Here is a 72,089-nt window from a genome sequence, read left to right as displayed (position 1 = left end):
TTATAGAATATTTCTGTCTTTGTAGTTCGGTTCTTCTGCACTGGTATAGGATGTGGTCTACTGTGAGAATTTCCGTGGGGCAGTAGTTGCAATAAGGTTGATCGGCCTTTTTTATTATATGTTCATGTGTTATCTTTGTATGGCCTGACCTTAGTCGAGACATTATGGCCTTTTCTTTTCTATTTAAATTGCAGATAGGGATTGGTTGGTAGAAATTTTGTATTATGTCGTGTATTTTTGTTCTTTTTGTTGTGGTCCAAATTCTGTTCCATTCTTCTTTTGTGGTTTTTTTAATGTGGTTTATGAGGTCTTGACATGGTATCGGAACGGTTATTTCGGTTGGTGGTAAGGTTGTTGCATCTTTTGCTGCCACGTCTGCTTCCTCGTTTCCCGTTATGCCTTGATGCGAGGGTACCCAAATAATATTTATATCGGTATTGCTATTTTTGTCTAATTCTGTGTATGCTTCCTGTATTTTTGTTATGATCTTATGGCTATTGTTGCTGTTTGTGGTTTCTAGGGTTTTTATCACACTCAACGAATCCGAAAAGATGGCAACGTTTTTAAGGTTGTTGATGCTAGCATGTTTCAGGGTTTCAAATATTGCATATGCCTCGGCGGTAAAGATTGATGTCGCTTTGGGGAGACTTTGTTTTATTGTCAAGTTTTCGGTGACGATGCTGTATCCTGCTCCTAAATCGGATTTGGAAGCGTCGGTATAGATTTGATTACAGTGAGAGAAGCTGTTTTTTAGGTTTAGGAATTTGGTTTTATGTGTTGTTCGGTCTAATTGATTTTTTGGCAGGTCCGCTAGGTTCAAGTTGATGGGTGGTGTCTTGATAATCCAAGGAGCTATTTTACTTTGTTTGCGTTCGATAGTAGGGGTCCATTCGATGGGAGGTTTCAGGATTTTGTTGAGTCTGATACGGAGTGGTTGTGGGAGTTTTGGTTTTTTGGAGTATAATTTATTAAAACTATCAGAGTAAATACGGTTGAAGGTCGGGTTGTCCGGAGTGGCGGAGATTTTTGAGGCGTATTTGAGCGTTAAATATTTCCTTCTTTGTTCGAGGGTCATTTCATTGGCCTCGAACAGAATGCTGGTTATTGGGCAGGTGTAGTATAAGCCTGTAGAAATTCTCAGTGCCGTATGGTGAATTGGATCAATTATTTTTAAGGTGCGTTTCTTTGCTGAGTTGAAAACAGTTGAGCCGTAGTCAATTTTTGCTCGTATCAACGCACGGTATGTTTGTAGCAGTATTTCCTGGTCAGCTCCCCAGTTGTTGTTGGCTAGTACTTTAATTATATTTAGCCTTTTCATGCAGGAGTCTCTTAGGTATCGCATGTGTGGGACCCACGTCAGTTTCTTGTCCAGGATGAGTCCTAGGAGTCTAATGTGATCTACAAATTTTAGTTCAGTTTCTCCCATAGTTAGTTTTAGTTGAGTCTGATATTTTGTTTTTTTGGTGAAAAGGATGCATTGAGTTTTTTGGGGAGAGAATTTGAGACCTGATTTGTTGGACCATTCCTGAAGATGGTTTATGGATGTTTGCAGAAGATTATATATTGTGTTTAGGTTTTTACCGTGGCAGATTATTGTGAGGTCGTCGGCGTATAGATAGGCTTTTATTGGCGCTTTTAGGTTTTTTACAATATCGTTGATCCCAATTAGAAAGAGGGTGACACTTATGACGGATCCTTGGGGAATCCCGTTCTGTATTTTTATGGGATTTGATATTGATCCATTAGTTCTGACTTGGATTGACCTGTCTATCAGGAAATTCACTATAAACGCTAGCATATGCCCGTTGATGTTTATTTTGGAGAGAGTTTTAATTATTTTGGGTTTCCAGATCATGTCGTATGCTTTTTCAATGTCGAGACATATAACAACAAGATGTTCACTTCTCTGGAAGGCATCACATATGTCTGCTTCAATGTTGGTTAAGACGTCTATTGTCGAACGATACTGCCGAAAACCATACTGGATTGGGGTTAGAATATTGTTTGCTTCTAGATGCCATCGGAGTCTTTTGTTGATAATTTTTTCTAATAGTTTGCACATAGTGTTTGTGAGAGCAATTGGTCGGTAGCTTTCTGGTTTATGTTTGTTTTTATTTGGCTTGAGAATAGGTACCACTATGGCTTTTCTCCAGTTAGCGGGGAAGACTTTATGAGTCCAGATACAGTTATAGATCTTAAGTAGGTGGTCTATTCCGAGTTTCGGGAGGGACTTTAATAGTTTGTTTTGAATGCTGTCAGGTCCTGGTGCAGAGTTTTTTGTTGTTGAGAGGGTACTGGTTATTTCTTTTGATGATATTGGAACATTTAATGTAGGGTTCATATTGTTATCGTCGGTGTGAAGTAAGATTTCTTTTAGGAACTCGTCTTGATCTGGGTTGTCGGCTATAAAGGACAGGTTGTAGTTGTTGTTGCTTGAATTTAGTTTAAATTGTTCGGCTAGGAGATTTGCAATGTCGTCGTGGTGCGTTACGTATTTATTTGACTCAGTTTCGAGAAACTGTATCCCGTGGTTTACGCGGTCCCCGTTGATGCGTTTGATTTTTTCCCATACCCTTTTAGTAGGAGTTTGTGCAGTTATACTCGAGATATAGTCTTTCCATGCTTCCTTCTTGCTTTCTTTGCAGATTCTGCGGAATTTGGCTCTTAGCTTTTTAAATTCTATTAGGTTTTCATTAGTGGGGTGTTTCTTTGCTCGGTTAAATGCGTGATGACTTTCTCGTAGGGCTGCTTTACACTTTTCATTCCACCAAGGGACGGTTTGTTTTCTGGTTTTCCTAGTTTGGGGGGTTTCAGATGCTTTCCTTGCTGCTGATTTGATAATTTCTGTGAATTCATTTATTGCTTCATTGATTTTGTTTGGGTCTATTTTGTGGTTCTCTTCTCTTCCAGTGAGCGAGTGTGTTATATTTGTTTGATATAACGTCCAGTTAATTTTGTTAATACTCCATTCAGATCGGGGGAAACTTTGAGGAGGAGGGATATTGTCTTCAAATGTTATTTTGATGGGGAAATGATCACTGTCATATAGGTAATTTAGGGTTTCCCAGTTTATATGTTGTACTAGTTTTGTGCTACATATTGTGAGGTCTATTGCACTTGTAGTTCCATTGTTAATGTTGAAGTGAGTTGGGGTGCCTGTATTTAGGAGAATTAAGCTCGGGTTTCTTAACAGCTCTTCAATCTTTTTCCCTCTGCTGTCCAATTTGGATGACCCCCATAATGAGTGGTGGCTATTAAAATCACCAGCTAGAATTAATGGTGTCGGGATTTGTTTAATGAGATCTTCAAGTTCATCAAGTTCGAGGGGGTGGCTGTTAGGGATGTAGATACTGCAGATATGTATTTTACGAGGTATAGATGTTGAAATTGCTACTGCTTCTATGTTGGTGGTTAGAGGGATTTCGGTCGAGTCATATTTACTCGATATTGCGATGGCTACGCCACCACTTGCGTGGTTTTCGTTTACTCTGTTTTTTACGAAGGTATTGTAATGTTTTATGGCGGGGTAGTGATTCCGTTTGAAGTTAGTTTCTTGCAAGCATAGTATGTCTGGGTTGTGTTGTTTCAATATAATTTGGAGTTGTTCGAGGTGTGCGTAATATCCATTGATGTTCCACTGTATGATTGACTTCATATTTATTTTGGATGTTTGTTTAAGATGATTGTGATGTGTCAGATTCAGTATCTGATGCCCAGTTAACCGAGTGTTCGTTAGGTGTTTGAGCGGAGAGTTTTTTGCAAAGTCTGTGTATTCGGTTTTTTATACTTCGATTATCTAGAAGGGGGTAGATATCTTTTAGCATTTGTATTAAGGCCGGTGTGTTTTCTGTATATTCTTTGGATATTTCGAGTGGGTGGTTTGTTCCAAAAGTATTTTCAAGGAGGCTTTTTAACTGAGTGTAGTTTAGGATATATTTTTCTTTATGGAGTTCAATTTCTTGGTTCGCTGGTTTTAACATTTCTTCTATTTTTTAATGGTTTATTGGTGACTTAGGCCGTATAGGTTGGATTATTTTTTCCTTTGTAATGGCAGCTTTTTTAAAGGCTTTGGTTGGTAGTGGCGTGGGGAAAATGATTTCGTCTAGACTTACATAATCGGGGTTGGTATCGTTTGATGAGTGCGATAAAGGTCTTTTAATGCCTGTGTGGGTCTTCGGTGGATCTGTTGTTGATTCCGTCGTTTGTTTTTCTGGTAGTTCCATCGGTACTTCAGGTGTTTCAATTGCCGGTGTGTTCCTGTTTGTCGACGATTCTGTAGTTTGAAAGGTGACGCTGGGACTCGAGTTTACGTTGGCTGTTGTCTTGTCTTGCTTTGAAATTGTATTATAGGGGCACAGTTTGGCAACATGGCCCTCTTGTTTGCACATGAAGCAGTTTAGTGTATTTGTGGTAGTAAAAATTCGATATTGCGTGTCTTCCATGGTTATTAGAAATGAGTCTGGGATTTTTTTAACATCATCTGGGTTGACGTACACTTGTCTTCTAAAGCTTAGTATGTGTGAATATTTTGGATCAGGCATTCCTGCTTTTAGGTAGGATATTCTTGAGCAAAGTCGGACATTATTTTGTTTGAATGTGTTTTCTATTGTTAGGTTGGGTATGATGGGGGAAACGTTAGATAGAATTATTCGTTGGGCTGGAGTCAGCATGGGTCTCATTTCAATTGCTTTATTGTTTATTGTTATTGATTTGTGTGTTACGAGCCAGGGCCGTGCAGCGCGCGTGGCCTGCGAGTGCGAGAAAGAGTATGGAATATGGTATCAATTTGTTAGTTAGGTACACGGACGAACCTGGTGCGAAACCAGGGAGCCGTAGGAGGGTGAAACGTCGTGAACGAACCCGATGCGAAATCGGGGAGTCACTAGGATTGTTGATAACGACGCAGACGAACCCAATGCGAAATCGGGGAGCTGCTAGGAGGTTGGAAGAAACGCAGACGAACTCAATGCGAAATCGAGGAGCTGCTGGGAGGTTGGATAAATCACAGACGAACCTGATGCGAAATCAGGGAGCTGTAGGATGCGGACGAACCTGATGCGAAATCAGGGAGCCGCTAGGATGGTAATAGATTGCGTGGACGAACTCGATGCGTAATCGAGGAGCCACTAGGTTGTAAGAGGTTGTATTTGGATTTGGGGATGTGTTAATTGAACTCGTAACTGTGAATTATTAAATATAATATAACCCGAGCGGTAAGGTTATATTATTATGGGAACGTTTAACTAATAATAATCGCTTTATATAATTGTGGGTTAAAGAAGTTGGGTAACTCTGATTTGATAATAAAAGTAGATATATTCTTAAATCAACAAATAAAATACAATTGTTTCGTGTATCTTATGTCGCGATCAAAGAATGAGTATATTTACCTAAAATGACCTTGCACGGTGTTGACGCACTGGCGATGCGGGGGTATGTCAGTTGGAAATAAAGGCCGCAATAGAATTTATGCCGGTTCACGGATTCTATATGGTTTGATACTAAAGGGTACGGTAGCCCGATCTCGCAAGATACAACTGACTATCAAATCGTATACGCGTGACAAGAGACGTGACGTTAACTCTAACGTGACGGTACAATTATGATCCCCCGAGTAATGAAATCACAGGGTTTATATACCAAAAAATCTGTGTGGGGCGGATTCAAAAGTACGTTAGAAATCACCGTGTGCACTATTCTCCGAATTGTATTAATTAACGGGCTGCTCTATTCTCCGAATTGTATTAATTAACGGGCTGCTGCATCGCGACGGAAGTGACCCCCATTTCAAAGGTTAGATAAGTAGCAGGGCGATTTCATAATGCACGCAAGTGGCAAGAAAAATTTGAGGAACGAAACGTTCGACATACGTAACATGTGGTTTGCAGTTAGGAGGGTCACTGTTTCTTTTTTGTCCAAATAGATGCATACTCTGCCATTTGATATTCTTGATATAAATTTTATTGCTTTCGGGCCTGTTATCTTTCCTACTGCACAGGCGTATTCTTTGATACTGATGCCGTCTATTGCTTCGAGAATGATGGCTTGTTCTTTAGTGGGTATAGATTCGTATTTTGCGGCATGGGCATAGGATATGTCTGGAGCTGAGTTATTTTCGGTTGAGCTTTCTCCTGTGGGGGTTGTGGGCGAGATGCCTCTGTACTCAGAAGTCTCGTTTGATTGCCGATGATCTATTGTCGGTTCCATTGAGGTTGGCTTTATTCCGTATACGAGTATACGGAGCCGATTATTGCGAAGGCACTAACACGAGTGTCTTGTTTATAACACTTTCACTAGTACACTTGCACTGTACGTATGGCACACGCGGCGGAGCCGTTGTAGCACGTCTACACAGTTATACGGTTGACGCGAGACTGAACAGTACTGACTCTTGGATGCACGCTAGACGTTATGTTTACAAACAATGTACACTAGCAAAATAACCGACTGGATCCAACGACTTACTACAGCCAATAAACTGTTGTGTCCGAATATTTTTGCGATGTTAAATTTCGACATTCTTGACTTTATCACGTATTTTGCAAAAAACTATGTGTGTGAAATAAATAAAGTTTATGTTTCTACTAACTACAATAAGTGTTTTAATATATTACGAAAAAAACAATTCAATAACACTAGTGTAAACAAATATATAGAGCAATAATCTCGCACACAGCATGGTGTCCGAATATTAATGCGAGTCACTGTACGTACAAGTCGTACGTTAATTTGCAAATGGCATGCAGCTTTTTAGAAAGCTTGCAAAAATATCTAATCTATATTTTCATTTAATTTGAACATGCTGTTTTGAAGTCTCAGCAAAGTTTTTCTTCTTTCCGAGAATAAAAGGATATTTATGTTTACATTTTCCTGAGCTACCGCTTTCAGGGCGGACAATTACTTACGTACATTGTACTGGTAGCGCTGTAAGTCGAAATATCAACATTGTAAACAACTTTTGTCAGTATCTGTCGAACTGTTGAGTTAGTCAGAAGTGTACTGTAAGTGATTACGATGAGTAAAGGAAAGAAAGTAACACCAGGTCAACGACGTCAAATTGAATTTCTTCGTAAAGCTGGGAAGACATTCCGAGAGATAGCTAAACAGTTAGGGATATCAGTAATGGCTTGTTGTCAAGCAATGCATCATATTAAGCATCATGGAACCGTACATGATATTCCTCGGAAAATTAGAACCCGAAAGACGGACGTTAGAACCGATCGCATTATTCATCGCATATCTGAAGCAAACAGATTTAAGACAGCCGTTGACATTCATAGAGAAATAATGCCAAATCTTAATACAAATATTTCGACGTCGATTAAACGAATTTGGTTTAAAGGGAAGGGTTGCAAGAAAGAAACCCTTCATTTCGGAGAAGAACCGTCGAGCTAGAATTACTTTCGCGAAAGAGCACCTCAATTGGACACGAGAGCACTGGTCCAATGTAATTTTCACAGACGAATCGAAGTTTAATAGACTCGGATCCGATGGCAAAATTTATGTTAGGCATCGCATCGGAGAGGAGTTCCGAAAAAATTGTACAAAATCGACGATTAAAGGAGGTGGTGGATCGGTACTTGTTTGGGGTGCAATGTCCATGAATGGTGTAGGGCCCATTCATCGAATACAAGGAATCATGGACCGTTATGTTTATTTAAATATAGTAAAAGATGTATTACTACCGTATGCAGAAAGATGCATGACAAATGATTGGATTTATCAAGCTGATAACGACCCGAAGCATACCGCACGCGTCGTTAAAACGTTTTTATCTGACCAAAATATTAATTGTTTAAAATGGCCGGCACAATCCCCTGACCTAAACCCCATCGAGATGTTATGGATCGATGTGGAAAAATATATACAACAACGAAAACCAAAAAATTTGGAAGAATTGTATACTTTAACAGAAGAAGCGAGGAAGTCAATACCCGTGGATAGATGCATCAGATTGATTGATTCCATGCTACGGAGATGTACAACTGTGATACGGCAAAAAGGATTAGCTACTAAATATTAAGTATTTAAAATTCTAAGTTAACATTTGATACAAAAATATATCAATTTTTCATTTGTACGTAAGTAATTGTCCGCTTCAAAATCTACTGTTCAACATAAAATATTTACAAATTTGTTAAATTTTTGAAATAAATAAAAACTTTTCTTGTATTTAATAAAATAAGGTTCAAATTTTATAAAAATATGATTTCTATGCCTATGTGAACTTCTCAAAAGAATACAGGTAGTTTTAAAATTAAAATATTGCTTGTACGTAAGTATATGTCCGCCACTGTATATACCGATGTGTTAACTGCTTCTGCCCAAAAATTCATTGGTAGTCCCGATTGAGTCAACATAATGCGTGTCATCTCTACTATCGTCCGATTTGCACGTTCCACAATGCCATTTTGTTGAGGTGTATACGCGGTAGATAGTTGCAGCGTTATTCCTTCTTTCTCGAGATATTCAGAAAATTCTTTGGACAAATATTCTCTTGCATTGACGCTCCGTAATTTCTTTATTGATTTTTCCAGTTGCTTTTCTACCCGAGTTTTGAATTTTTTAAAAGCACTAAATATCTCGAATTTTTCCTTAAGAATCGCTATTTCTGTATATCTTGTTTTGTCATCAATGAGGTTAGTCAATATCACGTGTTCGAGAAAATAAAGAAACATGAATACTATAACCACGCAACGCTGCGAAAAATTAAATAATACAAACTACGAATCATGGAAAATAGAAATGAAGAGCATATTGCGATTTAATGAACTATGGGGATTTGTGAATGGAACTATAACAAAGACAGGTACAAATGATATTGAATGGAATATAAAGGACGAGAAGGCTCTCGATTTAATTATTTTAAGTATACATAAAAGCCAGTACAACCATATTAAACGTGCAGAAACGTCGCAATGTGCATGGAATGCATTAAATAAGGTGTGCGAGTCCAAGGGCCCCATGCGACAGTGTATTCTATATAAACATATAGAATGAAAAAGGATGAAAGTCAAGACATGGCGCAGTACATAGACAATTTTGTCCAACAAGTGGAACAACTCGAGGAGTCCGGTGTAAAATTACCAGATACCATCATACCAATAATGTTACTTACGTCACTGCCAAATGAATATGAAACCTTTTTGAAAAATTATTGTCGGTTGCGGGGGTCAATTACAATCATTTTTGATGAATAGACATACGTCCGAAATTTTGCGCATTTTCGAGAAAAAAATTCAGTACGGGCGGAACTTTAAACGTTAATAACTTTTTAACAAAGCCTCCATCAACAAATTGGTAGTCTTGATTTTCGTCTTATTTTGGCCTCTAGAATCCCCTATTAAAATTTTCCCCAGGGGTGGCCGAACACCCTGTATAGGTTTCAAAAAAAAAAAAAAAACGTAACAATGCGAGCGTTTCACCTTACTTTACTCAAGGCAATTTCAAGAAAATACGAGGATATGAACAATAACGTTAGCTGCAGTAAATATACCGTTGGCCAACCGTTTAGACTGACCGAAAAACATTTTCTATCCTACTACAAATCTAAAAATTCTAAAAAAGCGCTACAAAATTGTATAGTGTGTTCAAAAAACGATGCAAGGCGAAGATCTCGTTATGAATGTGAAAATTGTGATGTAGGTTTATGTGTTGTACCATGTTTCTAAATATATCATACTCAATTATATTATTAATTATTAAAGTTAAAGTATGTGTAATATATTTTTTAAAAAAATTATGATTTAATCATCAAATACTTCATTTGAATGTACTTGTGCAGAGAATGGCATTGCCCGTCACACTTTGCAGTGTTGTATCGTTTATACATCGTTCACGTCAGACTCTGCCGTCCAGGGAAATAGCCACACGCAGAATTCAGCCGTACCTAAAAGGTTAATAGGGTGACATTTTCTTTTAAATCCTAAGGTTCATCAGGAGTACGTGTGTTTTCAATGATGCAGTTGTATAGTATCATGACACAGCATCAAAATCATGATTTTGAAAAAAAACTGGAATTTTTAGAGTCGTCCTTGATGAGCCAGGATAATTATTTTGTGGGGAACCAGAAAATTTTGAAAACAAAAATTGTGACTTTGAAGTCCCGTTTCAGGAGAAGGTGGCAATTAGCGAATAGATGGCACGACTTTTTCCTAACACAAAATCAAAATTGGTTTCGGCAAACTGTCACTGTTCCAAAACCTATAAATAAACAGGGACTACCCCGAAAATTGTTTGAAGAGTTATCCGAACGTACCATAAGAAAAAGGACAGAGGATATTAGAACAAATTCAGAGTTAGAGGAATTGCTGTTTGCGACTGAATCAAAGCTCCGAATGTCTGACCAATTAGAGGCTTCAAAAATAATGAGAGACATTAGAGCATCTCCGGGTAGAGCTAAATAGTTAAGAACAGCATATGTAAATGCAGAAAATAATAAGAGAGAGCAACTGTCAACATTAGATGCTCTACAAAAATACATTGACGCAGATTTGTCGCGAGGGCAGTATGAAATTATAAGGACCTGTGACAGGACATTATTTCCGTCGTATGAAAAATTACGTCATCAAATGGGTCACTGTTATCCAAAGCCAGAAGTCTTTTATGTGACAGATAGATGCGCCGAAGTAAATGTACTGTCCTCCGCTCACTTGAAGTCCCGCGGAAGGAATGCGGGAGAAGTAGAAGGGATATACGTATTCCCACGCACACATTGATCTCTAGCTCGCTATTGGTCGCGGCAGTTACACACACATGTGAACTGACTGACGAGGAAGGCAACGAGATAGAAAGAGATAATGAGAAACACGTGGCGGACAGAGCCCCATTGGCGTAGTGTAACTTATATTACTATTATACAAATTATATGTAATACAAGACAACAATATGCTAGGAAAGTATACGTTATGTAATTACCAGTGAAAGTATAATACTGTTATTTAATATTTAAATCCTTTTAATAAAAAAATATTTTTTTTTAACAATACAATAATAAAAATATCTCAATGAAAAATTTAGAAATAAATAAAGAGGTGATAACAACTCTATATGTGTGTACACATATATAACAAGCATAATTTATATAAATATAAATATAAAATTTCTACATACTTAAATATATGCAATATTATATATATAATATTGTATGATATGACACATATAAAAAATGTGAACAGATCTAAAATAATGTATTATTTATTACGCTGAAGCATTCAAGTCTCGTTGAAATGTGTAAAATTTTGTGCGGTGTGACAGTGAACTTTCCTCGCTACGGAAGACGAACAGACTATGTGGGTCCAGGTATGTTTACCTGTTAAAATAATTTTTCATTTGAAAGGAAACTGTATATACAAATTGTAAAAAAAATATAGTGTGTATTTTGTTACCTCATTCATTATTTGAACTTATGCTGGATTCCGACTCAGCATCAGATTCTTCATCTAGTGTCACCAAACCCATTGCTTCGGCGACATCTTCTAAAAGTCCATCTTTCTCCCAATATTCATTTTCTAATTTTTCTACGTGCTTGCAACAATTATTCCAAAAAGTAGCAGTAATTCCGTTGAGCGCTTCTGCGGTATATGTCTCCAATTGATCCTTTGTTAATATCGAAACATTTCTTTCTCTTAAATTTCTCTTCATTTCGGCCCATACTAATTCGATGGGATTCAGATCACAATTATATGGCGGCAAGCGCAAAGTATTGTGTCCGTGTAATTTTAAAATTTGATCAATTTTAAAAGTTTTCTGTTGTTTATTATTTTCAATAAAATCAAATAATTGAAATTTCCTCATTTCAGAAGAAAATGTGATATTGTTTTCTGTTAGCCACTTGATCATGGCAGCTTTTGTCGACGTTTTCGTCGGTGGCTTATTTGTTTGCAACGAATGGTATGGAGCGTTATCCATAACGATGACTGAATTTTGGGGGACATTCGGTAATAATTTTTCGACAATCCACTTCTCAAATTTCTCTGCATCCATCTGTCCGTGGTAATCTCCAGTTGTTAAACTCGATTTATAAATTAATTGAGCTCCATTAATAAAACCACTTTTTCCTTCGGCATGAACAATTACCAAACGATGTGAGGAACTATTACTTTTTAAAATGCCAAGAATGTCATTACTTTGCCAGCATTTGCCGAAGCACAAGGTATTATCCACCCACGTCTCGTTTATATATACTATGTTCCTATTTTGTGATCTATAATATTGAATTGCATGTAAATACTTGCCTTGCCAAGCAACAATGTCCGGCCTTTCGATTAAAACTTTTTGGACGCTGTGGCTTCTCTTCCATTTAAAACCCATACGTTTCAATAACCTGTATAAGGTGTCTAATTGCCACGGGAACACAATCCTCTCTTGAATGGCCGCCAATAATTTTTTGCCCGTTGGTACAGTTTTGTGCACTGTATAAAAATCGAAGATAATACTCTTGATTATTTTCTCATCTTCAGCGGTGCAAGTAAATTTTTTCTCCTCTGCTTTCGGACGTCTTTTCCCGGGTGACGATAATTGCCCCTCCTGGCTGCATGATGCATCTTCCTTCCGAATGCGTGACACAGTTTTTGTTGACACACCACAGTATGCAGCAACACGGGCGTTTGCTTGCTCTAGAGGGTGAATCAATTGATTCGAAAATTTTTCTTCGTCACACCGTTTCAATACATGCCGAACTATATTTCGAGCCTCACTATGGATGGTTTGTCCTTGTTTGCGTTCCATAATGTTTTTTTTATTTAATTAAATCAAATAAAAAAACGATAAAATTGAAATAAATGTAAATGTAATAAAAAAAAAGTAAATAAAAGGAATATAAAAAATTATAATAGAAAACTAAAACTATGATAAAAACCACACAAAAATGAAAACTATGCCGAAAAAAGTAACGCTAAAACTAAAACTATGATTAAACACTTATACAAAAATTACACTAAAAATAAAACAAAAATACGAGATATTACAGGTAAAACAGTAGAAAACTATACTCTAGTAATGATAAAAAATTGAATAATAAATTAAATAATAAAAATCACTATGAATCGCTATACAGAAAAAACGCTTGATCTCGACTTGCAGAGGATTTAGAGGAATATGCAGAGCTCGGAAGATGGTCCCTCATATATAGATCGAAATTGTTTATATAAACGGCAAATAATGACGCCATGGTCGCCATAGAATTTCTTAGAAACGATAAGAAACTGGGACTTATTGTAACAAGTGTGTATTATTGTTTATGTTTAAACATAGGAACGTTGACACGAGAAGAAAATGTTGTTGATGTCGACGATGGAAGTGTTTTGGCTCAGATGAAATGCGTATTGATCATCAAAATATTTAGGTTTAGGTCAAAATGTATTCGAGGATCTGCTCCTCGAACGTGCGTAGTAAAAGGGGTCCTCCGTCAGTGACCTCTTCTGTTTATGTGTAGATAGGAATTGGGAAGATTCGACTGCGATAGCAGAAAGACACTGCATCGAACTTGTGTCAAGAGTAATCGGTACATGGTTTTTTACATTTGTGACTTAATGCTTTTTTGAGGAAAATGACTAGAGTTAAATCGGATTTTGTCCGACAAAATATTTGATTCCATTAAGTAAAACACAGGTAACCCTCCTATAACACGGTAGATAGGTTCCTAGAAAATACCGTGTTATGTAAAACCGTGTTATATGAGACCCAGAGCCGGTACAAAAAGGGGAGTTACGTTCCGAAAATTTATTAAAATAAATATTTTTTTTTAATTCTACATAGGCAACTTCATTTTTATGAAAAATATAAATGTATGTATAACACAAAACAAAAAATATTATTTTAATTTAACATGACCTTAATTTAATAAATTATAATTTCTTTATATTTTTTCATGTAAAGCCACCATAGTTCATTATTCCTTCGCGTCCATTATTTTAAGGTAATTTAGTTTTTAAATATGTTAAGCAAAAATCATGTTATCCAATGCTGTAGAAGTATAGTGTTGTACAAAGGTTTTCGCAATTTTCTTATCGTGTTAAAGCGAAACCATGTTATAAGTTGCCGTGTTATAGGAGAGTTCTCGCAATTTATGAATCGTGTTATAGTGAAACCGTGTTATAGGATGCCGTATTGTAGGAGGGCTACCTGTATATCTCAAAATCATTTTGATTACTCCACTTATAAAAAATTGCTAATATTACATATTGTTCCTTCCTATATGAAATAACACTTATGAGATAAAACAGACATTTTATACATTAAACATGAACGAAATCTTAGTAGTTTATGGTCTCTAAGCTTTAAATTTGTATATACATATACTGCAATAGGGACGCGAATAAAATCTGTTCCTACGACTATGTCATACGGCGTGGCCGAAGGTTGGATCATGCGGCTCAGAGAGCATTAAAGGTGGGGATGGGCGGTCCGACTCCCCTTGCCCCTGTGCCGTCCCGCGAGACTTCAAATGAGCGGACTACTGTACAAGATTTACTAGATCATACAGCGACACAATTAGTGAAATATTTAGAAGACGTATTATCAAGATTAAAAGAAAATCAGCGTGAACTAGAATTAATTAGTAAGTGGAGGGTGTGGCGGTTCACAACAAGTGGAATATAAACAAAAATGATAGAGATGCTCAAATATTTCAAACTTCGATGTTGCCATTGCGATTAATTTGTGGTAAATGCAACAATTCAAACCTAAAACTGTATTAGTTTACAGATACAATTTTTTTTTATTAAAAAAATGTTTTTATTTATTGTTAGGATGTAGTATGTATAGGGGGATTCTAACCCATGGGGCAATGAGGGGAGCGCGGGGCCTGCGGGGAGTGGAAGATTGGTTGAAGATAAGACTTTCTTATCTGAAATTAGTACGCAACCACGAACCGGATTGCATTTTCGGTCTCAGTTCGAACCTGACAGCCGTGGCAAAGAGTCTAGAAAAGTTGAAGTTTTTGATCCCCATTACCATGGAACGTAATAATGAAATAAGCTCTAGTGAAGATGAGTTTGATTTAGAGTTGCTAAACGAGGAAATTACATCTATACACAGAGAGCTTGACGATAGAGAGAACGCGAGCAGTGATGATGATAATGATGAAGTAAGAGGTGTAAGAAGGCGAAAAATTAGAATAATAGACAGTGAAGGTGACAGTGACAGTGATGCTGGAGAAGACCCACAATCCGACAGTTCCGAATGGATTAGCTGTCCAGAATCCGAAGAAATACCCCAGAGAATACCGTTTATAGCCGGCAACAATCCTGCAGAACCGCACATATTCGCAGACACGAAAGAACCGTTAGATTTTTTTAAACTATTTTTTACCGATGAACTCGTAAATGAAGTAGTTACAGAAACAAATAATTACGCTAGAAGAAAGTTAGAGAACAAGACGCTAACACCGTACTCGATACTACCTTGATCAAAAAGTTCTAGGACTGTCCACCGTGTGTCGCTGTCAATCACCCGAATGCTTCTTTTTTTTTTTTTTGTTTGGTTACCATATCTGTCATTAACACTTCCTTTCAATTTCAGCGTCATAGCTTGATATTTGTAAAAGTTACGCTGTGCTGAGTACATCTCCTTTGCTCGTGTTTTCGATTTTGAAAATGGCATCATTTGAGCATCAACGAGTTTGCATTAAATTTTGTGTAAAAAACGGATTTAACGGTCCGCAGACCTTGGGTATGTTGGAGAAGTGTTTCGGCAACGATACTCTTTCGAGATGAAAAGTTTTTCGATGGCATGAACGCTTCAGAAGTGGTCGTGAGTCGGTCGAGGATGACAAACGCAGTGGCAGGCCGTCGACATCGAAAACCGATGAAAACATCGATAAAATTAAAGAAATGTTGTCCGAAAACCGCAAATTGACCATCAGAGAGCTGGCAGAGGACTTAAACATCGCTTATGGATCCGTTCAAGACGTTTTGATTAGTGATTTGGGCCTCAGACGTGTCACTGCAAAACTGGTGCCGAAAGACCTCAATTTCATGCAAAGAAAGGACCGCGTTGAAATCGCGAAAGACATGATTTCCAAGGTCGAATCCGACCTAACATTTATTAAACGTATCATCACTGGAGACGAGACGTGGATTTATGAGTATGACACACAATCCAGACATCAAGCGAGTGAATGGCGTGCACCGAAAGAGCCGAGACCGAAAAAACCACGTCGTTTTCAGTCAAGAAAGAAGGCGATGCTCACGGTTTTCATGGATTACAATGGTGTTGTGCATCAAGAATTCGTGCCAGAAAAACAGGGAGTCGATAAGGAGTATTATTTGGGCGTTATGAGACGTTTGCGCGAAGCAATTCGTCAAAAAAGACCGGCTTTGTGGGCAAACAACTCGTGGATTTTGCACCACGATAATGCAGCGGCGCACAATGCGATCCTTATCCGTGAGTTTTTGGCCAAAAACAACACGAACACTATCCAGCAGCCTTCAAATTCACCAGATTTGGCTCCCTGCGACTTTTCCTGTTCAACCGACTTAAAAAACCGCTTCGCGGAACGCGTTACAGTACCCGAGAGGAGGTCATGACAAAATCGAAGACGGCTCTGATGGACATACCGAAAATTGAGTACCAGCGGTGTTTCGAGGATTGGATCAAGCGCTGGCGCAAGTGCATTGCAGTCGATGGGGAGTACTTTGAAGGGGACCATATCGATTTGGACGAATAAACTTGTATTTTCGATTTTATGAATAAAGTCCTACAACTTTTTGATCAAGGTAGTATGGCGAACTTGGCACAGTGTGGCTACCGAAGAAATGTGGGCATTTATTGGCGTTATAATAAATATGGGGACAATGCCGCTCGCGAATTTGCAAGAGTACTGGTCACGGAATGATGTCAGTTACATACCTTTTTATTCAAACAAATTTACCAGAGATAGATTCAGCCAGATTTTTTGGATGCTTCATCTAAAAACAATCCCAACAACAGATGCAGGTCCAAGAACCCGTTTGCAGCTAGTAAGCTGCTTTCTAGAATATATAAATTCCAAGCTTTTGAAGTATTTTACACCGGGAGAAGAAATTTGTGTGGATGAGTTCACTATCAAATTCAAAGGTCGGGTTTCTTTTATCACGTACAACCCGAAGAAACCAACGAAATGGGGTATTAGGGTTTATACAATGGCAGACTCAAATACTGGTTATATCTGTGGTATTCTTCCTTATCATGGAAGTCTTACCACGGAGAAATTGATAAGGTCTGACCTTCCGATATCTGCAAGAATACCGCTGCACCTTTATCCGATGCTCCTGGAGAAAGTGCCTGGTAGTCAAGGACACCACATGTTCACCGATCGGTACTACACCAGCTTTATCCTAGCTGAAGAGTTATTGAAATTGAAATGCCACTTGTCAGGAACAATACTAACAAATAGGAAGCATTTGCCAAACCAAATCAAAAAACCAAAATTCGGCAGGAAATCGACAGTAGCATTCCACAAGGGAAATACATTAGTTTTATCATGGAAAGACAAGAGGGTTGTCACGTGCTTGACGAATTGGAACAATGCAGGAATGACTTCTGTGAGAAGAATGTTACGAGGTGGTGTTGAAGTTACCGTCAAGAAGCCTAATGTTGTAATAAATTATATAAAACATATGGGTGGTGTCGATCGTGCAGATCAATTAGCTGCAACGTACTGTTTCTTACGAAAATCCTTGAAATGGTGGCGTAAACTGTTTTTTTGGGGGCTTGAAATTTGCTCAATAAATTCGTATTTACTTTATAAAATGACTAAACAGCAGAGAGGAGAACAGCCGCTTAGTCACTTGAGGTATGTGAAAACCTTAGTTCAGCAATTGACTGGAGATTTTCATCAGACACGTGTTCGATCTTCAACCTCAACCTCCAGTTCTGAAAACGACCGCTTAAATGGAAAGCTGCATAACATTCTAACAGGAGTTAGGAAGGATTGCAAAGTCTGCTCTCAAAGAAGTAGACATGGCAAAAGACATCAAACGACGTACTATTGTGATACTTGTCCCGATAAGCCGAGCATACATCTCGGCAATTGTTACATGAAATATCATACAAAGCAAAATTACAAAGAATAATGTTAAACAAATTATCCTCGTAAAGATGTAAAGATACATTAAATATTAAAATATAAAAGTTTTGTATGTTACTTTGCGTGTGTAATCATTTTATGTTAGAGGTAGTAAAGTCACCAAAAGCGCTACGAAACGTCTCGAGTTACTGGTTCGTCCGCACGGAAAGGGTTAATCAGTGGTGCTGGACCGTCGATATGCGTTCGTTGCCAATCTTTGGTATATATTTCAGCTGCTCAGAGGTTGTGTCTCGAATGTCACAATTATCCGACAGAACGAGAAGCATTTCGAATAGTGGGCTGTTTTGCTTCGACGCGGGCCTATAAATAGGGGGCGTCGTCGTTTCGACGTGTCAAAATCAATTTCGCAGTTCGTAGAGGGAGGGAGCATGCGATTCGAACGACAACCCGTGACGATACACGTTAAATCGCAAATGATGTCTACGAAACAAAGACGCAAACATGGTAGCATGCTACCAAACACTATACGTTGCGTCATTTGTGGTCCATCGAATTGTGGAAAGACCAACATGCTAGTGAGCTTGTAGAAAATCCTCACGGCGCACAGTGGGCTCGATCAAATGCTGGTGACGTTTTACCAAAAAATGAACTTTCACATATCGATTTTTAATCAATTGGTGTTGCCTTTCAAATATCTACTGACCTTAGTATTTTGACGATCTCGTTTAATGTCTTTCTTCGTTTCTTTTCTACAATAAACAGCATTATTGTCTATTAAAAAATATTAATTACGACTCAAGTTATTTTATTTATTGTACTATCAATCATCGTTTATTTGTATACATATTTAATTTCAACGTCTTGTTTATAAATTTTCGTTTTAAAAACAGTTAGCTTTGAAATTTCATCTTCGAATTGTTTTATTTCGCTTGATACTAAAGCAGCAGTTTCCTGTTGAAAAGTAATTTTAATGGGACGGCAAAAGCGTGTAGAACAAGGTGTTGGGTTTTTCCAAATAATTCGGTTACTGTTGTTACTGGTTAAAATTAGTGGTACCATACAAGTTGCAAGTAAGAACTCGTCGGAATTTTCCGGTTGAGAAAAGCTTTGCTTATATGTTGAGTGACCCGAACTCCCATCACAATCCCATTTTATAGTTAACGTTAATCCTTCCGATAAATATTCTAAATGGTCCTGTAAATCCGCCTCCAGAGATTTTAATAATCTTTTAATTGTGTGATCAGAAATACTCTGAATAGTTATTTTGGCCGAAATGTCGTTAATAGTGATTGAGGATGATGGTGGATAACATTCTTTTTTGGCTTCAAGAAGCTTATTATATGACGGATAAATATCTGCGTGACGATCTTTGGCACCGAGTCGCATGAAAGTATATGAATGTTTCGAAAAATCGCCGTCGATGTATAGCGAAAGAGCTTCCTCGGGTGAATATTTAATTGCATTCATTGTGGGAGAATTAATTTTGTGTAATATATCCTTTACTTCTTTTTGCGAACTTTCTGAAATGCGTTTCACTGCTTTTGCAGCACTTCTTTGCCCTGAAATATTGTATGACGTGGAAGCACCATATGCCAATTCATGTGGGGTATAACAATCTATTAAAGAATCAACTCTTCTTCGTTTGGAACTTTTAGACAGGTTTTGAAAATCTGTATCACGGGATACTTGTTGTATATTCCTTTCTGTTGCGCTTGTACCCGGTATATGCGATAAAACTGCGGTCGGATATATAAAATCTTTCTTCAGTCACGCCTCGTTCCGCTTAACAAATTTCGCTTCTATATAGTGGGAATGAATTCACTTTTGTTTAAGTTTAGTGGCAAATGTTTTTAAGCTTGTCTTTAGTGCCTCCGCATCTTCTGGAGAAAGATCGGGTATCTGATCATGTATTTTCACAAATAAGAAAGACCAATCACTCATATCTTTCAATGAGTTTCTTAACAAGAAAAACAAGTCCTCATTTTTGCGGAAGGCTTCCATTCTCAATAATTTTATTATATCTAAATAGAAAGGAAGTAAGTGTTAATAAAAATACAGTGACTCGCATTAATATTCGAACACCATGCTGTGTGCGAGATTATTGCTCTATATATTTGTTTACACTAGTGTTATTGAATTGTTTTTTTCGTAATATATTAAAACACTTATTGTAGTTAGTAGAAACATAAACTTCATTTATTTCACACACATAGTTTTTTGCAAAATACGTGATAAAGTCAAGAATGTCGAAATTTAACATCGCAAAAATATTCGGACACAACAGTTTATTGGCTGTAGTAAGTCGTTGGATCCAGTCGGTTATTTTGCTAGTGTACATTGTTTGTAAACATAACGTCTAGCGTGCATCCAAGAGTCAGTACTGTTATTCACTTCGTTAATAGTAGACGTATTATTAGTGAATATGGGACGAAAAGGCAAAAATACATCCTTTGAAATTCGACAACTGGTTATTTACCACAAAGAAAAGGGAAAATCATATCGAGAAATAGCCAAATTGCTAAATGTAAGCAAGAGTACTGTAGCAGATATTGTACACAGGTATATTCATGAAGATCGAATCGATTCAATTCGGCGAAAGGGACGTCCAAAATTATTAGATTCTCGCGAAGAACGCAAGATTGTTAGAAAAATAAAGAATGATCGTAAAAAAAGTGCTATAAAACTAGCTGCCGAATTATTCCAAGAATCTGGAAAGAAAGTGCATCCCGACACAGTGCGTCGGGTATTAAAAAACCATGGATACAACGGCAGGGTTCCACGAAGAAAACCATACATAAACGAAGTGAATCGTAAGAAACGATTAAATTTTGCTAAAGACTACGTTTCTAAAGACCAAACATGCTGGAACAATGTAATATTTGCGGATGAAAGCAAATTTAATCTTTTTGGGTCAGATGGACGAAGAACGATATGGCGTAAAGTCAACGAAGAATTGAAATTAAAAAATTTGAGAGCAACAGTGAAACACGGCGATGGCAGTGTAATGGTGTGGGGTTGCATCTCAACTGCAGGTGTTGGTGAACTAGTTTTTATCGACGGCATTTTAGATAAGATGAAATATTTAGACTTATTGAAACAAAATTTAATCAAAAGTGCTGTTAATATGAACATACGCAATAGTTTTAAGTTTTATCAGGACAACGATCCTAATCGTTCAGGAATACTTACTATATAACTGTCCTAAAGTGTTACATCCTCCGCCTCAATCGCCAGATTTAAATCCTATTGAGAATTTATGGAATCAATTGGATCGTAAAATTCGAACAACACCCATAAAAACAATAAAAGAATTAAAAGAACGTTTATTACAAGAATGGAAATGTATAACACAGGAATATTTAAATAAAATTATAACAAATATGCCCAAACGATTACAGGAAGTAATAAGACAAAAGGGTCAACCTACAAAATATTAATACTGTTCAAAAAATATGTATATTTTATATAAAATTTATGTAAGTTATTCACTGTCCGAATATTTTTGCGATGTTAAATTTCGACATTCTTGACTTTATCACTTATTTTGCAAAAAATTATGTGTGTGAAATAAATAAAGTTTATGTTTCTACTAACTACAATAAGTGTTTTAATATATTACGAAAAAAACAATTCAATAACACTAGTGTAAACAAATATATAGAGCAATAATCTCGCACACAGCATGGTGTCCGAATATTAATGCGAGTCACTGTATGTACACGATAATTATCCCATCATTTGCGTCAAAGACATCTCTGCGATCAAACATGCAACCAATATCGAAATCCAAAAGTAATACAAGCCATAGTCTCAAGAAGCGAGAACTTGTTAAGGAATTGCATGCTCCAGCTTGAAGACATTTCCCGCGAAGACGCGTCATAGTGCATGGATACGATGATCTGTGGCAAGCTGCGTCCATACTCGTGATTCAACCGAGATCATCACTATATACTTACGGTCATCGATGTGCTAAGCAAGTATGCATGGGCGGTGCCGCTCAAGACTAAAAGTGGTGCTGAGGTGACTAAAGCGTTTGCAAAGATATTTAGAGATCGACATCCGAAAAATTTGCAAACCGATCAAGGAAAAGAATTTTACAACGTTGATGTGCAGAAACTCATGACAAAGCATGGCATTAATCATTATTCGACGTACTCGGTGATGAAGGCCTCCGTCATAGAACGTTTCAATCGAACATTGAAGAACAATGTGTGGAAACTGTTTACGCTCAATGGAACCTATAAATGGGTTGATGCACTACCGCGTCTACTTGAGTATAACGCACGAAAACATGGAACCATCGCAATGCGTCCTTGCGATGTTACCTCTGCGATCGCTGATAAGCTGCTAGCCACAGTATACAGCAACATAAAGATTGCTGCTCCAGCGAGATTTAAATTGGGCGAGTTTGTGCGCATGAGCAAATTTAAAACCATCTTCGATAAAGGCTATACACCGAATTGGACAACGGAGGTGTTTAAGATAGCCAAAGTACAGGCAACTAATCCCGCGACGTATCTGCTCCTCGATTCCTTTGGAAAACCTGTTGCCGGAGGATTCTATGAACATGAGCTGCAACGCGTCACAGATTCTGATGTATATCTAATGGAAAAAGTGTTGGGTAGAAAGGGGGATAAGGTGTACGTCAAGTGGTTGGGCTTTGATAAATCACACAATTCTTGGATAAATAAAAATAATGTATTGTAAAATAATACATGGTTCAATAAAATACAATGATGCATATACATATACAGGGTGCGTTTCAAAAGTAGTAGGACTGATTTTTTATAGTCCGAGCGAGGCGTAGAAACAAAGTCTCTATTGGTGGGAATTGTGGCGGGGGGTGCCGCGAAGAGAATGCATGCTTACATAGTCGCCTCTGAGCGTTTGGATAGTAAATATCGCCAAAACATTAAGACTCTGTTTACACATCTCGTCACAAGCCAAGATGAACCGTACACTCGAGCAGCGCTACGCGGTAAAATTTTGCGTGAAGCTTGGGAAAACTGCAACCGAAACTTACACAATTGTAAAGGATGCTTTTGGAAATAATTCAATGGGCCGATCAAGTATTTTTGAATGGCACAAATTGTTTAAGGAAGAAAGGGAGCAAGTTGAAGATGACCATCGCTCAGGACGACCATCAACATCTCGAAGTGATCAAAATGTACGGAAAGTGAAAGAGATTTTGGACACTGATCGTCGTCTGACTATTCGACTGATTGCCGAAGAGTTGGATATGTCATTAGCATCCGTATTTCGAATTGTGAGTGAGGATTTGAACATGCGGAAAGTGTGTGCGAAATTGGTTCCGAAACTTTTGACAGACGAACAGAAGGCAAACCGGGTGCAGATTTCCCAAGAAATTGTGGATCGTTTCAGGGATGAACCGAACTTTTTGGAGAGTGTGATCACTGGCGACGAAATGTGCTGTTTCGAATACGACCCGGAAACCAAACGTCAGAGCGCAGAGTGGCACACGAGTGGGTCTCCAAAACCCAAAAAAGCACGAATGACCAAGTCAAAAGTGAAAACGATGCTCATCGTTTTTTTTTACCACCAAGGCGTCGTTCACAAAGAATTTGTTCCACCTGGCAAAACTGTGAACGCACAATTTTACGTGGAAGTGCTCGAACGACTACGGAAAAGAGTGCTCCGCGTGAGACCAGCGATGGCCAGCACTTGGAAATTGCATCACGACAACGCACCGTGCCACACCGCACTGTTGGTATAGGAGTTGCAAGCCAAACACAACTTGCTAACGTTACCTCATCCACCTTACAGCCCGGACCTGGCTCCACCTGACTTTTTCCTTTTTCCCCGATTAAAAAGGCAGATGAAAGGACGTCGTTTTGACACAATTGAGGCAGTGCAAGAGGCCGTCACGCGTGGATTGAGGAGCATCCCGGTTGAAAATTTCCAGCAGGCGTATGCGGACTGGCAGACTCGCTATACTAAATGTATTAATTCAGGAGGGTGTTATTTCGAAGAATATTGACGACTTATACGAATATCTGCAATAAATTTGTTTTGATCAAGTCAGTCCTACTACTTTTGAAACGCACCCTGTATATCTAGTGGAGAAAGTGTTGCGTAGAAAGGGGGATAAGGTGTACGTCAAGTGGTTGGGCTTTGATAAATAACACAATTCTTGGATAAATAAAAATAATGTATTGTAAAATAATACATGGTTTAATAAAATACAATGATGCATATACATATACATATACATGAGGGGCCACTTTGATTTTACACATTAAACCCACTATTTATATGAATGAGATAATAAATACAATAATAATTTCTATACATTTGCGAACAATTTCTAGACATTTATGAACAATTTTATATTATACAACAAATTCCACTATTTATAATAAATAGAATAATAATAATTTCTATTTTACAACGGTATATTATAATGACCCCAGGGCAGAGTGTCGGTCGAATCGGGTATGATATATCGCTTGTCGTCGTACAGACTTAGAGCAATTTTGGATTCCGAAATGGTGTATACGTTGTGCAATTTAGACCGTATGCATGATGTCTGCGAACCATTTCGATCTCTCTGCGCAAACACTGCGCGTAGTCATCGAAAGTTACCGTCCTAGCTATGACGTTGGTCTTGACGCCTTACGCCTTTTTTGTATCTTTTTTGCCGTCTACGCGAAGTGCATACATTTTCGCTCTAAGACCTACGAATTCAGTCATTATCGCACCGTTATTTTCATCCTTCATCAGCTTCGGAATCTTCTTATTTACGCGTGGCATATTATGTGGATTGTCAGTAGGATAATCGCTTGTGTCGAATCTATCGATATTGTGCTTCATAGACTCGTAGATATCGTCGCATCGAATGTGATAAATAAGACTGTCAGTGTCGGTGTATAAAATTTTACAATTTTGTCCGTGTTTAGGAGACATGTACTCGTAATGAAATTCATACAAACAAATTTTTGATAAGTCCAGAATGCACATACTCACATATATCGGTTTGTTGAATTTCACCTCGAGTTTTTGCAATACAACAGCTATTAAATTTTCCGAAAAAACACTTCTGCTGTGGAAATTCGGTTTCGCGATCATTGCCTCCGCGCCATATAGCCCTTCCCAATGTGTCAAAAGTTTTACATCCACACGGTTTCGTACATTTTCTATAGTTTTACTGAATACTGCGTTGTTCATCAATTTGTACAAATTTTTTTCAAAGTCGTTTGTCGCGTTTATTCTAGACCGTGTGTTGAGTTCGATGTAATCGCGGAGCTAGGGGGATTGAGTGAATTGAAGCACGCGGTGTATCTTTGTAATACGAAGGCCATGACGCGTGCACTGCTGCAGGTTGCGATAATGGATTATGTAACGCTACTTATCATATACCATCGCGAGTAACTTGTCCTGCCTGCTGCCAGGTGGTTTGGTATGCATCGGACAGAACGGTAGATCTGTATGAGCATCGTGCAGACGTTGCGGATATTCCAGATCTACCTCGAGAATGTATCCCGTGGGGAATCGACACCGATTGAAGATACGTCAAAATTTACAACATCTTCAACCCATTGAAATTTAGTGTATGGTAGAGGCTGATACATTGCCCATCCATACAAATTGTTCACGTCAAAGTACATCAAGTACGATGACTCTTCCAATGCATCGTAAGATGTTATTGGCATGTGTGTATCTTCCGGAACATTGACTTAAGCCCCCGCGTATATCGCGTTCGATAAACATGACCATATCGATGTCTGTGAGCAATTCGAATGTAATTTTGGTATGTTTTAGCATTGCATCCCATCTGAAACCAGGTAGAGTATAATAATGCGCTGAATCTAATCCGTAGTTCTTGATACAACTTTCGCAAAAATTTTCAAAAATATCTGCCAATAACAAGACACCAGTTTTCAAATAAAGGGTGTCCCAAAATTCACGCAAGATTTGAATTTTGCGCCATTTGTGCGGTAAAGTGTTGCCAACCAAAAAAAAAATACAGCGTGACAGCTGACAGTTCAGGGTTATTAACCCGTTGCCGCAAATGACGGCTATAGCCGTCCGATCTTTGTTGATATGTAGGCAAACGACGGCTATAGCCGTCGTGCACATTTTAATTAATAAAAAAAAGTACAGCGTTAGTACGAAGTGTACTACCGCATATACTTGTTAATTATTGAATAATACATTAAAAAAAAAAGGTACAGCATGCCAGACAGCATATCAATTGTTTTTTTTATGCGTTTTCGCATGCCTTGTCGCTCCAAAATATTTGTGCATCTATAGACAAATGACGGGTACAACAGTCGTTTACGACGGCGACGGTGCTTGATCGTCGTACCAAATGTTCAGTTCATTTCAGTTTATGCAGTTGAAAAGTGTGCTTCTGTGAAGACGAACCATTTATTCGGTAAGTATTTTTTCATGAATTAAGTAAATACAGATCAATTACTCTTCTAAAAATTAAATAAATAAAAAAGTAAATTATACTATTATCACACAGTGACAATTTACACATGTTGACACTTGTGTACTTCCTCCGTCGGCCAATTGTACATTTTATTTTTTCATAAATTAGTAAAAATATTTGTTTCGATGTCACTGTGAGCGTATGTGTATAAGTGTATATATTTTTTGCTTTGTGTAGAAAAAAATTTAACCGCTAAAATGAACTTTTGCGGAAAATACACGAAAAAAAGTCAAAAAATATTGCGTGACTGCGATCTCATTGATGACGATCAGAGCGTTGTTTCCGAAGAGTCCGATGCTGAAGCAGACTCTTTTAGCGAGGATAGTGAGGCAGACTTTTTCGCAACTCTACGTCGGAAGCAGAAGCGTTTGATAGTGTCGTCTGAGGATGAAGATACTGAAGATACCGATGATTTTGCCAGTTGCGATGATGCGAGTGGTTTGCCATTGACGACAGATAATGAGTGGATTATCGACGATGACGATATGTGGTATGATAGGAAAGAGAAATTGATTGAATTTGCATTTGACGATGGTGAATGCGGCATTAAAATGAATGCTGATAGGAATTCTAGTGCGAAAGACATTTTTGATCAGCTGTTCTCAAGAAGTATAGTTCAGACACTTGTTAGTTGCACAAATTGCTATGGAAAGCATTTGTTTGATACCAGACGCGCTGTTACAAGAAATACCCCAAAGATTAATTTCACTGAAACGAATGAAGAAGAACTATTGAAATGTTTGGGTCTCTGCTTACTTCAAGGTCAAAAAAAGGCTCCTTCTATTCGACATTTATTTACTGAAAATCCACTTTACTTTTCACCAATATTTCCGTACACTATGACGGGTCGCCGTTTTCAACAACTACTACGATGCATCAATGGACATTATACTGGACATGTTGACAGCAGTACCCAAAAATTAAACAAAATTTATCCCATACTCCAGCCAATTCTTGATAATTTTCAAACAGCATATTCACCGTCAAAAGCACTTTCATTGGATGAATCCCTTTTGTTGTTTCGAGGTCGGCTAAGTTTCCGACAATATATAAAAGGGAAAAAAGCAAAATATGGCATAAAACTATTTGAACTTAATACGCCGGACGGATATGTGCTAAATATTGAAATTTATGAAGGAAAATCACATAACATAGAGAAAACATCCAAAACAAGTAGTCTTGTTTTACGGTTAATGCGGCCATATTTGAATAAAGGTCATCATCTCTTTATGGACAATTTTTACAACAGTGTCGAGCTGTCAAAAGAGCTGCTAAAACATAAAACACACACAACCGGAACGCTTCGTCCTAACAGAAAAGGTAATCCTCAAGAAGTAACATCAAAGAAGTTAAAAAAGGGCGAATATATATGGCGTAGACGAGGTCAAATTTATGTATCGAAATGGCGAGATAAACGGGACGTTCTGTCCATAACAACAAATCATCATTCGGAAATAGTGGAAGTTACTAACAAATTTGGACAAAAGAAGAATAAACCAAATGATTTAGCTGAATACAATTTGAATATGTCAGGAGTTGACAGATGTGATCAAATGATTTCGTATTATTCGTCACCTCGAAAATCCATTAGATGGTATAAAAAACTTCTTTTCCATCTTTTAGACCTATGCGTTTGGAATTCCTACTTTATCTATCGACAATTTCATAAATCAACGACATTCCTACAGTTTAGAGATTTGCTAATACAATCACTGATCGGACTACCTCATACTGAGATTTCTGGAAAGAATTTAGTGGCATTAACACCTACGCGTGGTCGACCGAAACAAATAAATGCATTACCACTGACATCAACAAATTGTCCACAACAACATTTCTTGGAAAAGATACCTCCGCCTGTTGATTTTCAGCGTAAAACTTATTTTTTACGCTGCAGACAATGTACGACCCGCCGAATTAGAAAAGAAACGTCATACAGATGTAAAACTTGTCCAAGTAAACCACCATTGTGTCCAGAATGCTTCGAATCCTATCATTTATAATGCTTTTTTGTATGTATGTAATTTGTTTCCTAAATTAATTTTTATTTTATTTTTACTATTTTATAAGCAAAATAAATTACAAATGATAATTTTGTTTTAAATTGATTTTCTTGTGTTAAAATTACACCTATTTACTCTCTTTTATTCATAGGAATCATTTTGAATTAGTAAAGCAAATGCTGTATAGTCGTCACGACGGTCATAGCCGTCATTTGCTCTGGAAAGAGAAAAAATGACATGATGAGCAAATGACGGTTATAGCCGTCGAGAGCTTTTTGGAAAAACTGTGGCCAAATGCGATAATTTTTACTTCCAAACATACAACTTACACTTGATTCCATCTGGCAGTCATAAACAATTGAAAAAAAAAAAGTGTGTTTCTGAGCACGATCATCAAATTAAAAGTGTGCGGCAACGGGTTAAAAATGGAGCGCCACACAAAAGAACAACGCATTTTTATTGTTGAGCAATATTTTGCAAATGATGAAAATTTGGCAGCAACAGTTCGCAATTTTCGTACAAAATATGGTCGGAGTAGTGATTTAACTTCATCAACTGTAAAGAGACTAATTAAAAAATTTAGAGAGACTGGATCAATTAGTGATCTTAAACAGTCTGGCTGTCCTTCAACAAGTCGTTCAACACAAAACATTGAAGCAGTTCGAGAGAGTGTTGCTGAGAGTCCAGGAACATCAATTCGGCGCCGTGGTCAAGAATTGGACATTTCGAGAAGCTCTCTACAGCGTATTCTCACGAAAGATTTGCATCTTCAAGCTTATAAAGTTCAATTGACTCTAGAACTGAAGCCTACTGACCACGCACAGCGAAGAGAGTTCGTTGAATGGATTATGGAACAACAAAAAGTGGATGCTGATTTTTCGAACAAAATCATCTTCAGCGATGAGGCTCATTTTCATCTTGATGGCTTTGTTAATCGACAAAATTGTCGCATTTGGGGTTGAAAAAATCCACAAGTGATTGTTGAGAAACAAATGCATCCACAACGTGTAACTGTTTGGTGCGGATTTTGGGTTGGAGGCATCATCGGACCATTCTTCTTCGAAAATGCAGCTGGTCAGACAATAACGGTTAATGGTGCTCGCTTTCGCGACATGATAATCCAGTTTTTTGTGCCAAAATTGCAAGATATGGATGTGGACGGCATGTGGTTTCAACAAGACGGTGCCACATGCCATACAGCCCGAGAAACAATTCAATTACTGCATGAGTCATTTCCTGGTCGTGTAATTTCCCGTTTTGGTGATCAGAATTGGCCGCCCAGATCATGCGATTTAACGCCGTTGGATTTTTTTCTTTGGGGTTTTTTCAAGTCTAAGGTTTATGTCAACAAGCCCACGACCACCCACGCCTTGAAGGAGGAAATTGAGCGTTGTATCAACGAAATTCAGCCACATTTATGCAAAACAATCATGGAAAATTTCAACAAAAGAGTGCGTATGTGCCAGCAAAGTCGTGGAGGCCATTTACCCGATATGCTATTCCATACATAACCCTATACTGTATACTATATAAATCAATAAAAAATTTACAATTTTTAATTATAAACCTGTGTTTTCTATCAAAATTACTTCTTGCGTGAATTTTGGGACACCCTTTACAAATCGCTGTATTCACCCAAGGTTCTAATTTCGAAACGCTGCCAGACTGTCTCGGCGTGTGCGTAATCGGTCTCTGATACAGTCTCACCCGTTAACGAACTGTAGAATGACTCGCGCGGCGGTAAACATGGATCCTGCAGCTTGTTCGCGCAATCAAGGTATTCATACGGAAAGACGCCCTTTCGCGTCAATAAATTGAAATCTTCAGTGGATAATGTTTCAAATTGGGATCGTAAAATTTTTAATTGATCTGTGCTAAGAAAAGATGCTAATTTGTCGAGACTGGTATTTAGAAATTTGTATGAATCGATGAATCGTAATTTAATATAATTTCGCGAGTCTGATTCATCCGTATCTTCAACACTTTTTGTGAAAGAAATATATTTTTCTTTAGTTATAGGTAATACATCAATGTGTTCTTCGAAAGCGGTAGCTATTTCCTCGATAATGAAATGCGAATCATAGCCGGATAAATTATGGAAAACTATGGGGATGTAAAACACATTTTTATAATTTAAATTGCACTCCAAATGTGCTGGGCCACTGAACCGTCCGGACAGATGGCAATGATCGCGAACTAGTACATCGCTAGCCTTGAATGGTTCTTCGCAAATATGGCAATGTGTTGCATTGCGAAATGTCGTCAACTGTTCGGGAGTTAAATCCAGCATGGGAACATTACTGGTAAGAATGGGTTTGGCAAAGTTTGCAAAATTTTTAAGTTCGTCGATGTACCATGAAACACAATCTGTGTCGCGGCGACATCGATACATCGACAGTGATGTATCATATGAACGATTTTGTCCAACGCTTGGTTGTCCAACGTTTTTGCGATGATGCACTCCAGATCTGCATATACCACGAAAGGGAACCGCTCCTTCCTATCGTGGTTGCTGAAATTAAGCAGATTGTTGCCTTCGCTGTGCAGCAGAATGGTGCAGTTGTTTATCTGCCCGCAGTCCAGCGAATGCACCTCCAACTTCTCGGCAGATTCGAAGTAGCACATGCATCTGTAAACCCCAACAAAATTTTATTTTAATATCACATATATTTCAACATTTTTTAACATTTCATAAGTTTTTATACATACCGATCGCAGATGAATTTCTTGGCTTTGTGCCTCCTCAGCTGCATGCCCACCAGTCTGGACAAGTCCTTAATGCATGCAAAGTGCCCTACATCGCCGTGCTCTTGATTCGGCGTGTAGAGCAAGTTTACATACCTATCCCTCTTCTGGCTGGTGAGGTGCAGCGGAAAGACTGTTGGCCCCTTCTTCATCTTCTCCTCGAAGCTGTAGACGTTGATGGAGATGTTGTTCAGCCGTTCAAACTTCCCGATATGCCCCAGAGACATTGGGAACTCAATGCCCTGAACATTTAGCACAGATGCATAATCGGGGTATGAACTTGGGCGTTCAGGATATTTTTTAGCTGGATGGAAAGCGGCGACCACTGCCCACGCGAAACAGGCGTTGTCCTGGGATTGTACGCTAATCGTTGCCTTCTTCAGCGACAATTCTTGCGGCAACTTAATGTGGCACCCCGCGCGCAGCGGATTGTATTTATTGACATTGACGGTCAGATTCATGATTCTCGTCAATGCCCATCCGCTGTCGCGTTCCTGGAATTCTTCCAGCGATGTTAGGGTGGGTTCGACGATGCATCGCTGGTACCACTCCTGCAGATCGGATGTGTGGAAGAGTTCACAGTTTCGGGTGTTGATGCTTTTACAAGCATGCTTGCCACCTGCCACAAATTCGTCGTTGAACACCATGTTCACTTTGAGGATTCGGTGTTTCCTCAAAGTGTCCCGAACATGCTCCAGCACAATGGTCTCTGCATCCTGGAGGAAGGTGCGCGGCTTGATATAGTTTGAATTTAGCACGACACCAGTTAATACGCGGCTATCGAACGCAGTGTCTATTTCGCGCCACAAAAGTCCTGTGCTCGAATGTCCGGCGCCTTCGCGCACGAAACGTCCACGCAGTGAATATTTCAATCCTTCGAGCTGCGCGATTCGCGCAACCAATGATTGTCGAACACCGATCGATAATCGAGGACGTTTCACTCGGCTATGTTCTTCCAAAGATTCGATGCACTCGTTGCACCGTTCTTCCCAGGCGAGGTATTCTTCCTGTGAAATCAATCGTGCAGATTGATCCAACAATTGGCGGGTTACTTGCGCGAATTCTCCCATGATTACGTTACCATATGTATACAGATAGGTATTACACTAGCATTGTTCTGGCGGAAGAATTATTACAAATGAAATGCCATCTAACAGGTACAATAAAAATCAATCGCAAGGGCATACCTGATCCAATAAAGAAACCCAAATTCGGTGAAAATAAATCGATCGCTTACAAAAAGGGAAGAACGATGATATTGTCTTGGAAAGATAAAAGGGTGGTTACGCTGATAAGCACCAGTGATAGCGCTGAATTCATTACAAAAACCAGATTTGTAAGAGGAGGTGAACAACAAAATGTGGAAAAGCCAAAAATTGTTGTTAACTACACGGCTTCAATGGGCGGTGTTGATCGCGCTGATCAATACGCATCATCATATTGTTTTCTAAGAAAATCTCTTAAGTGGTGGAGGAAGATGTTCTTTTGGGCAATGGAGATGTCTGCAATAAATGCATACATTTTATATAAGTGTGTAAAAAAAAGCAAGAACGAAAAACCACTGTCCCATTTGAAGTTCGTCAAGAGATTAGTCGATCAACTTGTAGGTGAATTCCGCGAAGATCGATCAAGACCTTCCACTTCAGCAACTGAAACAAGACTGGACAAAAAACTGCACATATTGCGAAAAGGCAAGAAAAGAGATTGTATTGTTTGTTCTAATAGACAGGAAAAAGGACAAAGACGCGAAACTTCGGAATACTGTGATACTTGTCCCGGTAAACCGCGAATACATATGGGCAATTGTTTCGAAAGATATCACACTTTAAGAAATTTTAAGTCCTAAAATTTATGTTTTTCTTTTATAATATAAGTTAGAATATGTTTTGTTTATAAAATAGCTAAGAAATAAAAATTTTGTTTTATTGAAACGACTCTATTTTTCTTCTACATCATAGGTATGTACTTGGAACTAATATAGTGCTGGAGTTGCTGGTAGCCTCTATGCATTACTAGGCTGAAGTGCAAAGGGTTAATTGAAAAGCATAATATTGTTGCCTGGAGAGGGAAATATTTAAAGGCAATTGCTCATTATAGAAAGGCAAACAAAAATATTATTTATATTGATGAAACATGGGTTGATAATACCTTATCTTTCGGAAAGTGCTGGCAGAGCGATGATACATGTGGTATTGTGAAAAATACCAGTTCTTCTCACCGGTTTATAATTATCCATGCTGATGGGAAGAGTGGCTTCGTCAACAATGCAAAGCGAACAGCACAAGTGGCGACTATTATGGTTAAATGAATGCCATTAATTTTGAAAAGTGGATGACTGAAAAACTTTTGCCGAATATCGCACTAAATAGTGTTATTGTGATGGACAATGCTCCATATCACTCCGTCCAAATGAATAGGCCACCATCGAAGTATGCAAAGAAGAGCGACATGATGGACTGGCTTCAGACATGAAAAAATATGAATTAGTGCACTTAATACAAAAACATAAAGGACCAGAAAAAATATTTAAAGTGGATGAAGTGCTGAAATGCCATGGACACATTGTGGTGCGATTACCACCGTATATGTGTGATTTGAATCCCATTGAGTTGACCTGGGCATTAATAAAACAGAGAATTCGCGAAAGAAATCCGTCCACATTAACAGTGAATGAATTGCAAACCATTGCGGAAGAAGCAGTAAATCGGACAAGTGTTGGTGAGTGGGAAAATGTTTGTTGCTACACAGAAGATTTAGAGAAGAAATATTGGGAAAGAGACAATTTATTGGAGGATGCCATGGATGACTTGGTATCAGAAATTTTGGACAATTCAGAAGACAGCGAAGACAACAGCAGCTCCTCCGAAGATTTGTAAGGTAAGATACCATTTTTATAATTTTTACGAATTATAATGATACTGTAAAATGTAAGGAAAGATTTTTGTTCTATTCATGGTTAGTATTCTGAGCGCGCGGTTACGCCAATGTCGCTAACTCTTGTTCTATCCTACTCTATCTCGATACGTTTCGTTCGCGTCCTTCGTCACGTAATGGAATTGTAGTTGTGAGCCCTTCAGCCAATAGCGATAATACGTGTGAGGACAGGCGTCGCTATGACGCTACGGCCAATCGGCCTAGCCATCAAGTCATCACTGTATGGTACATACAGGATACATATATGCTATGCTTCCCTACTACGGAAGCGCTACTACAGAATGTCTCATCCGTCCGGACCTCCCTGTTAGTTCAAGGATTGTTTTACAATTATATCAGAAGCTCTTGACCGCAATTCCAGAGACAAAGGGATATCTATCTTTACAGATAGATATTTTACAGGGATCCCATTAGCACAGCAGCTTCTAAAACTAAGCTGCTATTTAACTGGTACACTTAGCACAAACAGAAAATATATACTAGCTGTGATAAAAAAACCAGCTGTAACAAAAAGTAATACTGTTGCTGCCTATCGATCAGGTGATATTCTATTATTAGCGTGGAAAGATAAGAGAATAGTCACTATACTAAGCAGCTACGATACCTCGGGCACGACAACTGCCCGAAGGGTGAAACAAGGTGGCACCGTCAACATTAGCAAACCAAATGTTATTATACATTACAATATGAATATGGGAGGTGTCAATAAGGCTGACCAATTAGCAAGTTCATATTGTTTTATGAGAAAATCTTGTAAATGGTGGAGAAAGATGTTTTTCTGGAGATTAGAGGTTAGTGCAATCAATAGCTACATCTTATATAAGGTGTCAGCTAAAAGAGAGAACAGAACACCTATGCCACATTTTATGTTTGTCCGAAAATTGGTGGAACAACTTGTAGGTGATTTTCGTGATGGAGCATCTTCTAAACCAGGAAGACCATCGACCTCGAGATAAAGAGGAAAGGCTTAATGGAAAACTGCATATATTGCGGCATTGTGAAAACGTAAAAAATAAAGATTGTTCTGTATGTTCAAACAGAAAGATTAAGGGCGGAAGACGCCAAACTAATTATTTTTGCGATACATGTAGTCGAAAACCAGGATTGCATGTTGAAGACTGTTTCGAAAGATACCACACGATGGAGAATTATAAAATATAATTTTTACATAAAAATATTACATTAAAACACATTGTTGTGTAAACATATATGTAAAGTTCACAAAAGAATTAATAAATCTTGTTTATCCTTCATAATCTTAAATGTTATGTGTCACTGTTCTTTCAACGGAAATTAATTCCGACCAGTACGACACCCACGTCCAAAATTAATACGACGTTGTTTGGACACCGGAGGCTCGCGAAGCGTTCAGACAATGTAAAGAAGACCTGGCGCAGGCGGCTCTCTTAGCGCACCCCAAAGAAAACGCACCCGTGGCGCTTACCTGCGACGCCACGAATTTTATGGTCGGAGCCGCCCTGCATCAACGCATCGGTAGCGACTGGGAACCACTTTCTTTTTTTTCGACAAAACTTTCACCAACAGAGAAAAATTATTCGGCGTTCGACAGGGAACTATTAGCCATATACAGAGCGATAAAGCATTTCCGCCACCTTCTCGAAGGCAGACATTTCACAGTTTTCACAGATCACAACCCTTTAATTTTCGCATTTTCCAGTAATTCAGATAAACATACTCCGAAACAGATTTGATATTTAACTTTCATCAGCGAATTCACTACCGATATCCAACATATTTCAGACCGCGATAACGTCGTCGCAGATGCTTTGTCGCAAATAAAAGCAATAGAGAGAAAACTAGATTTTGAAGCTCTGGCAACAGCACAGGCGGCAGATCCTGAATTGCGAACGTTGATGCAGCGTAAATCAGGCATTATATTTAAAGAGTTGTCTGTCCGCGGTTCGAATGCGAGAGTTTGGTGCGACATTTCGACAAACCATGTGCGACCCTTTCTTACAGCCACTTTTAGACGGGCTGTGTTCGACGCACTGCACGGTCTTGCACACCCAGGTGTTAACGCAACGGTCAAATGCGTGACGCAACGTTACGTCTAGCCGTCGATTAAAACAGATTGTCGCGAATGGACCCGCTCTTGCATACCTTGTCAGCGAAATAAAATTAGTAAGCATGTATCGGCGCCGCTCGAATCTTTACGTCGCCCTTCAGGACGTTTCAAACACGTGCACATCGATATCGTCGTTTTACCGGTTTCTGAGGGGTATCGATATTATCTTACGTGCGTAGACCGTTTTACACGATGGCCGGAGGCAATACCCTTACGCGACCAAGAAGCCGTTACCGGTAATTATTTAAATTAGGGTACACCTCATCGATTTCGATGATTTTGAAATATGTTGTAGAAATATACATTTTGAACAACTTTTTCCTATACATATTACCCCCGCTCGCGCTTAGTTGGTGAGATACTTGCAAAAAACTAGTGCTATTACATATTGAATTCTGCCCAGACGTGAAAACTCGTGGCCACGTATACGCTCAACGTATACACTGCCGATGCGTAGACTTTCTTCTGTTTTGATTCTTTTTTTTTTCTCCTTACAATTAGTGCAGTACGCGTCACGAGGTAAAGAAGCACGCACAATTAACTCGTCCAAAGAATCACTTTTATAACATTATTTTCGCGTATAGTGTTACAGTACATATAACTATAATGAAATTATACGAGTTTTTACATATTTGTGATGACTATGAGAAATTAATAGATTTTTTAATTGAGCAAACGGAACATCTGTGAGTGAAATATTTTTAAAAATGTTTCGACCATGGGAAGCCTCATCCTCATCTCAGGATCATCAGCAAATAGAAGATAATGCAGAACGGAGTGGAGAAACAACTACCGATAAAAGAAGACATTTATCGCATTGTTTGAAAGTGTGCAAGAACTTAATGACGATTTATGGCCTACAAAAGGAAGATGCTATTAAAAAAACTGCAACACTAACGGAGGTTTCAATAACAAAAATTCGAACACTATTTACATGTGGCGTTAAAAGAAGGAAGGAACGCAGTGATCATGGACAAAACAAAAAATTAACTTCGTTCTTGGAGCACCGCATTCGAAAACAAATTTATTTGTCATATAAAGAGAACCAAATACCTACAATTGAAACTATTTATAGAATACTGCCACAAACGCAAGGAAAATTTTCGGAAACGTCTTTGAAAAGGTGGTTAAAACAAATGGGATTCCAATTCAAAGAGTTTGTAGCGGCTAGCCGTACAAAATATAAAAGGTATCGGACATGCAAACGGCTAGCACGGTTTATGACATGGACGACAGCGAAGCTATCTTTGAGAAAGCCGTTTCTGCAAATAGAGTTTTTAGAAAAGCATGCGCGTAGTAAGAATTTGTTAACGGCCTCGATGGTAAATCGCTAGGATCATAAACCCTGAGTTCCCCCAAGGGTCTTCGACGCAAGGACAAGCGACCATCGGCTGGTCACGCTGCCGACCTAAGACCCTGGGAAATTCCGCGGCGTTGCCACCTTCGCCAGCAAACGCAACCCCCGTCAAATGGCACCCCCGCTTCAAGAAGAACACAGGAAGGGGAACAGTGCGATTTGACGAAATGCGAAGTCGGTAATTGGTCAACCCCACCTTTTAGGGGGTTGGCAAAAGAAAACGGCGAGAGCCACGTAGGTGAATGTAAAAGGACGAAACAGGGAGTTCTCTTGCAACCATTGCCCGAGGAAGACATCTGAGCAAAATAAAGAACTTCAAAAACGAACACTGTGATTCTTGTACACGAACACGTATATCCCTTCAAGTTTGTAAAAGAACAGCAATTTTAGACCACGAAAGAATTTCAAATTGGAAATGTATGTATTTAACGATAATTGCTAAATTTCGGGAGGAAAAAAGAACAATATACTATCTGGATGAGACATGGTTTGATACCCATAAAATCGCAGCGAAAGGGTGGACGGATTTATCTTCACAATGTATTGCGAAGACACCGACAAACAAAGGAAAAAGGCTAATTATTCTACATTGCGGTAGTGAAGAAGGATGGGTGCCCAATTGCTTGAAATTATGTGGAGTGAATTTAAACAATTGCAACGTAGATTATCACAAAAATATGAAGACTGTGATATTCGAAGAGTAGTTTCAACAAAAGTTAATAACAAATATAAAACCCAATAGTGTAATAGTTATGGACAATGCATCGTACCATTCAAGATTAGTTCAAAACATTCCGTGTCAAGCAAGTTCCAAAGTGAAAATACAAAACTTTTTATTAAAAAATAATCTTTTTTTTGAGGACACATACACAAAAGAGCAATTATTAGAAGTTTTGAAAGTTGGGAAATTAAAAACAAAATATGTTATTGATAAAATAGCAAAAAACAATGGTCATAGTGTTCTGAGATTACCACCATATTTTTGTATATTTAATCCCATCGAAATGATTTGGGCTCAATTAAAATTAAATTGGCGTTGTAAAAATATACACCCGAAATTCCATCATCGAGTCATTGGATTAATCAAGGAAGAAATGGATAATATCAAACCAAGCAATTGGAGAAAGGCAGTAAATAAAATTATAAAAGTTGGAGAAGAATATCGGCAATAAAAAAGGAAAGAAAATTTGAAAAACAAGAAAGAAGCATTGTAACGTGAGTATGAACTTTTTCCATATTATAGAATACTTCGACACTGGATGAAACATCTCTTCATACGGCCCTGACCATGGTCTTAGGGTCCTTAGCAATTCGTATTTCTGTCAATTCACTTGTTTCGGTAGCTGAAACGTGTAAACTTTGACACTCTCGAGTTTACGACCTCGCTATATTTTGGCCTCGACTATACCTATATAATTTAATAAATGTATATCAATATTTAAATGAGTTGCATTTTAATTGTCCTAAAATATCGGCACGAACAACCCAATAAATATATTGAAAGACTGATAGTAAAGTACAATATGAGTGTTGCGAAACCGACATGTATTCCGTTAGATGCTGGTGTTCAGGCGTACAGCCGGGCCCACGACATTGTCTACAGGCTTTATGGCCACGGCTAGCGTGCTGTCTTTTGTTAACAAAGACAGCGGTCGAAACACTCTCGAAGTCCTCGACCGATCCATTGTTCCATAAGTCCGTACCCTAAAAGTGCAACATTTGCAACGCACGTGAGCTGCCCTCGGCCACTCTAGCATTTTTTCTCTATACTCCATTGTTTTCGACACCAAGGACCTCCGGAACTTTCTCCGAACGGAAAATTCCTACGCCGTGCATCTCCCCTGACAGTTAGAAATAGTCACACCCACTACCATCGTCAACTACCATCAGCCAAAATTTGTACATTCCCATCCACAACAGTTTCCACCAATAGCAATAGAACCGAAACTATGTAAACCGCGAGGATCGCCAAAAATGTTACTTGTTCTTCCAAAAGTCAATCAGAACAACCGAATAAAGAACAAACACAAACCGCTTTCAGTGCATTATTTATCATAACCTGCTCCGACGATATTAATTTGCCGAACGAGCAAGCCGGATTCGTGACTTGAGAACTTACAATTCTCAAAGGAAAGTCCGCGATACAGATCCGGTACACATGGTCTGAAATTAAGTAAATGTAATTGTTGGAAATATACATATTATATTATACGTTAAGGATGTTTGTGGTATGGAGCGCGCGACACATGTATACACACATCTACGACTCCCCTCTTGGGAGCAATACATGATGGGTGTGAGCCTTCTGCGCCGTTGCATGCCGCGTCGGCACTCCGAATCTGACTCCAATCAGTGTTAGTCAAGTTAACTGTTACATTCCAAGTTCGATATTAAACTTTCTCTCTCTTTTGTTTCCACATAAAGAAGTATTAATTATCCCCATTTTTCTCAACAGTAATGTATCGAGAGGGTGTGAAACGTTGCCTTATAGAGAATTGTTAGGATGTCTAATGTATTTAGCAGTGACGACTCGGCCGGATATAACATTTGCAATAAGTTATTTGAGTCAATTTAATAATAGTTACAGTCGAACACATTGGAATGCGGCAAGAGGAGTGTTGCGCTACCTCAAGGGAATCGCCCAATATCGGTTAGTGTTTAAGAAGGATATGGAACATATAAAGGGATATGCAGATGCGGATTGGGGCAATTGTGTGAATGATAGGCATTCCTACACAGGATTTGTTTTTGTACTGTCTGCAGTACCGATTACTTGGGAATCGCGCAAGCAAAGAACAGTGGCTTTATCCTCGACTGAAGCGGAATATATGGGGTTAGCGAACGCTACAAAGGAAGGGATTTACTTAAAGAATTTCTTGTCGGAAATTGGGTTAAAGGGAATGGAACAAATAACCATATATAATGACAACTTTGGTGCACAGAACCTAGCCGAAAATCCCATGTATCACCAACGAACGAAACATATTGATTTAAGACATCACTTTGCTCGCGAGGCCATTCAAAACGGCGAAACTGTTAGAAACGTAGAAATAGATAAATGCCCGAAGTGGGCCATGTGCTTCTCTTTGGCGCGTTTCCCCCTCTTAAAGGAGGATCGGCCAGGACACTTAGGCAAAGAAGGGCCGTACTGTCAAGGGTGCCCTCACGACCCTGGTTCTCTGTCAGGGTACAGATTTGTATTGGCTCTTGCCGCGAGCAGACACCAAATACAGTTTTCAAAAGTCCACTGTGCCTTTATTTTCTTTATTAAAACGCCCAACCGCTATCCTGACCGAGATATCAAACTTTCTTACAAATCAGAAGCGGAATAGACCGTGGTACGCTAAACGCGAGTACATTTTATTAGTGATATTGTTAAATACACCGTACAAAGACACTAAGTGCGAAGTGCCATGTATAGACAATAGAAATATCACTAGTGGACAATAAGTGTATTTTAGTTCGTAGTTATATAAGACATAGTGAAGTTATGTTTAGCGTAAGTGGACTTTTGTTATTACTCTAGTGACTAAGTACATATCATGAGTAATATGGACCGTGCATCGTGCAGCCGAGATGTGGATGCGGCATCGAATGACGGCAGTGTCATGGAATCGCGCCTCCAAAAACTCGAAAGCATGATGAAGGAGTTTTTGCGATCATCGTGCGCGCGATCGCATGCGTCCCGACGGCGGGAATCGCGTTCGCGTTCACGTCTGCGTTCACGCAGCCCGGCAAGACGCTCTCCGCGGAGACGATCACGTAGTCCGCGAAGAAGCGAGTCGGAGTCGCAGAATGCCCGTTTCGATCGCGTGGAACGAGAACGTTCCCAAACGCGAAGTTCTGCGTCGCGTGTGAAATCGCCGGTATATGTTCGCCCGGGGGACGAACAACTGATCCCCGAAAGATGCGACGATCCGGCGAAAGAAGATGTGTCAATCGAAAATTGGGTCCGACACGTACAGTGACTCGCATTAATATTCGGACACCATGCTGTGTGCGAGATTATTGCTCTATATATTTGTTTACACTAGTGTTATTGAATTGTTTTTTTCGTAATATATTAAAACACTTATTGTAGTTAGTAGAAACATAAACTTTATTTATTTCACACACACAGTTTTTTGCAAAATACGTGATAAAGTCAAGAATGTCGAAATTTAACATCGCAAAAATATTCGGACAGTGAATAACTTACATAAATTTTATATAAAATATACATATTTTTTGAACAGTATTAATATTTTGTAGGTTGACCCTTTTGTCTTATTACTTCCTGTAATCGTTTGGGCATATTTGTTATAATTTTATTTAAATATTCCTGTGTTATACATTTCCATTCTTGTAATAAACGTTCTTTTAATTCTTTTATTGTTTTTATGGGTGTTGTTCGAATTTTACGATCCAATTGATTCCATAAATTCTCAATAGGATTTAAATCTGGCGATTGAGGCGGAGGGTGTAACACTTTAGGACAGTTATATAGTAAGTATTCCTGAACGATTCTCGATTTGTGCTTAGGATCGTTGTCCTGATAAAACTTAAAACTATTGCGTATGTTCATATTAACAGCACTTTTGATTAAATTTTGTTTCAATAAGTCTAAATATTTCATCTTATCTAAAATGCCGTCGATAAAAACTAGTTCACCAACACCTGCAGTTGAGATGCAACCCCACACCATTACACTGCCATCGCCGTGTTTCACTGTTGCTCTCAAATTTTTTAATTTCAATTCTTCGTTGACTTTACGCCATATCGTTCTTCGTCCATCTGACCCAAAAAGATTAAACTTGCTTTCATCCGCAAATATTACATTGTTCCAGCATGTTTGGTCTTTAGAAACGTAGTCTTTAGCAAAATTTAATCGTTTCTTACGATTCACTTCGTTTATGTATGGTTTTCTTCGTGGAACCCTGCCGTTGTATCCATGGTTTTTTAATACCCGACGCACTGTGTCGGGATGCACTTTCTTTCCAGATTCTTGGAATAATTCGGCAGCTAGTTTTATAGCACTTTTTTTACGATCATTCTTTATTTTTCTAACAATCTTGCGTTCTTCGCGAGAATCTAATAATTTTGGACGTCCCTTTCGCCGAATTGAATCGATTCGATCTTCATGAATATACCTGTGTACAATATCTGCTACAGTACTCTTGCTTACATTTAGCAATTTGGCTATTTCTCGATATGATTTTCCCTTTTCTTTGTGGTAAATAACCAGTTGTCGAATTTCAAAGGATGTATTTTTGCCTTTTCGTCCCATATTCACTAATAATACGTCTACTATTAACGAAGTCAATAACAGTACTGACTCTTGGATGCACGCTAGACGTTATGTTTACAAACAATGTACACTAGCAAAATAACCGACTGGATCCAACGACTTACTACAGCCAATAAACTGTTGTGTCCGAATATTTTTGCGATGTTAAATTTCGACATTCTTGACTTTATCACTTATTTTGCAAAAAATTATGTGTGTGAAATAAATAAAGTTTATGTTTCTACTAACTACAATAAGTGTTTTAATATATTACGAAAAAAACAATTCAATAACACTAATGTAAACAAATATATAGAGCAATAATCTCGCACACAGCATGGTGTCCGAATATTAATGCGAGTCACTGTAAGTAACCTGGCGGCAAGATTTTCGTGGGACGATCTCTGCGTGATGCGGTTGATCGCATCAAGATTGCGGGGGCATGCACGGCAGTGGTACGACACTCGCATGCACGTTGCCACAACATGAGCAGAAACAAAGGCATTCCTCGTCGCGCAGTTCCGACGGGAGACTATTGTTTCCAGAAACTGAATATGATTAGGAAGTTAAACATAAATTTATCAGACAAATGTTGGAAATTCCAACACTACCCGGTACATACGAGGCATAACAACGGGCAAGACGTCGCGCAGGCAAGCGGACCCCAGCGACGAACGCCAGGCTCCGCCATAAACCACTCCCGAAGGCCCTTGAAAGGCCTTCATCAAGAGGGCTGAATGGCGACTTGGGCGAGACACTTCTGTTAGGAAATCGAACGAAGCGAGTGGCTAAGACGGGCCACGTGCGTTTTGTCAACGCATGACCCCTCTCAAGGAAAAGTTCCTTGAGAGCAGGGGTGTCATAAAGAAACAAACGGTCACCCTGGCGAAGGCATTCGCCTCAGACTAGAACGAACGTATTCTTGTAGCGACCATCGCCTGGAACGGACGCAATAAAGGACCAGGTTTTATTTTGAAAACGCCCACGTTACTTTTCCTGACTCTTACACTTCTTTCCGAGCGATTAGCTGCGACGCATCGTGCAGAGCGCAGCAACTGAATAAAGCAATTATTGTATTTTCGAAAACGTTTCTTACACGAAAAACTAATCGATATGGTGATTTTCGGAATACCGGATGAGGCGATCGCCCGAACGCTGCGATCGACGAAGTATTTGGATCCCAATGAATTGTACACGTCGATGTGTGCAATGGGCACCATGCCGAAAAGAGAGGAGAAAAAGAAAACGGAGCTGCGGAGCGACGGTAGGAAAGCCGTGGAACGAACAACATCCAATGGGCCTACCTGTTATAATTGCAAACGAATTGGCCACATAGTACGGGACTGCAAAAAACCGAAGCGGGAATGCAGTCTGTGCAAGAAGCTGGGCCATACGAGGGAATATTGCAAGCAGAAAGAGAAAGACCAAGGCGGATCAAAAGCGTAATGCCTTTATTTTCTTTATTTAAAACGCCCAACCGCTCTCCTGACCGAGATAATGAACTTTCTTACACAGTTGGGAAATTAATTCAGCTTTCAGATAGTATGAATTTGATTATGATTTAAATAAAAATGCAACAGACATGTTAGCGTCAGCACGTGTACAAGGGTGACACGTGGCAGGATCAATGCATTCGGGGCTTTGACCCGACTCTCAAGAGTCTTGTAGGTGTCGATGTCGGAACCATAAGTCTGTCATCAGACTTGGGCCGACGTAGTTGATACTCGAGGCGCGACGAATTCTGAGAGTCGTGGATGTTTTGTTTATGGGTCGGCGATAGGGAGGCCGATCACCGATCGTCAAAGGTGCTGCGTGCGTGGCCGATGACCCGAAGTCATGGTGCGGCATGGCACGTGGAAAACGATAAGGGTTCGTAGAAGGATCTGGCCACGTAGTGGGGAGGGCTTTTGCCTTTTGGTAAGAGGACTGTGATGAACAGCACGGCACTTACCCCAGACTCTTCAAGCCGAACGATGACTTCTTACATAAAAAGAAAATAGTTATTAGCAGACAAATCTCAAATACCGAATGAAGTAAGAAAATTAGCGAGAAAAAAGTATTCATACGTGATATCTATTGGCAAAATATACCAATAAAACTCAAAATCTTGGGAGAATGTCGTTTTTCTTTTATTTTTGTTTCTTTTGTTTCATAGCATTTCGTCGATTCTTAGCGTGGTTTGTTAACATGTTTTTGGTTGCCCAGCGCAATTCGATTGAGTTTCTTGCGGGGCCCAAATCCGACTGTTGGAGCGCCGAAACATAAACAGAGCGATAAGCGGGAAATAGCAGGAATGTAACTCGAGTAGGCACTTTGTATACGTTTTCAAACCTTCGATTCATAACAAAGTATTTACAGTGGCTCACGAAATTATTCGAACGCTTACATATGCAAACTTGAATGGCCGAAATAATGTACATTGAAGTAATTTGCTGAAACAAGTAGATGTCAATAGGAAGATGGAAGTCTTAAGATTATGCCAGTAAAATTTGAAAAGGATTCAACAACATAAAGAGGAGTTATGATACATTTATTAGAAACATGCATGGTAAGTGACTCACAAAAGTATTCAAACGCTACATGTATTATTAAATTATGTAATATCAATATTGGGCCACCTTCAGCAGCTATAATGTCTCTTAGCCGACGTTCCATACTATAAACCAATGATTTTGTAAAACTACACTCAATGGAGTTCCATATTTCTATAATTTTATTTTTCAGTGTTTGCTTTTGTTGTTATTTGAAATTTATTTAATCTTATTCCGATTTCAGCCCATAAAGTTTCAATCGGATTTACGTCTGGACTTTGCGGTGAAGTAATTAACATGTGTGGTGTGTTATAGACGATTAATTCTTTTACAATTGTAGCAGTATGCCTCGGATCATTATCTTGTTGGAAGTGGAAATCTTCCAATAATCCTAGTTTATTGGCACTTTCTTTAAGATTATTCTTTAAAATATTTAAATACTTACATTTATCAAGTATTCCGTCAATAAATATTAAATTTCCGGTGCCACTGGCAGCCATACGTCCCCATACTATGACCGATCCACCTCCGTGTTTCATTGTTTGATGCAAATGTCGAATTTCCAATTCTGTATTTGGTTTTCTCCACACATAATTTTGACTATCTGAGCCAACAATATTAAACTTTGACTCGTCCGAAAAGATGACTACAGGGTGCGCCGTTAGAATCCGGACAGAATTGAATTTGAATTTCCCACCATATTAGAATTCATAGGTTGGTGCTAATTGGCTCTGAAGTTAGTTAAATATGTCAATAAGGATTCTATAACCTTAAAATAACAGAGCTCGTCATGCCAAGCGCAGAATACAATAGAAGAGCGGCGATTATAGAAAGCCTTTGCGCCGGGAGGACGCCGGTCGAAATTATAAAGTTCTTTGGGTACCCGAGATCGACGGTATACGACGTTGCGAAGAGATACGCAGCCTCAGAGAGTTTCGAAAAGGGTTCTCCTTCTCCGGCGAGAAAAGTTCAGGTTAGGGAAAAATCGACAAGGACTCCAGAAATCATTCAAAGGGTGCAAGACATGATTTTGGAAAATTCGGGGACTTCACTTCGAAAATCGGCCTCCCTCTTGGGGGTGAATGAAACGGTCGTCCGTCGAATCGCTCAAGAGGATCTTAGATATGTCTCCTACGTTCTCAAAGTCCGTCAGATGCTGTCCGAGGCCGCCAAGCTTAAAAGACTTGCCAGAGTGGATGCCAAAGTGAACCGGAGGAACGACCGTTGGCTTACCCACAATCCCGAGGATGTCCCTGTTGTGGGCAAAACTAAATTTCCAGCCAGTGTTCACGTTTTGAGCGTCGTCTCAAGTGAGGGCGATGTCATGCCGCCGCACTTCTTCCAAAAAGGCGAAAGAGTGACAAAGGAGGTTTATTTGGAGATCCTGAAGACTGTAATAAAGCCGTGGATGGAGACTATGGCTTTTGGAAGGCCGTACGTATTTCAACAAGATGGCGCACCAGCTCACACGAGTCATCTTGTTCAAAATTGGCTCTCTGATAATGTCGACATGTTTTGGTCGAAGGATTTCTGGCCTCCTAACAGTCCCGACCTTAACCCCCTGGACTACTACGTGTGGGGCGTAATCGAGAGACACACTGACAAGTGCAGGCACCCCAACATCAACTCCCTGCGAGCTGCTATCGAGTCAGAATTCACGGTTATGAAACGCGACCAATTGAAGTCAGCGTGCTCGCGTTTTAGAGCAAGAATCGAGCAGGTTATAGAGGCGCAGGGAGGCTATATAGAATAAAAGTTCTCAGCAAGAAGCCTTTAAATGAGATATAAAAGCATTTTTTGTATTTTTGTATATTAGCTTAAATAAACAACTTTTTACACACAACTTCTATTGTCCGGATTCTAACGGCGCACCCTGTATATGTATGATACATTTTTCAATATTCACTTATTTTTTTATTGTTTATTTTCTAAGAAAAATTTGTAGTCTGTCTTACCAACCACGACCGGTCATTTGACCGGTGGTACGATTTATACATTTTTGTAATAGTTTTTCTCTTAGACTCAATGCCAAAACTATAAATTCGTTACAAACGAAAGGTAATGTATTTGTGGCATGATTTTAACCTATAAGTGCCTTCCAGAAAATGGTTTACGGCACTTCCTCGTGTTTGCAGTTCTCGCTCGACATCGGGTTAGAAGTGTTTATTTGCTTGATTGATCTGATACGGTCCACTTCCTCGAATTTTCTCACGCAATCTTATCTACTATGACAGAAAACAAATGAACTCATAACTGAAGGAAATATATAGACGTCTTCTCACGAATTCAAATCAGTAGAGTCTTGCATCACGAACAGAGTGCATCGAAACGTGAAAGTCACAAAGAGGATACTTGGCAGTCTTTTATTATTATTATTATTTTATAATATTTTATATCGTATTACGTGTTGTAAGTGTCATTTTCAAAATAGTGAACAAGACTAATAATACGTCGCAGTAAGTTTCACATTTGATCTTTTATTGATTTTTTTTATCTATATTGATTTACATTTTCATATTTTAGTTTTTATTTTTTCCGTTGAATATTTGTCCCCAAAATGTCAAAACGTTTGAAGAGTGCGAATGTATTATTAGACAAAAATAAATGATATCGATGCAGAATGTTCTGAAGATGATCAAGAAATTCTGGATATGGAAATCGACAATACGGAAAATTATGATCCACTTGAAACCGACTCGAACACCGATGAGAACGAAGAGAATATTTCGAACGTATGTAGACGACGAAAGAGAAGGAGAGTTTTAGTTAGTTCCGATAGTGAGAATGACGAAGAGGTAAGAGAAATTGCGATGGACGGAACTGTTTGGCAGGAAGTAAAAACAGGATCTAATCCTGGAAGAGCACCTAGTCATAATATTTTTAGGGAAACATCAGGCCCGACTGGGTATAGTAAATGTAATATTATGAAAGGCGAAGTTAGGACGGCATTTTCTGTGATAATTGATAAAAATATAATCGAACTTATAAGAAAGTGCACAGAGACAGAGGCATTTAGAGTGTTGGGATATAAATGGGAATTGTCTACTGCAAAGTTATATGCATTTTTTGCAATTTTGTATGCACGCGGCGCATATGAGGCTAAGAATATAGATATAGCACTTCTATGGAATAAAAAGTGGGGTCCGCCTTTTTTCTCAAATACTATGAGTAGACATGACTTTACGGAGATTATGAGATTTATTCGATTTGACGACAGAAATCAGCGAAGCCAACGCTTACAAACCGATAAATTCGCTATGATTTCGGAAGTTTGGTACAAGTTTATTGACAACAGTCAAAATTGTTATAAACCAGGGCCATATATTACTATTGACGAACAATTGCTTCCAACGAAAGCAAAGTGTAGATTTACTCAATACATGCCCAATAAACCGGACAAATTTGGTATAAAATTCTGATTAGCATCCGATGTACGTAGCAAATATATAATAAACGGCTTTCCATATTTGGGAAAAGATGAAAGTAGAGAACCCTCAGTTCCTCTTGGAGAGTTTGTCACTATGAAATTAGCAAAACCGTATGCAGGATCTGGAAGAAATATAACCACGGACAACTTTTTTACAAGCCTACCTTTAGCAACAAAACTTTTAGCAAAAAAAACTACGATTGTTGGGACAATTAGAGCAAATAGAAAAGAACTACCAAGACTGGCAAAATTGAAAAACGACGACATGGCACTTTTCTCAACCAAACTCTATCGCTCAAATAATTGTATGTTGACAGTTTACAATGCCAAACCAAGAAAAAAAGTTCTAATTCTCAGTTCAATGCACAATTCCGTACAAGTTGAAGAAAATGACACCCGAACACCGGAGACAATTCAGTTGTATAATAGCACCAAATTCGGCGTAGATGTGACTGACCAAATGGCCAGAAATTATTCGGTAAAATCTAAATCACGGAGATGACCTTTGCAAGTATTTTTTAATATACTGGATTTAGCCGGGATAAATGCATGGGTGTTATATAAAGAAACTACGGGAGGAGAAATTACAAGACAGGAATTTCTATTCCAATTGGCAGAAGAACTTGCCATCGAATACCAACAAGAGATAGGCAAAGAAAATCAACCAATACCCATCGCAAGTACAAGTACAGGTTCCCGTGAACGGAAAACATGTCAGATAAGGTATTGTAAAGATAATAAGGCGAATAAAATCTGTATAAAATGTAAAAAGTACGTATGCGGAAAATGTACGGTTGAGAAGCCCATTTATAAAAAGTGCGACGAAAAAGAATAAAATGTAGTTTATGTACTCTTGAATAAAAGAAAATATATTTTTATACTAGTAAGCTGGCTATTGGTCTGCATTCAATATTGAAAAATATAAGTTGTGAAAGACCGGTCATTTGACCGGCCGCGGTAGGAATAGGTATACGTGAAGTGTCGGTAGGAATAGTGTTAACCATGATTGATGGTAAGGTATGCAACGCGATTTCATCCACTTTGTCCACTCAACGCTGTTATTTGTGCGGAGCAACAGCAAAACAATTCAATGATGTTAATAAAATGCTGCAACAAGAAATTAATGAATTTCATCTTCGTATTGGATTGTCAACGCTACATGCATGGATACGCTTTTTTGAATGTTGTCTGCACTTATCATACAAGCTACCAATAAAGAAGTAGCAAGCTCGCAGCACGGAAGAAAAGCAGATAGTGAAAGACCGTAAAGAAATTATTCAGCAAGATTTTCAACTACAACTAGGGCTATTAGTAAACCGTCCGAAACCTGGATTTGGTAGCACCAATGATGGTAATACGGCTCGCCGTTTCTTTGAAAATCATCAGATATCTGCATCAATAACTGGAGTCGATGAAGATTTAATTAAAACTTCTTCAATTTTTTGTAAATTCCTACGTCATGCTTTACTTGAATTTTTATAAAAAAGCGTTATTTATTGTATCATACTTTGTAAATATTAATCTTTGCAATGTATTTGTGAATTCTACTTATCTTCAGCTGTATTTTCTATTTTGCCGAATCGAAATTGATGCACTAAGAACTAAGTTACAGGGTTTTGTAATGAAGTCTTTTTTTGCTGGGTTAGGTATGATTCCGATGATTCTGCTTGAAACTTAGCAATATAGAATATATAATATATGTATATGTAATTGGCGTAAGATGTTTTAGAGTTATTTTATTTAATAAATGTAATTGATTATTTATTTATAATTTTCCCTTTAATTCGTAATCAGCAACCTCAGAAACCACTATGTATCAAATTTCACGTGATTCCTACATTTCCTTCGCATATACGTGAACTCTATTGGAGACGCCATTTTGTTTCTTCTAATTATGACTTTTGATTCGTAATCAGCGACCTCGATAACAGCTATCTACAAATTTTTAGCTAAATCGAAGAACTCCTTCATATTTTGGCCATCTTTTCGGCATTTGGGACCACTGTGCACCGTTAGCGCTCACACACACAGTGACACAAGCGGTCATTTAGCTGTCCTCAAGGAGGGCCTTGCGCTTGGGGGTGTTAAACCGGGGTTTTCCAGGGACTAAAGAGTCGGAAGCTCGAAGCGACTGCGTTGCCTTGGGGCATTCGCGAATGTATAGCCGACAACGACGCTTCGCTGCTTTCTCGTGTATTTTCCTAGGATTTTTGTTAGCTTTGTTGTTTTTATTATTATCATTGTTATTATCGTTATCGTTGTTATCATTGTTATTAGTGTTATCGTAGTGGTGTCGTTTTGTTTGAATTGATATAATGTATCTACTACCAAACAACGAGCAATCTCTTTTTGCAGAAGACGACGAAGACGTTCATAACTGCGAACAGTCATCGGATGGTGGAAGTGCTTCGAATAGCGATTCTGAGCCAGAGGTGCAGGATTGGGAATCCGACGAATCTGATACGTCAGAATCTGAAGAATATACTGTTCCAGAAAACGAAATTGTATTTGGACGTAACTGGTAGTACATTGCACCAAATAACGAAGCAGTTGAAGACCTTTCGCATAAGTGTTCGCTTACAGAAGAAAGTAAACACGTAGAAACGGTGGATGAATGTTTCCATTTATTTATGAATGATGAAATCATCCATACGATCATTCTGTACACAAATATCAAGGCAAGGAAGAATATGCCGCCAAATCAACACTGGAAGCCAGTAGACCGAATAGAACTCGATGCATTTTTTGGGCTTCTCCTACTTATTGGGCGGTTCAGAGGATCACGTGAACGCAAGCAGGACCTGTGGAAGACAAGCGATGCATTTTCTCGACAATTTTATACGGCAACAATGTCGCGTGATCGCTTTATAGATATACTAAGGTATGTTATTATTATTATTATTATATTTATTTATTATCCTGGTCGTTCGGTTTTGGATGGCTTTCGCTTACATCTTCACATACATCCACACTTACATTTACATTTACATTTTATTCAGGTATATTCGTTTTGACGATTCTGCCACATGAGAAGAAAGAAAATCAAAGGATAAATTGGCACCTCTGAGGGATATTACAAATATGTTTGTACAAAACTGCAAGGACTCGTACGATGCAACAGCCGTTGGGTGCGTCGATGAACAACTAGTCACATTTCGCGGTCGTTGCTCGTTCAAAGTCTATATGCCAAGCAAACCAGGAAAATATGGCATCAAAATATGGACCCTTTGCGATTCGAATATTTTTTATTGCTGCAACATGCAAGTATACCTGGGGAAACAAAGACAGGCCCCAGAAAAGCATCAAGGGCAACGGGTCGTCAAAGAAATGACAGATTTTTGGAGAAATTCTGGCCGCTGTGTAACAACAGATAATTTTTTCACGGATATAAGTTTGGCGGAATATCTGCTAGAAAACAAACTTTTTTTGGTTGGAACAATTCGTAAAAATAGGCGGGACCTACCAAAAACATTAACACAAATACGAGATCGACTTATGTTGGGAATTCCCAACATTTATTAGCGGACTACAGTTAGTGAACAAGATATCAATTTAGCGTACACCTCATTACAATACAAATTGCCGTACCATAACGCCGTACGGGAACCATCCTTCGGGACCATACCTGTCCTTGGGACCGCGGACACCTACCCCTGCACCACCCTCAGTGGGTGGGATTTTGAATATTTGAGGACTAGCCCACGAGGGATGGGCAGGCGTTTGATTGGCGTTTGCAAATCTCCACCTATTTTGGAATAGGTTTAAAAACGCGGGACATGAATTTTTAGAAGCTAGAATAAGAAAGAACACCATACGGACTGTACCATTTGAAGTTAAACTGTTAGCACCAATGTAAATATTGTAAATAAATTTAAGTGTGTAAATAGTACCGAGCTTTCTATTTACTAAATGAAACGGCTTCACGAACTTAGTGGGAGCCAACAACTTATATATTCTTCTCATTTCCTATTTACAGAAACAATAAGTTTAGTATCCTACATCCCGAAACCGCGATAGTGCGTTGTTCTACTTTCAACACTACACCGCGAACACGATATATCTACAGCAGCAGAAAAGTTGAAACCGGAAATAATAAAATATTATAATTCCACAAAAACTGGGGTAGATGTATTAGATAAATTAGTAAGGGAGTACTCTTGTAGGCGTTGCACCCGCCGTTGGCCATTATCATTATTTATGCATTATATCGATATCGCCGCATACAATGCTTTTGTTGTATGACATACGAAGTATCCAACATGGGAACTTAGACACTCCTCAAAAATAAGGAGAAAGTTATTTTTGCAAGAGTTAGCAAAAAAATTAACTGCTAACAAAATTGATAGACGGGCGACTAAATTTGAAAATGAAGAAGGAGGGCTACAAGCCAATATTGTAATCGCGATAGAAGCGACGGGAAGAAAAATCGTAAAGAAAAACAAACAATTAGCAGACGTGGTAGATGTTGTTTTTGTATAGGGAACAACAACAAATATCACACTGTGTGCGATTGCTGTAAAAAACATGTTTGTAAAAACCACTTTACCGAAAACCGCACACTTTTATGTAATACATGTTGTAGGTAATATAAATGTTGAATAAACATAATTTTTTTATAATTCACAAATCGCAACCCTATTATTGTTTCGTATAAGTACACCAAATATCCAAACGTAATGCGAAACCCCTTCCACCATTTTGCATAGTATTTCGGCGAGGATCTCTAGCTCGAGCGACTGTCCCTACCTGAGGTGAGGGTCTCGAGCCACCGTGAATATGTATTAGTGAACTATCGGTGTGGGGTCTGCAAGGACCCAGGCTCAGGACTCGAAGTCCCGTACTCGGAGGGTTAAAGGATAAGAAAATGCCATCATATACGCAATTGTTAAACTTTCTAGAGAAACGCGCGAATTGCAGTCCAGCATCGATTTCACGTCAGAATAACAACCCCTTTGAAAATAGGAAATATCAAATCTCGCGAAATCACACATTCATAACTACCGAAACCCAATCACGTCCGACTCTCAATCAAGAAACTGTGAGACTTGTGAGACTTTACGCTCACAACCCATACAGCGACGGACAGCCACCATCGAAAGGGCTTCGCTGTGCACAAATTGCTTGAGAAGGGGACACGATTACAAAATGTGTGAGGTTCATGTCGTATCTGCCACAAACGGCACATTACATTGCTCCATCAAAGCGAGCAACAAGGGTCCTATGAACATTCACTTTCGCGCTACGAACCATCAGTAGCAGAATCATCGTTTTCAACATCCGCATGACTAGACTCACGGAAGGTACAAAAAAATTCATTCATCGTCAACGCAATCACGAACGAACTCCTTGTGACCGCCAAACTCCTAATTCTAGGCAAAAATCAAAAACCCATTGCTTGTCGTGCACTCATCGACACGTGTGCCACAACCAATTTCATTACCGATGATTTGGCTAAAAAAACTCAGGATTCCACATAATAATTGTTACGTTACCATTGGAGACCTTAATACCTTGTCAACAGTAGCGAAATGGTCTGTTACTACCACCATCCAGTCAAAAGATCACATTTATCAATGTTACACGGTAACAACATTCACAGCGCGATCCATAGAAAACCTTACACGTCACTTCATTAAAAACCTCATAAACCAGTTCAGGCTTTCAAACATTGTAAATGGATTCCAATATTCTATAGAAAGCCTGAACTGACCCGTAGCAACTATAAGTTTATGAAGCCATCGACCATCCATTGCCTTCTACGACCTTTACAATTTGCAATATGCTTCCTTATTTTCGGCTTAATATGTGAATTGGAAAAATGCTATACTTAGGGGAGCATGTTCAGAAAAACACATTTATTGTTTCTAGTTTGTAATTATATGCATTTTAGATTAAGTTGACAAGGCTGCCGAATATGTAATGTATGTATAGGTGTGTGAGGAGCTATATGTATATGATTATATGAATGTAGAGAAAGCATTATAAATTAGAAGAAGTCAGATAGCAAATCTAACACATGATAGCAATACAATTTGAAGAATACACAACATTGAACTAATCAATAATACAGTTGAGCAAGACAATATAATCCAATGCGTACACAATTACATAAATGATATCTGAAGTCCAGTAGATCAGGAAAACCAAACAATGACCACTCCAAAAGACTTGATGAAAATAAGAAAGAAAGTAAATTCACATAAAGCCTCTAGACATGATGAAATGTAAACTATAGTATTCAAAAATTTCACAAAAAAAGCAATAGTTCAATTAGAATACATTATAAATGGAATATTCAAATACATGTACTTTCCAAAGCATTGGAAAGAAACTAATATGATACCCATCTTTAAACTTGGAAAAAACAAAGCAAATCCAGGAAGTTACAGACCAGCTGGCTAATAACATTAAGCAAGATACAGAAAAGATTATATTAGATAAACATAAAGACCATGGAGAATAAAATAGGTTAATCAAAGATATACAATTTGGTTTTAGGAAAAAGTGCCACACTGTACAATAAGTAGTTAGAATTATTAATGATATAAGCCTAAGTCTTAATAAAAATAAAATAACAATATTATTATTATCAGACATACAGAATGTTTTTAATGAGGTTTAGATATATGATTTTAGCAGGAGGATTTTAAAGGAGATTAAAGCAGGTTTTACTCAGGGATTTGTATAAGAACCACAGCTAATTAAAATATATCTTAATGATATACCAGAATTTATACAAATTAAAATTTTCTGATGATACTGGCATATATGCACAATCATTTAATGTAATAATTGCAATTATTTTTTCAATACAACTTTAATGCAATAATGTAGCAAAGGAAATACCAATACATATAAATAATCTACAAAAATGTTATGATAAATGAAAAATAACTATAAATCTAGACAAAACAGAAGTCATAATCTTTAGTAAAAAGAAAAAAACAGTAAAATATTTATGCCAATAATAATATACATGTAACACAAATACATCACAAGTAAAGAGTGTGAAATACCTTTGGATTCGCCTGGAGTCTAAACTAATCTACCAAAACCACATTACAGAAACACTAAGAAAAGCATATCTTGTTTTAACACATTGTTGACTGGCAATTTTACACAGAAACTATGTCATATCACTGACTATTACGCAAGTGCAATGACAAGTTAACTTGTCATCGGTCAACAATATTTGGGCATGAAATGACAAGTTAACACATCACCGGACAACAATGTGTTAAAGATTTCTAGAGAAGTCTAAAGACTCTCTCCTTCGCTGATTGTGTCTAAATATTCCACCTTGTTCTAAATTTATGATCGCACTGCAGTTTTGAAGGGCTCAGACCTGTAGTGCAGAGTAGTGACGATCTTCAGTGAAATACAAATTTATCGAACACATTATGCTTATTGTTATCCCGTCTTAATAATTTAAATTTTTCTTTAAATATTCTCGCCGCATTTTCAGCCGCAACGTTTGGAGCCGAGTGATACGCAGCCATATTGTGATTCATTAAATCATAATCATATTCATATAATTTTGTGTTTTGATGTTATTTATCCCATGTTTGAATTCATTAAATAGTTTTGAATAAACAGTTGGACTATTATCCGTCACTAGCTTCAAAGTTAAATCTTACGTGCAAAAATATTCTTTAAAAGACCAAATCGTTGTTTCCGCCGTCATATTTTTCATTTCTTTAATGTTAATCCATTTAGAGAATACATAAATAATTATTAAATACATTACCCCCTCTGTTGGATCTGAAAAAATCTGCATAAAGCCGATGATATGGCCCGCCTGGTCAATCCCACGTGTGCGATTATGATTTCCACGGATTATTTGTATTTTCTAGACACACCTCACATGATTCACACACATTTTCCATCACTCTGTCAATTGCGAGCCACTACATGTATGATCGTGCAATGCCCTTCATACGCGCAATTCCTAGGTGCGAACTATGCAATTCGTGTAATAATTCTTTGGACACTAAGTTCGAAATTACGATCAGTGTGGCCCAGTGTGGCCAGATCGGGCATACTTGAGTGCATCGAAATCAACAATAATAACGACGAACTTCCTTAGCGTCTAACGGAGTGGTGGGGATAGGAGGCATATACATACTACCGTACGAGCCACCTATACGTGAGCTCGGCACTTCGCACAATTTCGAGAAAACGATAAAGAACGCTAGTTTGAGCCTTTCCTTCTTGCTCTTGCAACAGCTGAAATACGATCTCGCGATAATCGGCATACGATTTCAAGTCTCGACTGCCCCAGCATTTTTACTTTCCGACCTATGTAAAGGTATAAGGAAAGTACCATAATGAAAAAAAATTTCGAAAATTTTTTTTAACGGAAATACACGTTTTAAGACCCCCTGATCATATTGTGACTATTAAAAAAAAGAAATTTTTTTTGATCCTATGTTATTAACATGATTGCGGCTAAACGACTGAATGAATTTCAGTGAAACTTTACATTTAAGTTTTATGTTCTCGTTTCAAGGTCTGATTAGATTTTGAGCGTGATCAGCTCCCGGATAATGATGATTATAATCTTATAGTTTTATAATTATTTCAATACATATACATTATTTGTAACAAATTTTTAAAAGAATTTATATAAATCTTAAGAAGGGTTAAGATCAAATAAACTTTTTTTTTATCTTTTCTAGAAAGGAAAAATTAAACGAAATCTTATACATTGCATACCTACCTAAACCACATTAAAAACGTATTTCACAAATATTTTAGAATAATGTTGTTCAAAGCAGTCTTACTCGTAAAGGGTTAATTAAGAAATAAATATTTAGAAATTGAAATAAGTAAAATTTATTAAAATGAAAAACCACTCTTAACCAGTACCAGAAATAGATTAATATTGACTTTTTCCGTTATGTTTTTCAATAACCGTATCAATTTGTTATACAAAATCAAATGTTATATATTTTACTTAATTTTACATTATAAAATAATTGAAATATTGGAAAACAATAACGTGCACGTTACCGTTCAATGGAAATCTGATGGATCTCAATTTCCCTCCTTCCATTTAGATTTAAAAAATCGTTATTTATGAAGGGAGGTTATGTTTCGATCGATGGACGCATCACTCGAATGATCGATGTGTTCGGCATTTTTCGGGCGGCTTCGCGAGAAGTCATGTGGCGTTGTGTTTTGTTCGATGCAAGCGGTGTGGCAGAGCTCTTTTGGCTTTTCCATGTAACGGTCATGCGTGTGGATATGTTGCGTCAGTCTACTTACACTTTCCCAATTTTATTTTCTCAAATACATCCTATTTACTATTTCTTACGCGTCTAATTTATTCGCCACCCTCCATCATCCCAAATCTTACATTTATTTGTAACATTACCACACGCCGTATATTAAAACGTCCACATTCGTCTTGCCATTTTTTTTATTCCTCACTGAATTCATTATTGTAAAATGGAATACTTTAAATTAACTGCTATTCATGCAATATGAAGGGATAGGCGTGTTCGTATAATATAATCAAAGCATTCGTTTTCGTAGTTCTTTATTTTGGTAGCGTCATCTTCGAGCAACGGTTTCGAGAGAACTCTTGTCTTGTCTTTTTTATTTTCTTTTCGTGGCTCTTGCCGTTTTCTTTGGCCAACCCCCTAAAAGGTGGGGTTGTCCAATTACCGACTTGGAACTCCGCCAAATCGTACCATCCCCCTTCTTATGCTCGCAGCACGCTTCTTGAAGCGGGAGTGCGATTTTGACGGGGGTTGCGGCGTTTGCTGGCGAAGATGGCAACACCGCGGAATTTCCCAAGGTCCTAGGTCGGCAACGTGGCCAGCTAATGGTCGCTTATCCTTGCGTCTGTGGCGCTGCTTCGCTGCGACGGGGGGGGCTGCTCGTGAGAATTCTGTAGGACGGACGGAAAAGGAAAGGAGGGGGCGCGTTTCGTCCGGGCCTGCTATTGGACTCATCAGTAAGGCTTTCTAGCAGGCCCTGCCTTAGACGACGGGATATTGGGAAGTCGTTCGAGGAGTGTATATATAGGAACTGAGGGGTCGGTCGAGCGCTTGCGAGAGCGCGACCCCTCTGGTGGCGAGCATGGGAGGTGACGCCACACGTCGAAAACCCTTGGGGGAACTCAGGGTTTATGACACTAGCGATTTACCATCGAGGCTGTTAACAAATTCTTACTACAAACACACTTTTCTAAAAACTCTACTTGCAGAAACGGCTTTCTCAAAGATAGCTTCGCTGTCGTCCATGTCATAAACCGTGCTAGCCGTTTACATGTCCGATGCCTTTTTATACTTTGTACGGCTAGCCGCTACAAATAGAATTTTATTTTTAATTCTTGCCCTTTAAAAACCTACGGGGTCTAAGATATGTATGTATATCTATAGTCCTTCTTTTTCCATCCTTGTCGTTTTTACGGCCTAGCGACTCGGGCGAAGTATTAACAAAACACTGTCATCAACCCGTATGAGTCACTGCTGTAACAGCAGATAGAGAAAATAGAGATAAAGTTTATTTGATCTTAATCCGTCTTAAGATTGATATAAAATCTTTTAAAAATTTTTTACAAATAATGTATATGCATCGGAATAGTTAAAAAACTACAAGACGTATAATCATTATTATCTGTGAGCTGATTAAGCTCAAAATCTAATTAGGCCTTGAAACGAGAACATAAAACTTAAATGTAAAGTTCATTGAAATTCATTCAGTCGCTTAAAGGCAATCATGTTTATAGCATACGTACATAGACACCAAAAAAAAATCTAAAATAGATTTTCGAAATTTTTATTTCATTATGGTACTTATACCACAAACGAGATATACGAGTAGACCTTTCACCTAATATATTTTTTTGGTCCGTTTCTCTGGGAATCTAGAGCCCCATTACCATTTCCGTGTCACATGCAACGTTACCAACAGATTTAGAAATGAATACAAGAGGAAGTGAGACAGAAAGTTAAATTACAGAAATTTTATTATTTTTTAACGAAATCAAAGCTGTATGGTCCATAATTGGACATTAATCGATTAATTTCATTGGAGTAATGAATCGATTAAGATTACTTAAAAATTTCAAGATTATTAAAATACCTAAGGATGTATCTCATTGATACGTATACCGCAAATCCTCTATTTTTTATTTTAAATTGTAATACATCATTTATCTAAAAAATAACTTGGTAAAAACGTATTTGCGACTCGAAATCAGTGTTATCAGACCGCGCATCGGGGGCCCCAAGAACTCCTCCCACCGCATGCCCACTCAACCGCAGACGCCTGGCCACCAGCGCCTGCGGCCCCGTAATATGGGACTAAGCCACGGCCGGGTGGCCACGTTAGCCGCAGGACTCATCCGCAACCACTGGCCAATCTACAGCCTTAGGTAAAACTCGCGGCAAATATCCCATGACCCAGGCCACACACACACACACACATTCATGCACGCAAAACATTCATACTGGTGTTTGGTCCGCGGGAGCTTTCGCTCTGACCTCCGGAATGCCATGCGAGGATTCAACCACCAGCCCTCTCGGGTTAATGATCTCATCCTCGCATCCCATCCCAGCGGTTGCCCCTATCCGCCACCTGGGGACGCGCCACGTAAGGGTTCACCTCCCCTGCCGCTTGGACAACCAAACGGGTGCGTGGAGGGGGTTCACCTCCCCTGCCGCCTGGATAACCAAACGGCTGCGTGGAAAGCGAACGACCTATACCCGGTACAACGAGAACTGGCAGGAAATATAAACAGAAAGTTCACGTGATTGACGCTGTGGCCGCAGATGAGTAGTTGCTGAACGTCGCTGTTCAGAGACGTTTTGTAGTGACCTCTGAAAAGGGCCCGCATACGACGCATTAAAGGAATATGTTAATGCTATAGGGAAAATCACTGACCCAGAAAATATCAGATTCCTATCAAGAATTTCAAATTCACGTATATGTATATTCATGTCAAGTAAACACATAGTTGAGAACATCACCGGCAGTTACTCGAAGATCATAATAGGAAATAATTTTATTTGTCTATGTCCTCTAATAAGTAATTATAAGAGGATTATACTGTCAAATGTCTGCCCGGTAATACCACGTGAAATTATTGAGAAAGAATTGATAAAGTTAAATGTGAAATCTATGTCCCAAATATCATTTCTCAGAACAGGATTATCTGAACCAGGCTTCCCACACATCTTAAGCTTCCGACGTCAGATGTTTATAAAACCGGATGTTGACAAACTTCCACCGTCGCTGAACATTTTTTATGAAGATACCAGTTATTGGATCTACTTGTCAGGAGACAATGTCAATTGCTATTTATGTAAAAAAAAGGGCACCTAGCAAAAGACTGTCCAGACTCAATTAACAAAGAAATCAACACCCCAACTGATACTAAAACCCTTTCAATGACAATCCAACAAACTACATCTCACGACCAAAGTATTGAAGCCAACACAAGAGTTGGAATGACACGATTATCCGAAATGCTGGAAAATGACTTGCCTTGTTGTTCCACAACAGAAAAAGAATCTCTGGTTCATCCTCATAACTTATTACCACAAGACATTTCCAAAACTTTATTTCCTCCTAAACTCAATTGAAACCACTCATGAAAATCCTTCAGTGGAATATTAATGGATTCAATTCATATAGAGAAAGATTGAAAATACTTATAAACAACACTAATCCTGAAATCATCTGCCTCCAGGAGATAAATTTTAAAGAAACATCGGTCGCCAACATAAAAAACTACTCACCATTTTTCACGAATAGAATAAATACTCGTCATGTCAGTGGTGAAATTGCTACGTATATTAAAAATAATACATTTTGTAAAGAAATTCCATTTGATACAACGCTAAAAGCAGTAGCTACTTCAATATTGATTCTATCCATGGAAATTTGTATATGCAATATCCTCATACCAAACAGTTACGACTTCTCAATTTCCGAATTATCAAACTTAATTGATAATCTCTCCAAACCTTTCATCTTGCTAGGAGACTTCAACAGTCATAGTACACTGTGGGAATCCAACAAAAACGATCATAGAGGAGAAATTATCAAATCTCTCTTGGATGACCCAGATCTCTTTTTACTAAATTCTACATGTCCCATCCATGAATATTTCTAATGGAACGCTAAGTTCTATTGACTTAACCATGTGCTCCACAAAAATAGCACATTGATTCGACTGGGAGGTAGCCCCAAGCCCACACAATAGTGATCATTTTCCAATAACATTATTAGAGCAACACCGCAAGAATCTGATCTTCACTCGACGCTCAAATGGAATACTAAGAAAGCGAATTGGGACCTTTTTCGATTATTTAAGGATCAATGCGTAACAACACTACCTTCAGTCAACAGCAATGATAAGGAAAACATTGACTCAATAGTTGACAATTTCACTAATATAATCCACGAAGTTGCGAACGAAGCTATACCTCTATTTAACGACAAACCTAGAAAACTTACAGTCCTATGGTGAAATGAAAGTTATAAAAAGGCAATAAAAGAAGCAAACCATGCCATCAATATATTTAAAAAGCATCCGTCCATAGAAAATAAAATTCAGTATAAAAAACTACGAGCCATATCCCGAAAAACTGTCAAAGAAAGCAAAAGAAAATCTTGGATGGAATATTTACATTCCATAAACAACAACGTTCCTTATAGCAACTGCTGGGACAAAATCAGGGGAACATTACGAAACTTCTCCATCCCTACACTCCTAAATCGTGCAAATCAAACAGGCGTGATGGTATCCTTCAGAATTCAGCGGAAATGGCTGACCGCATTTGGGAGATCAGGTCACCCACAACTGTCACTTCGGTAGCCACTACTTCCTCAGGTTCTTTCACAACTTCAGTACCTGATGCGATCGGTACAAATTTTTGTAATATCCTCCAAGACATCCAAAATCAACTTAACGAATTAAAACTCGGTCAAAACGCGCGGAACATTTCTAATGGGCAGAAAGTTAGAAGAAGTTTTAAAACCGGGAAACCTACTGATTATCGTCACAGGAGTCCTTCGCGGCCGAGAAGATCTAGTCATTTTTGTTACTACCACGAGACCTTTGGTATCAATGCCAAAAAATGCGCTGCTCCCTGTTCTTTTCACGCATGTTTTGACAAGAAAAACAACCCGGAAAACTAATGCCCGGGTCTCTCTCAGCGACGGAAGGTCGGGGTACGCAGCAGAGTCGCAGCATAATACGCGACGATGAAACAGCTATAAATTTTCTGATTGATATAGGAGCAGATATTTCAGTAATACCTCGATCGCAGAGCACTGCAAAGACTCCTCATAAACTTGAATTATTTGTCGCAAACGGAAGTAGAATCAAAACGTACGGCAGCAAGCTTATCCGTCTTTTGCTTGGGTTGCGCAGAAATTTCGATTGGATTTTTATTGTTGCCGACGTGAAGCAACCTATTATTGGCATTGATTTTTTAAAAAATTTTAAATTGCTCGTGGACCCGCAGCGCAATTGTCTAATCGACAACAGCACAAATGTCAAAGCTCCTGGCACTCTTTCTCAAGTGAACTGTTGCACATCATTTTCGCTACTATCAAGTTTTCCGAATTTGACTAACGTGAATGCTCCTAACTGTAGTCCCTTCAAACACAATGTACAACATTACATTGAAACACATGGACCGCTAGTTTACGCTAAGGCACGTCGTTTAGCCCCTGACCATCTAAAAGCAGCGAAAGCAGAGTTTGAATATACGATGCAACAAGGCATTTGCAGGCCATCCAAAAGTGCATGGACAAGTCCTTTACACATGGTTCAAAAGAAGTCAGGAGATTGGCGAACATGTGGAGACTATCGCGCACTAAATGCCCAAACTATTCTCGATAGATACTCGCTACCTTTTTTAACTGATTGTAACCACATGCTATTTGGTTCAAAGATCTTTTCGAGGATAGATTTATGAAAGGCATTTCACCAAATACTCATACGGGAGGAAGATGTTCCTAAAATAGCCATTATAACACCATTCGGTCTGTTCGAATTCGTTTATATGACGTTTGGTCTTAGGAACGCAGCACAAATTTTCCAAAGATTCATCCATGAAGTTTTGAGGGGTTTGGACTTCGTTTTTAGCTTAATAGACGACATTATTATCGCATCGCTATTATTGAAATTATTGAAGCTATTAGAAATTTTCCAGCCCCAAATCGGCTACACAGCTTAGGCGATTCCTAGGAATGGTAAACTTTTACCACCGATTCATTCAGAACTGCGCTATGCTACAACAGCCCTTAAACAAGCTACATACTAAAAACAGCAAAAAGCCTCTTGATTGGAATAATGATTCTCAATCAGCTTTTGAGGATCTCAAAGAAGAATTATCAAACTCAACTCTTTTAGCCAGCCCTAATCCGTGTGCTAAGCTATCTTTAGTTATTGACGCATCAAATAATGCCATGGGTGCCGTGCTACAACAAGAGTATAATATTACAAAGCAACCGCGTTGCATCTTGTTAGAAACGTAGAAATAGATAAATGCCCGAAGCGGGCCATGTGCTTTTCTTTGGCGCGTTTCCCCCTCTTAAAGAAGGATCGGCCAGGACACTCAGACAAAGGAGGGCCGTACTGTCAAGGGTGCCCTCACGACCCTGGTTCTCTGTGAGGGTACAGATTTGTATTGGCTCTTGCCGCGAGCAGACACCAAATACAGTTTTCAAAAGTCCACCGTGTCTTTATTTTCTTTATTAAAACGCCCAACCGCTCTCCTGACCGAGATAACAAACTTTCTTACAATCTTTTCTAGAGCCTTCACTTCAGCACAAGTCAAGTCTAGTATTGTGGCGGCGACAAAATGGCGCCACATCTCCGCCATGTGTTTAGTTTAAGTCTAAGCTATGTTTGAATGAATTGTTCGGGTTGTGTGCTGTGCGATAGCGTCGAGAGAATATTTGGACGATTGGGTCGAGTGTCGCGTAGGGTGAGTGTGTTTGGTTTGATTTCGAGGGTAGGCGATCTGTGAGAGTGAAAAAGAATGATTTTCGTGAGAATGCGTCAGCGTGCGAACGGTTAGTTTGTAAGTCAGTTCTGGTAGAGAATTCGTTGAAAGCGGTCACGCGAGCTACGCGAGTTGTACGACCGTCTCTGTCGAAATAAAGTAAAAAGTTTAGCTACGAACCGTTAGTTCACTGACTCCTTACTTTCCCGTCACAACCACCTCATTAGTGACCCCGACGTGATGTTTCGGGAGTGAACAGTACGAATTTTGCAGCCGCATATCATTAGTTTGCTTGGAGGTAGTGCATCGCGTATATTCGGACGAGGACACAATTTCGCATAGTGACACTTAGACAACGTACGTTGTGCGAGGAATGCCGATATGTATTTTTATATACAGGGTGGGGCAGCAACTATTAGCACCTCAGATATCTTGGAAACTATAAGTTTCACAGAAATGTTTGCTAAAGTAAATTGCATAGTACGAAGGGCGCTATTGGGTGGCGATAATAGTTTTTTTGCAGGTGGAGGTACTTCGGACATTTCAAGGTCACATCCATTTTTTTTAAATGGATCGGTATGTTTTTGCTTCCGTATCACGATAGAGGATCTTAAAACGAGTTCAACGACCTATTACACAAGGTCATTGAAGGTCATAGAAAGTAGAGAAAGGCGATAATACTTACGGTTTTGGTAGTAAATGAAACATACGTATTGTCAACAGTAGAGGAATGCGTAATGCTTACCGTTTACTTCACTGAGAATAAACTCGAACTCGATGAAAAATTTCGAAATCGTTGGATTGGACGCGGCGGTCCAATATCGTGGCCAGCTCGTTCACCAGACATAACACCTTTAGATTTCTTTCTGTGGGGAACACTGAAAGAGAAAGTGTACAAAGAAGTACCAACTACATCTCACGATATGCAACAGCGAATTATTGCAGCCTGTGCATCAATAAGTTCTGACGCTGTAAGACTTGCAAGTCAATCAATCGTAAAAAGAATCCAACGGTGCATTGACAGTGATGGTCATCATTTCGAACACCTACTATAAACATGTTTCATTTACTACCAAAACCGTAAGTATTATCGCCTTTCTCTACTTTCTATGACCTTCAATGACCTTGTGTAATAGGTCGTTGAACTCGTTTTAAGATCCTCTATCGTGATACGGAAGCAAAAACATACCGATCCATTTAAAAAAATGGATATGACCTTCAAATGTCCGAAGTACCTCCACCTGCAAAAAAACTATTATCGCCACCCAATTTACTTTAGCAAATATTTCTGTGAAACTTATAGTTTCGAAGATATCTGAGGTGCTAATAGTTACTGCCCCACCCTGTATAGCAGTTCTGAATCGGAAACAGAATTGACCCAAGAGGTTGATAATACGAACTGTGAAGTAAAATAGTCAAACAATCATTTTGTACCAAAAATTCATCGATTCAATTCAAAACACTCGGGAATTATTGATTATTTTCAATTATTTATATCTGAGGAGTTAGTAGACATAATTGTAGAAGAGTCGAACTATTATTTGGCCCAACAAACCAATAACAATACGAATAATCAAGAACCAATGACGCGAAATGAGTTGTATTGTTTTTTGGCCACGTCGTTATTGATGACGCGAAATAAAAAACTATCACTCAAGGAGTACTGGAGCACAGACGATTTTCTACGCAGCAATATTTTTGGGAAAATAATGACCAGAGATCGTTACTTCCTGCTACTCAGAATCTTACATTTCTCCCATGAACCAGGATGCATTGGCGACCGCCTAATAAAAATAAAACGAATAGTTGACATACTGCGACACTCGTTCGGTGCGGCATTTGTGCCTTACCAAAAACTTTGCATAGACGAAAGCTTACTTCTATACAAAGGCCGCCTATCTTTCAAACAGTATATTCCAAAGAAAAGGAATCGGTTCGGGATAAAGTCCTTTATTCTTTGCGATTGCAAAACCGGATTCGTGCAGGACATGATCATTTATACTGGAGCATCTACAGTTGCGGATAGTTCGATCAAGGGCATTGGAAAGTCTGGAGCAATCGTCTTACAACTATTGAAGACATACTTAGGAAAGGGCCATACTCTTTATGTGGATAATTTTTACTCCAGCCCCACATTATTTAGTCTATTATTCGCCAACCGCACAAATGCATGCGGGACAGTAACAAAAAGACGACAAGGAATGCCCAAGATCGAAAATAAATTGAAAAGGGGAGAGGTGTCTTTTCGTAGCTCGGAAAGTTTATTGGTTTTAAAATGGATGGATCAGAGAGAAGTATACATGATCTCAACTATGCATACTGCAGATGTTATGACAGTATCCAGACATAGAGCAAGGCAGAGTGTACAAAAGCCTGTATGTATTGTAGATTATAATAATTCAATGGGTATAGTAGATAAAGTGGATATGATAATAAGTAGTGTAAATTCAACTCGAAAAACTTTAAAATGGTACCGGAAATTTTTTTTCATCTAATTGATATTTGTGTATGGAATGCGTATTGCTTTTATAAACATAAAAGGAACACAACCATATCCATGGTGAAAAAAAATGATTTTCGTGAGAATGCGTCAGCGTGCGAACAATTAGTTTATAAGTCAGTTCTGGTAGAGAATTCGTTGAGAGCGGTCACACGAGCTACGCGAGTTGTACGACCGTCTCTGTCGAAATAAAGTGAACAGTTTAGCTACGAACCGTCGTTAGCTTACTGACTCCTTACTTTCCCGTCACAACCACCTCAGAAGTAATACAATTACTTTTGTGTGAGATGAATACAAATGCGTTCCTTAGTAACGGCAGTAAACATATGCAAACAATGCCTCGTTATAACAGTTGCCTACCTGTTTCGCGGACAATCGCACCTGTTTCGCGTAGAGTTGCAAATTTTGTTACTCGTAAGAGTTGTGATCGTAATATCAGTACAACACATTGGATAGTGCCGTATATATTTTACTTGATTATCTTTTACTTATGACACCGTACAAAATGCCAAGTAATATTGAAGAATATTTTACAAGAAACGACAGTGAAATAGAAGATTATAATTCAAGCGATTCAATGAATGATGTGTATCAGTTTGATCCACCATCATCAGACAGTGAAAAATCAATCGATCAAAGAAGAATAAATAGAAAACGGCCCAGAAGATTAAGTATATTTTCAGAAGAGGAAAGTTCAGAAGTAGCTGAAAATATCGAGACCTGACCTCTCACCAAACGGGAATATTATTGTGGTCAAAAAAGAATTTAACGCCTATACTACATATCTTTGACGAACAAAATTCAGGAGTAAAAGGAAGTCTGAATCCAAAATCAATACCTTTAGACGCCTTTCAAATGATCTTTTCGGAAGAATTAGTCTCTCAAATTACCGAGCAGACAAACAATTATTTCAAATGCGTACAACAGTGAACAGCATATAAAAAGAATTCCCGTTTGAAGAATTGGAAGGATGCTTCAGTCCTTGAAATGTACGTATTTTTATGCATTTCAATACTAATGCCGCGTTCTAAGAAACTGTCTTTGAGAGAATATTGGTCTACGGACGAACTGTTGAAAAGCAATATTTTCCGCAAAACAATGGCAAGAGATCGATACATGGTATTATTGCAAATGTTACACTTTGACGATAAGAATATAGCAAATGACGATCCTTTAGCAAAAATACGACCAGTAATCGATAAAATGAGGATTTTATTCTGATAAATGCTTTATATGCGGTAAGACTGGACATATAGCTAGATTTTGTAGGAACAAGCAAAGAGTTGTCACATCAAGAAATCACACAGAAGAGGCGATGCTAGCAAGTGCGCTTAACACCAGTCTCGCCACATCAAACGAGTGGTATCTAGATGGCGGAGCAACAACACTCATGTGCAAGGACAGAAGAATGTTCGAGACCCTCAATGAAGAACACAAGGAAAAGGTATACACAGCCACAGATAGCAGTACTTTCTCGCTAGGTAACAATATTAAGTTACTAGATGTAATGTTGGTATAGTCGGGGTCAAAATATAGCGAGGTCGTAAACTCGAGAGGGTGTCAAAGTTTACACGTTTCAGCTACCGAAACAAGTGAATTGACAGAAATACGAACTGCTAAGGACCCTAGCCCATAGTCAGGGCCGTATGAAGAGATGTTTCATCCAGTGTCGAAGTATTCTATAATATGGAAAAAGTTCATACTCACGTTACAATTCTTCTTTCTTGTTTTTCAAATTTTCTTTCCTTTTTTATTGCCGGTATTCTTCTTCAACTTTTATAATTTTATTTACTACCTTTCTCCAATTGCTTGGTTTGATATTATCCATTTCTTCCTTGATTAATCCAATGACTCGATGATGGAATTTCGGGTGTATATTTTTACGTCGCAAATTTAATTTTAATTGAGCCCAAATCATTTCGATGGGATTAAATATACAAAAATATGGTGGTAATCTCAGGACACTATGACCATTGTTTTTTGCTATTTCATCAATAACATATTTTTTTTTAAATTTCCCAACTTTCAAAACTTCTAATAATTGCTCTTTTGTGTATGTATCCTCAAAATAAAGATTATTTTTTAATAAAAAGTTTTGTATTTTCACTTTGGAACTTGCTTTACACGGAATTTTTTGAACTAATCTTGAATGGTACGATGCATTGTCCATAACTATTACACTATTGGGTTTTATATTTGTTATTAACTTTTGTTGAAACCACTCTTCGAATATCACAGTCTTCATATTTTTGTGATAATCTACGTTGCAATTGTTTAAATTCACTCCACATAATTTCAAGCAATTGGGCACCCATCCTTCTTCACTACCGCAATGTAGAATAATTAGCCTTTTTCCTTTGTTTGTCGGTGTCTTCGCAATACATTGTGAAGATAAATCCGTCCACCCTTTCGCTACGGTTTCATGGGTATCAAACCATGTCTTATCCAGATAGTATATTGTTCTTTTTTCTTCCCGAAATTTAGCAATTATCGTTAAATACATACATTTCCAATTTGAAATTCTTTCGTGGTCTAAAATTGCTGTTCTTTTACAAACTTTTTTGAATTGGAATCCCATTTGTTTTAACCACCTTTTCAAAGACGTTTCCGAAAATTTTCCTTGCGTTTGTGGCAGTGTTCTATAAATAGTTTCAATTGTAGGTATTTGGTTCTCTTTATATGACAAATAAATTTGTTTTCGAATGCGGTGCTCCAAGAACGAAGTTAATTTTCTGTTTTGTCCATGATCACTGCGTTCCTTCCTTCTTTTAACGCCACATGTAAATAGTGTTCGAATTTTCGTTATTGAAACCTCCGTCAGTGTTGCAGTTTTTTTAATAGCATCTTCCTTTTGTAGGCCATAAATCGTCATTAAGTTCTTGCACACTTTCAAACAAATGTCCTGTGCGTCTTGCGATAAATGTTTTCTGTTATCGGTAGTTGTTCCTCCACTTCGTTCTGCATTATCTTCTATTTGTTGATGATCCTGAGATGAGGATGAGGCTTCCCATGGACGAAACATTTTTAAAAATATTTTACTCACAGATGTTTTGCTAAAAAAATATTTCACGCACAAAATACTTCACTGAAAAAATATTTCACACTCAAAATATTTCACTGGAAAAAAATTCTCTTCACAGTATGAAGGTCAGGCTCGTTCTAATATCTTTATTGAAAACTACAGCTATGACAAATTAAGGTTTTTCCCTCTGGGGAAACCCGTTTCTAAAGGTATCGGAACAGGTAAAGGTCTTACTCAGGTATTTAATATCTTAGATAGAAAAAGAAAAATGTAGTGCAGATACGAACACAGAAATACATTCCAAATATTTCGGGTAGTGACTAGTATTTACATGTTTTCCATTTGTAAATAATATACCATTTATTAATTGAAATACAAAATCATATGTAAATTTATTATTGGCACCCTCAAGCAGAATGTGATGTACGGCCCTAAAAGCCGCAGCAGGGGTCGGTGACGACTCTCAAAAGTTTAGTTTACGACCTCGCTATATTTTGGCCCCGACTATACCGCCGTGCGACGCCCGAGTAGCCATTGGCAGTCGTCTGGTCCCCCCTCTATCTTTTAGTATGTTCTTTTATTTTAGTCTCGCCTCGACCACTGTGCTATCAGGTTATGGGCCCAGGAACAATATCGCGATCGATAGTAAAAGTGAAACGCGGAATCCGAACACGTGTTTTTCGAGGTTAAGTGCGTAGTACGGAAAGACTAACCAAAATGATAGCGTCAAACCTCGCTCGGATCGAAACTCTAACGCGTTATAATTATGACACGTGGAAAATGCAGATGCGAGCTTTATTAGTGAAAAATGACGCGTGGAATTACGTTAGTGGTGAATGTTAAGTGCCGGAACGAATTAAAAACAATGTTGCATCAGAAACGGCGTACAAGAATTGGAAAAGAAACGACGAGAAAGCTAAGTCGGACATTATATTATCGATAAGTACTTCTGAATTAAATAAATATACCATTTGATCTTAATATACTTTATTCTCTTTTTATCATGCCTTTTTAACATATCCTTATAATTTGTTAGAATCTGTTAGGAAAAGTCAATGCATACTGTGTGCGTGGGACTTCAGTGAGCACCGCTGTGTTGTATGATTTTAGTTCGGATGTTTTGTCGTTGGCTCACTTGGTCACGCTGTGTCCTACGAGTAACCTCGTCTACCACATGTTTACTGATACCATTGTAATATATATATATAGTAAACGTATACTTATATAGTTTCGCACCTTAGTTGCATTTATACAAGTGTCTGGCCTGTCATTATAAACCTTTCTCCCATACTGGTTTCTAACAGAATCTATAACCTTAAAATGCCGCTTCAAGATAGAAAACGAAGAGCAATTTATTACAATTCAGGAAGCGACTCGGAAATAGAAAATAATATGAACAAAGAACATGCGTGGCAGGAAAAATATAAAAAGACTTCGAATACCCAGTTCTTCCGACTCAGATGATTCCGATGTGCCCAGAAGGGAAACCGTCAGAAGAATAATCTGGTCACACGAAAATTTGGAGCCGCAAATACATGTACAGTGACTCGCATTAATATTCGGACACCATGCTGTGTGCGAGATTATTGCTCTATATATTTGTTTACACTAGTGTTATTGAATTGTTTTTTCGTAATATATTAAAACACTTATTGTAGTTAGTAGAAACATAAACTTTATTTATTTCACACACATAATTTTTTGCAAAATAAGTGATAAAGTCAAAAATGTCGAAATTTAACATCGCAAAAATATTCGGACAGTGAATAACTTACATAA

General features: G+C 38.4%; 3 protein-coding genes and 1 pseudogene across 3 annotated transcripts; 2 read left to right on the top strand and 2 right to left on the bottom strand.

Moving 5' to 3' along the window:
• Nucleotides 1-24,192: 24,192 nt before the first annotated feature.
• LOC143350038 (uncharacterized) lies at nt 24,193-25,503 on the bottom strand (annotated as a pseudogene).
• A 5,009-nt stretch (nt 25,504-30,512) lies between these two features.
• LOC143350178 (uncharacterized) lies at nt 30,513-32,283 on the bottom strand. Its single transcript, XM_076782091.1, has 2 exons — nt 31,178-32,283; nt 30,513-31,097 (listed from the first exon to the last, which is right to left on the bottom strand). The coding sequence occupies exons 1-2, from the start codon at nt 32,281-32,283 to the stop codon at nt 30,746-30,748; spliced, it is 1,458 nt and encodes a 485-aa protein (XP_076638206.1). The 3' UTR covers nt 30,513-30,745.
• Nucleotides 32,284-45,397: 13,114 nt separating this feature from the next.
• Nucleotides 45,398-46,973, top strand: LOC143350177 (uncharacterized). The gene is given in 4 exon segments (XM_076782090.1): nt 45,398-45,404; nt 46,146-46,562; nt 46,650-46,852; nt 46,854-46,973. Coding segments are annotated over 4 exon segments (747 nt in total).
• A 488-nt stretch (nt 46,974-47,461) lies between these two features.
• LOC143350176 (uncharacterized) lies at nt 47,462-48,806 on the top strand. Its single transcript, XM_076782089.1, has 2 exons — nt 47,462-47,539; nt 47,982-48,806. The coding sequence occupies exons 1-2, from the start codon at nt 47,462-47,464 to the stop codon at nt 48,804-48,806; spliced, it is 903 nt and encodes a 300-aa protein (XP_076638204.1).
• The last annotated feature ends 23,283 nt before the right edge of the window (nt 48,807-72,089 follow it).

The sequence above is a fragment of the Colletes latitarsis genome, chromosome 14 (genome assembly GCF_051014445.1).
Source record: "Colletes latitarsis isolate SP2378_abdomen chromosome 14, iyColLati1, whole genome shotgun sequence".
Taxonomy (NCBI): Eukaryota; Metazoa; Arthropoda; class Insecta; order Hymenoptera; family Colletidae; genus Colletes; species Colletes latitarsis.
The sequence above is the reverse complement of the archived record's forward strand: the minus strand, read 5'-3'. Positions and strand labels throughout refer to the sequence as shown.

Excerpts from the sequence above, each read along its gene's own strand:
- LOC143350178 (XM_076782091.1), bottom strand. The coding sequence starts at position 32,283 with ATGGGAGAATTCGCGCAAGTAACCCGCCAATTGTTGGATCAATCTGCA. Across the intron at positions 31,098-31,177 it reads AAGAAATTCATCTGCGATCG|ATGCATGTGCTACTTCGAAT; the intron begins GTATGTATAAAA and ends TGGGGTTTACAG.
- LOC143350176 (XM_076782089.1), top strand. The coding sequence starts at position 47,462 with ATGATTTTAACCTATAAGTGCCTTCCAGAAAATGGTTTACGGCACTTC. Across the intron at positions 47,540-47,981 it reads CAGTTCTCGCTCGACATCGG|ACAAAAATAAATGATATCGA; the intron begins GTTAGAAGTGTT and ends ATGTATTATTAG.